This window comes from Schistocerca americana, chromosome 2 (genome assembly GCF_021461395.2).
Source record: "Schistocerca americana isolate TAMUIC-IGC-003095 chromosome 2, iqSchAmer2.1, whole genome shotgun sequence".
NCBI classification, from domain to species: Eukaryota; Metazoa; Arthropoda; class Insecta; order Orthoptera; family Acrididae; genus Schistocerca; species Schistocerca americana.
The window spans coordinates 188,528,888-188,600,976 of NC_060120.1; positions in this window are offsets into that span (position 1 = coordinate 188,528,888).

The following is a 72,089-nucleotide window of genomic DNA, read 5'->3' on the forward strand; positions in this document are numbered from 1 at the left end:
TACTCGTACAATGATGAAACCCTCGTCTTGGGACAGCTTTTTCGACTATAAACAAAAAATAATAATAGGTTTTTGGGTTTGAGGAGTCACCCTATTCAAGCTTTTTCGATCGTATGCCCAGTGATTTAAAATGCCTACCAGACAGCAAAGTTCCGTTTAAAAAGAAACTGAAAAAGAAGAAACTTAAAAAGATTTTTCCATGATTCCCGCAATTCCGTTGTCGAATATTTGTTCAGAAGCGTGCGGTGGGGTATTACAACGTTGACTGGAATACTCCCTTTCAAGTTCTAAACGTGACAGGGGTAAAATACAAGGAGTGAAAGGCTATTTACAATTTTTACAGAATCGAAATGGCGGTTATAAAAGTCGAGGGGCGCGATAGGTAAGCAGTGGTTGAGAAGGGAGTGAGACAGGGTTGTAGCCTATCCCCGATGATATTCAGTCTGTATATTGAACAAGCAGTAAAGGCAACAAAACAAATATTCAGAATAGGATTTAAAATCCAGGGAGAGGAAATAAAAACTTCGAGGTTCGCCGATGGCATCGTAATTCTATCAGAGGCAGCAAAAGACTTGGAAGGGCAGTTGAACGGACTGGACAGAATCTTGAAAGAAGGATATAAGATCAACATCAACAAAAGCAAAATGACGATAATTGAATTTAGTCTAATTAAATCAGGTGATTCTGAGGGAATTAGATTAGGAAATGAGAAACTTGAAGTAGTAAATGAGTATTGTTATTTGGGAAGAAAAATAACTGATGATGTTCGAAGTAGGGAGGACATAAAAAATAGACTGGCAAAGGCGCGGAAACCTTTTCTGACAAAGAGAAACTTATTAAAATTGGGTATAGATTCAAGTGTCAGGAAGTCCTTCCAGCAAGTATTTGTATGGAGTACAGCCACGTATGAAGTGAAACATGGAGGGTAAACAGTTTAGACAAGAAGAGAATAGAAGCTTTTGAAATGTGGTGCTACAAAGTAATTCTGAATACTAAATGGGTATATCGCATAACTAAAGAGGAGGTACTGAACAGAACTGGGGAGAAGCGAAATTTGTGGTAGTGAAACATCCCCTTAGAAAATTTATGAATGACTGTGCTGGTAAACTTCTACGTTATTTGATACAAAGACAGCTGACTAAAACTGAACGTACTCGGACAGTTTTCTCTTTACTTATTCTGATCATCACTAAACTGACACACACAATATTTTTAGCGCTACGCAATCTGACTTTCAAAAATCCCTACAAAAGAGTGGCCCTGACAAACAATAACCTATACCTTTCATGAATGACTTACCTCACAAAAATCTTCGTTACTCCAACTACTGCAATAGAGCGAGCGCCGATACTGCCAGCTAAATAATAGATACTAACTACTGAAGGCACTAACTACTGATAGGCATAGTTGACAAATGTAAGATTTTGATAGAGAAGAAACAATATATTTATCTTAATAGCGTTCAAACGTCATTATATATTTTGTGACATCCAATTAAACAAATTTCCTTTTTCTGACGGACACACGTCCAGAGCGTTCGCTCAAAACTCTGCCATCTCTCTCCACACATCTACCACCGCTTGCGGCTCACCTACAACTGCACAACGCTATGCGCTGTTCACATCCGACTGCCCAACACTACAATAGAGAATATTCCAACAATGCCAACCAGCCACAGACTGTACGCAGCACAGTCAGTGATTTTCATACAGAGCGCTACGTGGCGTTACCAACATAAAAACCTAAACAGCCTACTTACAAATGACACACACACGACCGACTCTGCGGAATCCAAAGCCAGACTCAGTGTGCTTCAAGCTGACGGAACGTACGCAGCACCTTAATAAAGATATGTTTCTGAAATTTACCTAAATCACACCTCGGGCATGTCTGCAAGGAGTAATAGGTTACGTTTATTTTAATTTATTCAAAAATACAAGAAAAATCGTAAAGATATCTCTATTTTGTGGACTGACTGAAGAGAATGAACTCTTAAACTGGTCCTGCATACAAAGCTCACCATGTTGCGCTCTGTTATCTCATAACATTTACCTAGATTAATTTGTGCGATAGACCCCTACATCATACTATGCTGCACTAGAATCCGACCAGTAGTCTTCTGTTCACGCAACTTAAATGCAAGGCATAGATGAAAAGTTTTGGGACCAAGTGCGGAATTGCTTTTTCGCACTTCCGACGCTGTGCTGCATACAAAAATGTAAAACCATTTTCGATTTGGCAGTTTGATGGACAGTCTCGTAGACAATGGTAAAACTACGAGATATCAGCTTCTTGTTCACAGTCGCGCATAATTTTTCTAAACCTTTTCCCACACGTTTTAGGACCATGTGAGCCTAAACTATCCGTCAAGTAATAACACAATTTGTGGAATACTGATCAAAGACTTATTTTAAAAAATACCACTATCGTAACAGATTCACAACAGTATGAATAAATAAATGATTTCAAAAGGTAATTATAGTGTGAACAAACGGGGGGAAGGCAGGGAGGGATATCAACAATTACAGCTTAGTGAGGATTATGGAACCCACTAAAGTAATTCGCGAGATGCACTCCACAGAGTCCAGAGATTCATATCCTCCAGCTGTTAGTACGCATAGGGTAATAATCTGAAGGTGACCGCTGGTCTTGAAACTTGTCAGTTGTGACCATTCTGAGACAAATTAGATTTAAACAGTTACAAAAGAGTACTCTTTATTGTATTTCATTTGATAAAAATTGCTGTCATAGGTATAGAATTGAGCCTTCTGAAATTCCTGGTGTTACAGCAAGTAAAGATACCAGTTAGATTAATTGCTGACATGTCCCCTGGTGACACATTGTACTTATCACTCTTTCCTGTTGCTTCTAGCGTGTTGTTTACGTAACGCAGTGTGGGGCAACACCTCTAGCACCTACGCCGAGAGTTTATAAGCGTCCTCGAAGATGCTGCTGGAAGACCATTCGCTACCGCGATTGCATCCTCTGAGCTTATCTTTCTTGGCGGTAATTGACTGCCCAGGTAGAATGTGGAGTTGTCTTTCTGTACATGATTATTTGCGCTGCGCCTCCGCAGTCTGTAATGTTGTGTGGCAATAAAGAAACCGCATTTCCGACTTCGTCGATGACAAAGAGAAGGTGGGGCAGAGAGAATAACCTTGGGACTATCTCTGACTCGTGTACAAAATTTTACGCCTCTGTGGTTGTTAGTCTGGCTGTGGGCCTTCTTAGAAACGGGTCGTACGTCTGAGTCCCGTCGGACGTGTTAACATCAAATTCCTCACAAAACATGGAAAATCCGCCACAGAAATTTACGATTTGTTGAAACAAGTTTAAAGTGGTCAGTGTGTATCTCGTACGCAAGTTTTCGAGTGGATTATGAGGTTCAAGGACGGTAGGGAACACGTCAAAGACGATCCGAAATCAGGCATTCCTTCCACTTCGAAAATTGAAGAGAATGTGGGAGAAGGTCAGTAGAATTGTTCGAGAAGACCGCCGCCTGAGCATTCGAGTAGTTTCAGAACTTGCCTACATCGATAAGGAAACCATTAGACAGACTGGACATGATAAAGGTTTATGCTAAGGTGGTGCAAACAATTCTCACAAAGGAGCAAAAGCGTCATCGAATGGATTGCTGTGCTGACACTCTTGAAAACACTGAAAATGACCCTGATTTCCTCAGAAAAGTAATTATGTGTGGTGAAACATGGATATTCCCATAAAATCCACAGACTAAGCGACAATCGCAGCATTGGAAAAGCCTTCAATACCCTAGGAAGAAGAAAGCGCGCATGAGCAAATCAAAATTCAAAGCAATGGTGATTGTTTCCTTCGATATTCGAGAGGTTATCCACATTGACTGGGTGCCTGAAGGTCAGGCTGTCAATCAAGCTTATTATGTAACTTCTGAAGACCCTCTGGTAACGTGTGCTACGATACCAGATCTGTGGAAGAATTTTTCATGGATACTTCATCAGTCCAGTCCATAACGCGATGTCTGTAGAGAGATTTTTCGCAAAAAAACAACACTCCAGTCATGGGACATCCACCATATTCGCCTGACCTACCACCATGCGACTGCTTCCTCTTCCGAAAATTGAAATCTGCGCTCAAAGGGACCTGGTTCGAGTCTGTGGATGTAGTGAAGGCAAAAGCGACGAACCTCCTCAGTAGCGTAACAGAAAACCACTTGTAGCCAACAGTGGAGAATTCGCACGGAGTGGTGCAGGGATCGGGGAGAGGACTACATTGAAGTGGACGTGTTTTCAATAAAGAGTTAGAGCATGAGTCCAGTTTCTTTATTGCCACACCTCTGTGCACCATATGTAACTTATATTCTTTGATGGCCGTATATTCATAGGAGATTATCCCATTCCAACAGCATACGGGAGGACAACCCACAAAACTAACTCTAAGACATTTTAGGTGTCTGAAGTTTACCTAGCTAGGAAATAAGATAGCTGCTTAGATCTAATAACTTGCACGACGCATAATATTGGTGTGGAATCGGTCATTTTACTGACGATTAATGTATATCATTTATTTCTACACATACGTGTGCAATAGCTAAAAATACAGTATGTGAGCTTGTCAAGTACGAATCGTAGGTTAAGTTTGTGTGCAACTGAATAAATGCAAATTTACGCTTTATCATAAGCTGTAATTTATTAAAAAACATCTTCATTGGCCTGAAGTATATACGTACCTACTCTTATATGAAGCACTATTCAGTTAAAAAATCCGATATCATACTTGTAGGTCATAAACAATTCACTAGCAAGTGATGATCAACAGTGTAACGATACTAAACAAGCAGGCATGTTTGTTACTCTGCTGCACAGTACGTACCGTAAGTATGACAGGTTTCTGAACAAAAATACGTCCACGCATTTGCGAGAACCGTGATAAATCTTTTTCAGTTCCTCTTTACATATAAGTTTGTTGGCTGGAAGGCATTTTAAATTCTATGACGCAAGAAGTAATGTAACGGTATGTTGTCTACTCCTAGGGTCTTGTTTTGACTTAAATCTTTCAGTGCTTTATCAGACTCTTCACGCAGTATCATATATCCCTTCTCACCTCCCTCTACGTCCTCTTCCATTTCCATAACATTGCCCACAAGTATATCTCCCTTATATAGCCCCGCTATATACTCCTTCTATCTTTCTGCTTTCCCTTCTTTGTATAGGACCATCTGAGCTCTTGATATTCATACAGGTGGTTCTCTTTTCTCCAAATGTCTCTTTAATTTTCCTGTAGACAGTATCTACCTTACCCCTAGTAAGATACGCTTCTACATCCTTACCTTCGTCCTCGAGCCATTCCTTGACAGCCATTTTGCACTTCCTGTCGTTCTCATTTTTTAGACGTTTGTATTCCCTTTCGCCCACTTTATTTATTGCATTTTCATATTTTCTCCTTTCCTCGATTAAATTCCGTATCTCTTTTGTTACCCAAGGATTTCTACTAGCCCTTGTCTTATTACCTACTTGATCCTCTGGTGCCATCACTGTTTCTTCTCCTATTGTATTCCTTTCCCATGTTCTTGTCAATCGTTCCCTAATGCTTCCTCTGAAACCCTCTACAACCTGGTTCTTTCAGTTTATCCAGGTCCCATCTCCTTAAATTCCTGTCTTTTTGCAGTTTCTTCAGTTTTAAAATGCAGTTCATAACCAATAAATTGTGGTCAGGGTTCACATCTGCCCCTGGAAATGTCTTAAAATTTCAAATATGGTTTCTAAATCTCTGTCTAACCATTACACCTTCCGGTGTCTCCAGGACTCTTCCACGTGCACAGCCTTCTCTCATGTTTCTTAAACCAAGTATTAGCCATGTTTAAATTATTCTCTGAGCAAATTCTCCCAGGTGGCTTCCTATTTCATTCCTTTCGTCCAGCCCATATCCACTTACTACTTTTCCTTCTCCTCCTTTTCCTACTATTGAATTCCAGTCCCCCATGACTATTAAATTTTCGTTCCCCTTCACTACATGAATAATTTCTTTTAGCACCATCATACATTTATTCTATCTCTTCATCATCTGCAGAGCTAGTTAGCATATAAACTTGTACTACAGTGCCGCGCGGGGTAGCCGCGTGGTCTGGGGTGCCTCCCTTCGGAGGTTCGAGTCCTCCCTCGGGCATGGGTGTGTGTGTTGTATTTAGCGCAAGTTAGCTTAAGTAGCGTGTTAGCTTAGGGACCGATGACCTCAACAGTTTGGTCCCATAATACTTACCACCAAATCAATTGTACTACTGTGGTGGATGTTGGCTTCGAGTCTATCTTTGCTACAATAATGAATTCACTCCACTGTACTTAGAAGGTTATCCGAGTTTCTATATTTTTGCTCATTATTAAACCTCCTCCTGCATTACCCCTATTTGATTTTTTATTTATAATCCTGTATTCACCAGACCAGAAGTGCTGTTCCTCTTGCTACCGAACTACACTAATTCCCACTTTATTCAAGTTTAAACTATCAATTTTCCTTTTTAAATTTTCTAATCTACCTGCGCGATTAAGGAATCTGACATTCCACGCTCGAATGCGTAGAACGCCAGTTTTGGTTCAAATGGCTCTGAGCACTATGGGACTTAACTGCTGAAGTCATCAGTCCCCTAGAACTTAGAACTACTTAAACCTAACTAACCTAAGAACATCACATACATCCATGCCCGAGGCAGGATTCGAACCTGCGACCGTAGCGGTCGCGCGGTTCCAGGCTGTAGCGCTTAGAACCGCTCGGCCACTCCGGCCGGCACGCCAGTTTTGTTTCTCCTGAGAACGGCGTCTTCCTGAGTAGTCCCCGCCAGGAGATGGGAATGGGGCGCCAGGAGATGGGAATGGAGGACTTCTTTACCTCCGGAATATTTTACCCAAGATGATGCCATCATCATTTATCCATACAGTAGAGCTGCATATCGTCGGGAAGAATTACGACTGTAGTTTCCCCTTACTTTCAGCCTTTGTCAGTACCAGCACAGCAACGCCGTTTTGGTTGATGTTACAAGGCCAGATCATTCAATCATCCAGACTGTTGCCACCGCAAGTACTGAAAGACTGCTGCCCTTCTTAAGGAACCACACGCTTGTCTGGCCTCTCAACAGATACTACTCCGTTGTGGTTGTACCTACAGTACAGCTATCTGTATCACTGAGGCACGCAAGCCTCCCCATATGGAGCGAGGGGCGAAGAGTTACGTCTATCTGCTAAAAATCAGAAACACAGACTCGGATCTGCCTCACTTTAAGTCAGAAGAGTAGTACGGACTGCAAACTCTGGCGCTGGAGAGAGGACGGAGGGCAGGGGAGAGGCTGCAGCGCAACTTCTCATCGATAGAATCAGATTGGAGTACAAGTCCATTTTCAAAGGAAACGACCCGATAGTCCTGTTAACTAATTTAGAGAAGAGTCTGGATGACTATACGGTGATACAACTGACACCCCTCCCTCCCACTGTTAATAATCCAATACCTTTCTAACTGTGCCACCTGGCTTGGTAAACTCACAGAAAACGCATGTCAAAATGTCTTGACAGGGAATCGATCCACACTCCTTTCAAATTAGTCCATCTCTCTCGCTACCAGTGTTGCTACACTGATCAGCCAGAACAATATGACTACCTACCTAATAACCTGTATATCCACCTGTGGCACTGATAACAGCGACGAGGCGTCGTGGCATAGAAGTAGTGAGGCCGTGGCAGGTATCTCGAGGGAGTTGGCACCACATTTGCACGCGTTAAGTGACCTGTTGTTTGTTTGTTGTGGTCTTCAGTCCTGAGACTGCTTTGATGCAGCTCTCCATGCTACTCTATCCTGTGCAAGCTTCTTCATCTCCCAGTACTTACTGCAACCTGCGTCCTTCTGAATCAGCTCAGTGTATTCATCTCTTACTCTCCCTCTACGATTTTTACCCTCCACACTGCCCTCCAATGCTAAATTTGTGATCCCTTGATGCCTCAGAACATGTCCTACCAACCGGTCCCTCCTTCTTGTCAAGATGTGCCACAAACTCCTCTTCTCCCCAATTCTATTCAATACCTCCTCTTTACTTATGTGATCTACCCATCTAATCTTCAGCATTCTTCTGTAGCACCACATTTCAAAAGCTTCTATTCTCTTCTTGTCCAAACTATTTATCGTCCATGTTTCACTTCCATACATGGCTACACTCCATACAAATACTTTCAGAAACGACTTCCTGACACTTAAATCTATACTCGATGTTAACAAATTTCTCTTCTTCAGAAACGCTTTCCTTGCCATTGCCAGTCTACATTTTATAACCTCTCTACTTAGATCATCATCAGTTATTTTGCTCCCCAAATAGCAAGACTCCTTTACTGCTTTAAGTGTCTCATTTCCTAATCTAATTCCCTCGGCATCACCCGAGTTAACTCGACTACATTCCACTATCCTCCTTTTGCTTTTGTTGATGTTCATCTTATATCCTCCCTTCAAGACACCATCCATTCCGTTCAACTGCTCTTCCAAGTCCTTTGCTGTCTCTGACAGAATTACAATGTCATCGGCGAACCTCAAAGTTTTTATTTCTTCTCCATAGATTTTAATACCTACTCCGAATTTTTCTTTTGTTTCCTTTACTGCTTGCTCAATATACAGATTGAATAACATCGGGGAGAGGCTACAACCCTGTCTTACTCCCTTCCCAACAACTACATCCCTTTCATGTCCCTCGACTCTTATAACTGCCATCTGGTTTCTGTACAAATTGTAAATAGCCTTTCGCTCCCTGTATTTTACCCCTGCCACCTTTAGAATTTGAAGGAGAGTATTCCAGTCAACATTGTCAAAAGCTTTCTCTAAGTCTACAAATGCTAGAAACGTAGGTTTGCCTTTCCTTAATCTTTCTTCTAAGATAAGTCGTAAGTTCAGTATTGCCTCACGTGTTCCAGTATTTCTACCGAATCCAAACTGATCTTCCCCGAGATCGGCTTCTACTAGTTTTTCCATTCGTCTGTAAAGAATTCTTGTTAATATTTTGCAGCTGTGGCTTATTAAACTGACACCTAACACCTAATTCTCATAAATTCCGGGCAGGGGGACGATGAGCTCTGACGCCACGTTCAATCACATCCCAGATGTATTTGATCGGATTCAGATCTGATGAGATTGGGTGGCCAGTACATCAGCTGGAATTCGCAACTGTGTTCCTCGAATTTCCCCCTCCTCCCCCCCCCCCCCCCCAAAATAAGAATCACTCCTAGCCCTGTGACATGGCGTATTACTTTGTTGAAAAATACCACTGGTGGCGGGAAACATGATCGTCACGGAGGGGTGTACGTGGTCTGCAACCAATGCACGATACTCCTTGGCCGTCATGGTGCCTTGCACGAGCTCGATTGGAACCATGGACGTCCACGTGAATGTTCCCTGAGCATAATGGAGCCGCCGCGAGCTTGTCTCCGTCCCGCTGTACAGGCGTGTTCCACTGGAAGATCACTTATTGACGCCCTCCCATTGGTACGATGAAAAAGGTATGGGGATTCATCAGACCACGCAACGCTCTGCCACTGCTCCAAAGCCCAGGGCCGATGGTCACGTGCCACTTTTAGTCGTAGTTGCTGATGTCGTGGTGTTAACATTTTCACATGCATGGGTCGTCGGCTGTGGAAGTCCATTGTTGGGAGCGTTCGGTGCACTGTGTGCTCAGACACACTTTTACTCTGCCCAGAATTAAAGAGCGCCTCAGTTGGCCGCCTGTCGTGTTTCACCAGTCTGCCCAGCCTGCGACGTTCGACGCAAGTAATGAGGGGTGGCCACCCAACACCACGACGTTTGGACGTGGTTTCACCTTGGGTTTGCTACTTCTTGAAGACACTCAGCACAGCACTCGATCACCCGGCAAATCGTACATTTCTTGAACGCTCTTACCGAGCATCCGGGCCGTCAAAATCTGCTATCGGTCAAACTCAGAGAGATCGCGCGCCTTCCCGCGCGTGTGTCTGACTGGCAGTCATTCTCGCCAGGTGACGCTGCTACCACCTGGACGGGTTTATATCGATAGTAGGCCGGTGGTCACAATGTTCTGGCTGATTAGCGTATGTTGCAGATTTATTAGTCTTATTGTAAGTAGTCAACAGTTTGTAAGAAAACTGCAGTCTCGTCCCTTTCTCTGAGGGGATGACGGCAGCCGTGGAGCTTGGGACAGGGAGGGACGTTTCCAGTCAGAGAAAGCTGCAGCCTTTGGCCAGTACAGTCATAAATTAGAAATTAGCTCAGTGAACGAGGAAAAGTCATAAATTAGAAATTAGCTCAGTGAACGACCTGAAGCAATAAGATGTTGAAAACAATCTGCTATTAAAGAGAGAACTTCGAATGTTATACGACATGTAACCATTTTGCAACAAGCATAGTAGGCACGACCTGTGGCAGCCGACCTCACGAATTGCTAATGGCTCAGTTCAAAACCGAGCAGTTGAGTGTAACACGGACATTATCCCACTAAAGATACTGGGAACAACCTAATTCTCGGTCATGATCGCCGGCCGTTGTAGCCGAGTGGTTCTAGGCGCTTCAGTCTGGAACCGCGCGACCGCTACGGTCGCAGGTTCGAATACTGCCTCGGGCATGGATGTGTGTGACGTCCTTAGGTTAGTTCGGTTTAAGTAGTTCTAAGTTCTAGGGGACTCATGACCTCAGATGTTAAGTCCCATAGTGCTCAGAACCATTTGAACCATTTCGGTCACGATCTGGTAGACGTATCAAATGTATTTTCAGACAAGAACATAAAGAAAATATCACACAGATTTTAACTTCTACAACATTTCAGATCTTGAGAGGCCGTCGATTCCTCTTCTATTTTTAATATCCTATTACATTACTGGATATTAAACTGCTACACCAAGAAGAATTGCAGATGATAAGCGGCTATTCATTGGACAAATACACTCCTGGAAATTGAAATAAGAACACCGTGAATTCATTGTCGCAGGAAGGGGAAACTTTATTGACACATTCCTGGGGTCAGATACATCACATGATCACACTGACAGAACCACAGGCACATAGACACAGGCAACAGAGCATGCACAGTGTCGGCACTAGTACGGTGTATATCCACCTTCGCAGCAATGCAGGCTGCTATTCTCCCATGGAGACGATCGTAGAGATGCTGGATGTAGTCCTGTGGAACCGCTTGCCATGCCATTTCCACCTGGCGCCTCAGTTGGACCAGCGTTCGTGCTGGACGTGCAGACCGCGTGAGACGACGCTTCATCCAGTCCCAAACATGCTCAATGGGGGACAGATCCGGAGATCTTGCTGGCCAGGGTAGTTGACTTACACCTTCTAGAGCACGTTGGGTGGCACGGGATACATGCGGACGTGCATTGTCCTGTTGGAACAGCAAGTTCCCTTGCCGGTCTAGGAATGGTAGAACGATGGGTTCGATGACGGTTTGGATGTACCGTGCACTATTCAGTGTCCCCTCGACGATCACCAGTGGTGTACGGCCAGTGTAGGAGATCGCTCCCCACACCATGATGCCGGGTGTTGGCCCTGTGTGCCTCGGTCGTATGCAGTCCTGATTGTGGCGCTCACCTGCACGGCGCCAAACGCGCATACGACCATCATTGGCACCAAGGCAGAAGCGACTCTCATCGCTGAAGACGACACGTCTCCATTCGTCCCTCCATTCACGCCTGTCGCGACACCACTGGAGGCGGGCTGCACGATGTTGGGGCGTGAGCGGAAGACGGCCTAACGGTGTGCGGGACCGTAGCCCAGCTTCATGGAGACGGTTGCGAAAGGTCCTCGCCGATACCCCAGGAGCAACAGTGTCCCTAATTTGCTGGCAAGTGGCGGTGCGGTCCCCTACGGCACTGCGTAGGATCCTACGGTCTTGGCGTGCATCCCTGCGTCGCTGCGGTCCGGTCCCAGGTCGACGGGCACGTGCACCTTCCGCCGACCACTGGCGACAACATCGATGTACTGTGGAGACCTCACGCCCCACGTGTTGAGCAATTCGGCGGTACGTCCACCCGGCCTCCCGCATGCCCACTATACGCCCTCGCTCAAAGTCCGTCAACTGCACATACGGTTCACGTCCACGCTGTCGCGGCATGCTACCAGTGTTAAAGACTGCGATGGAGCTCCGTATGCCACGGCAAACTGGCTGACACTGGCGGCGGCGGTGCACAAATGCTGCGCAGCTAGCGCCATTCGACGGCCAACACCGCGGTTCCTGGTGTGTCCGCTGTGCCGTGCGTGTGATCATTGCTTGTACAGCCCTCTCGCAGTGTCCGGAGCAAGTATGGTGGGTCTGACACACCGGTGTCAATATGTTCTTTTTTCCATTTCCAGGAGTGTATATTATATTAGAACTGACATGTGATTACATTTTCACGCAATTTGGGTGCACAGATCCCGAGAAATCAGTGCCTAGAACAATCACCTCTGGCCGTAATAACGGCCTTGATACGCCTGGGCATTTAGTCAAACAGAGCTTGGATGGCGTCTACATGTACAGTTGCCCATGCAGCTTCAACACGATACCACAGTTCATCACGAGTAGTGACTGGCGTATTGTGACGAGCCAGTTGCTCGGCCACCATTGACCAGACGTTTTCAATTGGTGAGAGATCTGAAGAATGTGCTGGCCAGGTCATCAGTCGAACATTTTCTGTATCCAGAAAGGCCCATACAGGACCTGCAACATGCGGTCGTGCATTATCCTGTTGAAATGTAGGGTTTCGCAGGGATCGAATGAAGGGTAGAGCCACGGGTTGTAACACATCTGACATGTAACGTCCACTGTTCAAAGTGCCATTGAAACATCCCCTTAGAAAAATTAATGAATTACTGTGCTGATAAACCTCTTACGTTATTTGATTTTCAAACAGCTGAGCAGAACTGAACGTACTCAGACATTTCTCTCTTTACTTATTCTGATCAACACTAAACGGACACACTAAACTTTTAGCGCAACGGAATCTGACTTTCAATAACCCCTACAAAAGAATGGCCCTGACTAACAATACCTATACCTTTCATGAATCACCTCACAAAAACCTTCGTTACACGAACTACTGCAATACAGCGAGCGCCAATACTGCCTGCTAAATAAAAGATTCAAACTACTGAATGCACTAACTACTGACAGGCATAGTTAGCATATGAAAGATTTTGATAGAGAACAAACAATGTATTTACCTTAATAATATTCAAAAGTCATCATATATGTATCAGTTCATGATATCCAGAATTACAAATTTACACTTTCTGATGGACACACGTCCAGATCGTCCGCTCTCAAAATTCTGCCATCTCTCTCCCCACATCCACCACTGCTGGCGGCTCACCTCCAACTGCGCAACGCTACGCGCTGTTCACATCCAAGTGCCCAACACTACAATAGCGACTATTCCAACAATGCCAACCAGCCACAGACTTCACACAGAACAGTCAGTGATTTTCATATATAGCGCTACGTGGCGTTACCAACATAAAAACCTAAACAGCCTACTTACACCATCAATGCGAACAAGAGGTGACCAAGACGTGTAACCAATGGCACCCCATACCATCACGGCGGGTGATTCGCCAGTATGGCGATCACGACAACACGCTTCCAATGTGCGTTCACCGCGATGTCGCCGAACTCGGATGCGACCATCATGAAGCTGTAAACAGAACCTAGATTCATCCGAAAAAATGACGTTTTGCCATTCGTGCACCCAGTTTCGTCGTTGAGTACACCATCGCAGGAGCTCCTGTCTGTGATGCAGCGTCAAGGGTTACCGCAGCTATGGTCTCAGAGCTGATAGTTCGTGCTGCTGCAAAGGTCGTCGAATTGTTCGTGCAGATGGTTGTTGTCATGCAAACGTCCCCATCTGCTGACTCAGGGATCGAGACGTGGCTGCACGATCCGTTACAGCCACGCGGATAAGATGCCTGTCATCTCGACTGCCAGTGATACGAGGCCGCTGGGATCCAGCACGGCGTTCCGTATTACCCTCCTGAACACACTGATTCCATATTCTGCTAACAGTCATTGGATCTCGACCAACGCGAGCAGCAATGTCGCGATACGATAAACCACAATCGCGACAGGCTACAATCCGACGTTTATCAAACTCGGAAATGTGATGGTACGCATTTCTCCTCCTTACACGAAGCATCACAACAACGTTTCACCAGGCAACGGCGGTCAACTGTTGTTTGTGTAAGAGAAATCGGTTGGAAACTTTCCTCATGTCAGCACGTTGTACGTGTCGCCGCCGGCGCCAACCTTGTGTGAATGCTCTGAAAAGCTAATCATTTGCATATCACAGCATCTTCTTCCAGTCGGTTAAATTTCGAGGCTGTGGCACGTCATCTTCGTGGTGTAGCAATTTTAATGGCCAGTAGTGTACTTTTTCGCAGTAAAAGTAGGCGTTTGTTTCCATACCCCTACCACGATGACACCTCTTGCGTTTTACAGTGTTTTGCGATTAAAAACAAATAAATACCAGGTAGAGGAAGGGCGTGTGCTAAGTGCCCCATGAGATTAGATGATTACAGCAGACGGTGGGTTAGAAACACCATGGGTATGTATCTGGCCTTAGGTGTACAAATTAGCACAATTTATTTACCTTTGTAATACTTCTAGGATATTTTTGACTATATGACTTGTAAATTTAAAACGTAGCGTGTAGTATGATAACCTTAGCAGGAAAACCTTGGCAGGAAAATTTTGACTATTCTTCTGTTGCTTGACTGTATTATTTGGAGAGAGGCATGTTATAGTGTCCTCTTTGTTATACTGTAAATTTCTTTAAAGTAAATATCAACGAGTGCCTCAAGGTACTTTTCATTAAGTGCACTAAACTTTCTCAAGTTGATAATGTATGCTGTTACAAAATCTACTTTGCTACTCTAGCTGAAACATGAACACCAGACCCTACTTCCTACTTCTCTAGGTAATAACGCCATCTGGTGACTATGTTATACACTCTTTCTTTTGTTTACTTCTCTCTCCTGGGTTACCAGTTGACTAGCAGCAGGTGTTATTTAACCCTAATTTAAGGGTCTGTAGCACAGTTAGGAAACGAAACAGAAGAGTTAAGGTAATAAACCAACTGCTTCTCAGCAAGTAAATACGTATGCGAGGCCAACATTCATGTAATCCCACTATGCAGAATTAGCCTTCGCTTTCTTGATAGTCACTCTGATATTTTTACTTGATTATCTGCTGCTTTACGTTAGCTGCTTTATAAGATGGGCCAGTTCTCCTTGAATTGTAATTTTTTCTTTCTTTCCTATAGTTATCGTAGGCTGTATCAGTAACTCGCATGAAGCATTGAAGGCCTCGGGTAGAACGATCGCCAGCAAATGATATATCACAAAGACGATTGTTTTGCTTTCATTGCGGGTTATATAAGCTGCTTGTATGGTTTGGTCTGACCTTGACTTCTTCGCAAACCACTGCCTTGCGTCCCAGCGCATCCTGATATCATCCGCGTACTTAATTACGTGTCCGCAAGTTGCAAGCATCCGGCGCATGCGCTCTCGGTGTGATTCACTCCGTAAACATTGTGCCGTGCGCATCGGAGATGAATCGCATGTTACTGAGAACGTTGCATAGCGCGGTGCTGAGTGGAAGCCATCTTCAAATTGCTCCCAAGTCAGAGCGTACCTAGTATTAGATCTACAGCTACACTCTGCAAACCACTGAAGTGTGTAAGAGAGGGTACTTCATATTGCACCAATTATCAGATCTTCTTCACGTTCTGCTCACGCACTGAGTGCGGCAAGACTCATTGCTCGAATGCCTCTGTGCGCATTGTAATTAGTCTTGTTCGAACAGATTTCGGGATTGCAGCCGGTAGTCGTAAACTCTACGATATTTCGACTGGGCACCTGCCAGTCATCTTCAGGTGAGCCATCGAAGATTGGCGAAGATGTTCTCCGTTCCGCCCTACACAGCGCGCTGAGAATATTGCCGCGCGCATGCATCTGAGTCACGGTGACAGATTGATCACTCCACCCGGCGGCAGCTCTCGCTGTTGGATCCGCGATCTGCTGTCTTCGGCGTTGCCGCTCGCCGCAGCCATCGGAGTAGTCTGGCCTCTCCGTCTGGAGTAAATCTCGGAGATGACGGGATTCCACAAATTATCCATCTGGTAGCCGCTGTCACAGTTCACTAGATTTTCCGCGATGCGTATTTTAACGGATTCTTTTATAATGGAGTCCCAAAAAGATGTAGCTGTGGCTACAAATTAATGTTTTATCATACGCCATCGAATGTCCGTTGGAGATACAATGTTCCGAACTTGAAGCCTTGCTGGGTTGCAAAAGGCGAGTACAACGTTTATGTTTTCTTGCACTGTGTGTGTTGTTTGTCCTTTATAGGCCATATCATACTGGCAAGGTATTTTGTAAATTCACGCCTTCCGCAACAACAAATTATCCTTCACTGATACCAGCGGCTCAGAAATCTTAGATAGTGGGAGGAAAATCACTTTCACCTGAAAATTGCTAAAGATTCTGGCTATTTTGAAGGAAGTATTTACAACAAGAAGGGAAAAGCTAGGGACGTTGATGTCGCGTTTTCCTCTTTATCCACTTCCCGGTTCTTAGTTTTAGCTGAGAATGTGCTGTTAATTTTCCGTATAGAGTATCCTTTCTGAACACTGTGTTAAAATGTGCAAGCTCTTTAGGCAAACTATCTGCTTCCGAAACTGTATGGGCTCTGTGTACAAGGGTTTTAAGCACTTTCATGGTTTGGGTGGGATAGGCGATGGCAACTTGAAGAGCGGAAGTTCATATCAATGTGAGAGGACTTATGATAAACAGAATGTCCCAGAGAGGCGTCACTCTTCTGTCTAAGCTAAACACTCAGGATTGGGAGACAACCGTCTTTATCTAATTCCATAGTGAATCGAATGGAGTTAAGATGATGTAAAAATTTCATTAACTTATCTTCTCCGTGGGGCCACATTATGAAAGTATCATCCCCGTAGCTCCAAAAAACGGTTTAAGAACCCCTGATTCAAGTGCTCTTTCCTCAAAATCCTCCATAATATTGCCTTGGCAATCCCTATGGGAACGATAGTTAGGGGGCTGTAATATGTTCATGACTTAAGGTTGAATGTAGATACCTTCGAAGTAGGTTTCCACGGTAGTCCGCCAGTTCACTTCTTTCAGCACCTTCATAGCACACTCCTCGTGCGTCAAACAAACCTGTGATTGACACAAGAAAATTGGACGGATGCGAAACAGGACTCGCCGTCTGGGGGTTCCGTACAAATTTATCATCTGTACAGACAGTTCATCCATCCTGCGAGTCGAGAATCTTGACAGTTTCTGACAGTTATCGACATTGATACTGGCAAGATTTCGGTTCCGGGAATGTTTTATTTTTAAGCTTAAAGTCAGATAACAAACGAGAAAATAAAGAAAAGTGCGAAATTAGCAAATATCTGATTTTTTTCTTTATTTGTACTCCGAAACCTTGCTTTTTACACTCTCAATGGATCATAGGCCTTAGCATGTGATATAAATTTCAAGTTGATAGTTCTACCCTTTCATAAAGAAAAGGGGTCTTGGAAGACGGACGGAGAGACACGCAGTCGGAAAACAAATGTTTAAAAAAATTCATGTGAAACGTCCCCTTAGAAAAATTATACATCACTGTGCTTAAACTGACACACAATATTTTTTTAGCGCAACGCAATCTGACTTTCAGTAATCTCTACAAGAGAATGGCCCTGACTAAATTAACCTATACGTTTCACAAATCACTTACCTCACAAAAATCTTCGTTACTCGAACTACTGCAATACAGCGAGCGCCACTACTGCCAGCTAAATAAAAGATTCTAACTACTGAAGGCACTAACTACTGATAGGCATAGTTAGCAAATGAAAGATTTTGATAGAGGACAAACAATGTATTTACCTTAATAGTGTTGAAAAATCATAATATACATGGCAGTTCATGACATCCAGTCTTACAAATTTCAAAACTCCGCCATTTCTCTCCCCACATCCACCACTGCTGGCGGCTCACCTCCAGCTGCGCAACGCTACGCGCTGTTAACATCCAGCTGCCCAACACTACAATGGCAGACAACAATGCAAACTAGCCACAGACTGCACACAGCACAGCCAGTGATTTTCATACAGAGCGCTACGTAACGTTGCCAATAAGAAAACATAAACAGCCTACTTACACATGTAATATAATTACAAATTAACGATTTTCGGATTTTTTCCTTCAGTTGCCAAATTTCATGGTTTAATATCAATGGGAAGTAACCTACAGGTTTTGAGGAGTGAGTTTTGGAGTATCGAATAAAACGACACAAATAGTGGTATCTTTTGATTGCATTTTTCTAGAAGCTTCAATTTTCTACACCACCAAGGGACCATAGACCTTCGTTGTGACATAAATTTCAACTTGACACGTCTACCATTTCCAGAGAAAAGGGCAGACAGACAAACAAACAAACAAACAGACTGACAACAAAGTGATACTACAAGGGTTCCATTTTTACCAGTTGAGGTAAAATATGCGAGGAACTGCTGACAAATAATTTATTCATGTCACCTGATCTCATTAGGGCCATCAAGCCACCACATGTATTTATTCTGTTCTGAATACTAGTTGAGGTATTACATGTCATGCATATTATGACGACACAAATTACTAGGGGCGATGAGGGATGAAAAATCAATCAGTTTATCAGACAGAACCTTGTTACGGAAACGACTGCTTCGAAAGATACTAATCCAGACGTGTTCTGAAATAACTCACAACGAATAAGATGCCCGTCATAAAGTTATTTGTACGATGTTGTAAACTGATTTATTATGGATATAATTGCAAACTGTAATTGTTGACTGTAGTTGCTAACTGTATTTGCTGACTACGTAATGTAGGAAAACGTGATCAAACATAGGCCAATACTATAAGACCAAAAAACATCCGGAGACCTATTAGTGGATATTAATATCGTGTGTCAGTCCTCCGCCTTTATGATGGCTTTACCTCTGCCGGAGCCGGCCGCGGTGGTCTAGCGGTTCTACGCGCTCAGTCCGGAACCGCGCGACTGCTACGGTCGCAGGTTCGAATCCTGCCTCGGGCATGGATGTGTGTGATGTCCATAGGTTAGTTAGGTTTAAGTAGTTCTAAGTTCTAGGGGACTGATGACCACAGATGTTAAGTCCCATAGTGCTCAGAGCCATTTGAACCTACCTCTGCCGGGGACAAGTTCAGTGAATGTCTGCGGGGGAATGGCAGACAATTGTTCCTCAAGAGCCGAACCTGGAGAAGGTGGAAAAGTTGCACACTGGGACATGAAGCGAAGTCGACATTCTGACGTATTCCAATCGTGTTTCACTGGTTTCAGGTGGCGGCGAAATAAATAATGCGGTTGCTACTGTCATTTTGAATAATTGTTTTGCAGTCCAAATTACTCTTCTGAAGCGCGGCAGATCCGAGTCTGTGCTTGGGATACGGACAAAAAATTTTCTGATTTTTAGCAGATAAACGTAATTCTCCGCCCCCGCCCTCCCCCCGCTCACCGTGAACCACGCCGTTGGTGGGGAGGCTTGCATGACTCAACGATACAAATAACCGTACTGTAGGTACAACCACAACGGAGTAGTATCTGTTGAGAGGCCAGACAAGCGTGTGCTTCATTTAGACGGGCAGCGGCCTTTTCAGTAGTTGGAATGGCAACACTCTGGATGATTGACTGATCTGGCCATGTAATATCAACCAAAACGGCCTTGCTGTACTGGAATTCGATAGTAGGAAAGTGAAGAGAAGGGAAAGCAGTAGGGGAATTTGGACTGGGGGAAAGGAATGAAATAGGAAGCCACCTGGTAGAATTTGCACAATGTAAACACAGCTAACATTTGGTGTAAGAAACACGAGAGAAGATCGTGCACGTGGAAGAGACCTGGAGACACAGGAAGGTTTCAGAGTGATTATATAATGGTAATGGTCAGACAGAGATTTAGAAACCAGAATTTAAATTTTAAGACATTTCCAGGGACAGATGTGAACTCTGACCACAATTTATTAGGCAGGAATTTAGGGGGATGGGACCTGGATGAACTGAAAGAACCAGGTTGTAGAGGGTTTCAGAGGAAGCATTAGGGAACGATTGACAAGAACAAGTGGAAATGAACGCAATAGGAGAAAATTGGTAGCTTTGAGAGATGAAACTGTAAAGGCGGCACAGGATCAAGTAGGTAAGAAGACGAGGGCTAGTAGAAATCCTTGAGTAACTGAAGAGACACTGAATTTAATCGAGGAAAGGAGAAAATATAAAAATGAAATAAATAAAGCAGGCGAAAGGGAATACAAACGTCTAAAAAATGAGATCGACAGGGAGTGCAAAATGGCTATGCAGGAATGGCTCGAGGACAAAGGTAAGGATGTAGAAGCATATGTATGTCACAAGGGTTAAGATAGATACTGTCTACAGGAAAACTAACGAGACCTGTATGAATATCAAGAGTCCAGATGGTAAAACAGTGCTCAGCAAAGAAGGAAAAGCAGAAAGACAGGAGTATATAGCGGGCCTATACAAGGGAGATGTAGTTGTGGGCAAGGTTATGGAAATGAAAGAGGACGTAGAGGAAGGTGAGAAGTGTGATATGATACTGCGTGAAGAATTTGATAAAACACTCAAATACTTAAGTCAAAACAAAACCCCGGGAGTAGACAACATACTGTTATAGCTACTGGTAGGCTTGGGAGAGCCAGCCATGACAAAACTCTTCCATCTGGTGAGCAAGGTGTATGAGACAGGGGAAACACCCTCAGACTTCAAGAAGAATATAATAACTCCAATTCCAAAAAAAGCAAGTGTTGACAGATGTGAAAAGTCCCGAACTCTCAGTAGAATGATTGTCAGTTGCAAAATGCTAACATGAATCTTTTACAGAAGACTGGAAAAACTGGTAGAAGCTGACCTTGGGGAAGTTCAGTTTGGTTTCCGGAGAAATGTAGGAACACGCGAGGCGATACTGACCTTACGACTTATCTTAGAAGACAGCTTAAGGAAAGGCAAACCTACATTTCTAGCATTTGTAGACTTAGAGAAAGCTTTCGACAACGTTGGTTGGAATACTCCCTTTCAAATTCTGAAGGTGGCAGGGGTAAAATACAACGAGTGAAAGGCTATTTGCAATTTTTACAAAATCGAAATGGCAGTTATAAAACTTGAGGGGTGCGAAAGGGAAGCAGTGGTTGGGAAGGGAGTGAGACAGGGTTGTGGCCTATCCCCGATGTTATTCAATCTGTAAAGGCAACAAAACAAAAATTCGGAATAGGATTTAAAATCCATGGAGAAGAAATAAAAACTTTGAGGTTCGCTGATGACATTGGAATTCTGTCAGAGACAGCAAAGGACCTGGAAGAGCTGCTGAATGATGGACAGTATCTTGAAAGAAGGATAAAAGATGAACATCAAAAAAAGCAGAACGAGGATAATGGAATGTAGTCTAATTAAATCACGTGATGCTGAGAGAATTGGATTAGTAAATTAGACACTTAAAGTAGTAAACGAATATTGCTATTTGGGAAGCAAAATAACTGATGATGTTCGAAGTAGGGAGGACATAAAATGTAGACTGGCAAAGGCGAGGAAACCTTTTCTGACGAAGAGAAACTTGTTGACGTTGAGTATGGATTCAAGTGTCATGAAGTCCTTCCAGAAAGTATTTGTATGGAGTACAGCCATGTATGAAGTGAAACATGGAGGGTAAATAGACAAGAAGAGAATAGAAGCCTTTGAAATGTGGTGCTACAGAAAAATTCTGAAGACTAAATGGGTAGATCACGTAAGTAATTAGTAGATGCTGAACAGAACTGGGGAGAACTGAGTAAAAGAAGGGATTGGTTGGTACGACACATTCTGAGGCATCAAGGGACCACCATTTTGTACTGGAGGGAAGCATGGGTGGTAAAAATCGTAGAGGGAGACCAAAAGATGAATACAGTAAGTAGATTCAGACAGTTGTAGGTTGCAGTAGTTACTCGAAGATAAAGAGACTTGCACAGGATAGAGTAGCATGGAGACCTGCATCAAACCAGTCTTTTGACTGAAGACCACAACAACAACAAACGTTATTTGACTTTGGACTACTTTGCGGTAGTGTGCCCCTCCTAAGAACCTTCAGGCGCTTTTCTCTGCTATTTCGGTTGATATCTGTAAGTACACTTCTGTAGTGGGTATATAGTGTCAGGCCAAATAAATAACGTCCGATACGTGTTTCACACGATACCTAATGACAACGGAGAACGCCAGTTTATTCGTCGTTAGAAATAAAGGTTTGTTCAAATGGGATTTTATGTGGCCATACGATAGAGAGGTCTCAAATTAGTGGGATACTCGTTTTAGCGACATGAATTAACAGTGATAGAAAAACTCGAAAAAGGAGTGGTATACTCCTGCAACGACTGGGTAGTGTTGCTGCGTGGCTGTAGCAGAAAACGCGACGCAGTCTGGGCTTCGAGACGTGGGAGATCACCACCACCTAGAGACAAGCTGGTGGTGGGGAGATCGGGCAAGGGGTGCGTCCAAATAAGTTTTTACCGAGATGAACATTGTTGCTCTAGAGACAGCTGTTTTATTTGTTTATTTAGTAATTTTTAATCACAAAATATTGTAAAATGCAAGAGATATTACCGTGTTAGTGGTGCTGAAACAAACACCCGCAAAAATTATTGAAAGTTATACTGAAACGGGATGTATTAGAGCTGTGGTTCCGTGGCTTTCTCTCTATGTGTCTCTAATGTCACTGCTTCTAAAGATCGATAAATGTTTGTCCGATACGTTTTCATAAACGTGTACACGGTTAACTAAGGTGACAAGAGTCATGGGATGGCGATATGCACATGGCGGTAATATCACTTACAAAAGGTATAAAATGGAACTACATTATCGGTGCTGTCAGTTGTATTCAGGTTATTCGTGTGAAAAGATTTCTGACGAGACTGCGGCCGGACGACGGGAACTAACAGGCTCTGAACGCGGAATGGGCTTGGCGATAGAGGCATGGGCATTTCGTTGCGGAAGTCGTTAAGGAATTCAGTATTCCGAGATCCACAGTGTGCCGAGAATACTAAATTTAAAGCATTATCTCTCAACACTAACAGGCGATTAACGACCGAGAGCAGTGGCGTTTGTGTAGAGTTGTCAGTGGCAACAGACATGCAACGCTGGGTGAAATAACCGCAGAAATCGCTGTGGGACGTACGACGAACGTCTCTGTTTGAATACTATGACGGAATAGGGCGTTAATGGGGTATGGCAGCAGTCGAAACAGCACGTAATCATCTGCAGCGCCTCTCCTGGACTCTTGACCATATTGGTTGGACCCTAGACAAGTGGGAAACTGTGGCCTGGTCAGATGAGTCCAGATTACAGTTGGTAAGAGCCGATGGTAGGCACTGAATGTGGTCCATACCCCATCAAGCCATGAAACTGCGAACAAGACACTGTGCAAGCTGGTGATGGCTCCATAATGGTGTGGGCTGTGTTTACATAGAGCAGACTGTGCCTCTGGTCCAGCTGAACCGATCGCTGATTGGAAATAGCTATGTTTGGCTACTTGGAATCCATTTGCAGCTATTTATGGACTTCATGTCACCAAACAAAGAAGGAATTTTTATGGATGACAATACGCCAAGTCACCAGAGCACAATTGCTCACGATTGGTTTGCAAAACATTCTGGACAATTCTAGAAAATTATCTGGCCACCCATTAAACAATTGATGGGACGTAATCGAAAGATCAGTTCCTGCACAAAATCCTGCATCACTTCCCCAATTATGGACCGCTATGGAGGCATCATGGCTCAATATTTCTTCAGGGGAATTTCAGTGACTTGTTGAATCCATGACACATCGAGATTGTGTAACACACTGTGTAAGAGGTATGCGATGTATGCGCTGCCTGCAACAGGCAAGACTTAGGAGAGTCTCTGACCAGAGAGCAGTATGTAGTTAGTTGTTGCTTGTCGTGAGTCGACAGCAGTCTGTGTGAGTCGGCAGTAGTCTGCGTGAGTCGGCAGTTGTCGACATTAGTCTGCGTGAGTCTGCAGTAGTGTGCAGTAGTCTGCGTGTCGGGAGTCTGCTCTGGTCGGGACTCTGGAGGATGAGTATCATTGTAGAAGGTAAAGAAGCAGCCTTGCGCATATCTAGTAATGTATTTTAACTGTCATCCAACTTCTTTCAAAAATGCCCCAATAATAATTTTTATAATATAAAGTAATTTTTTTCAAAAAAAAAAGCATTCATTTCAATTTAAAGATTTTATTCAATGGATTATCTTTCCTTTCATGAATCACAAAGCATAGGCCAGCATTGCACAGAGCTGTGCCGAAATTTTTTTATGTAAGAACAGATATATTCGCAGTTTTTATTGAGGTAAGAATTTTTGCTTTTTTTATTCAGAGTACAGGGCCGAGGCGCAGCGCTGCTGTCGTCATAAAATGTACCAGGTTACTGAATTTTTTTATTATTTTGGTGTTTAGGAATTTTTCTGTTTCGAACTTAACATTAAATGAGAAAAGAATTTTGTGGGTACATTAAATGTGAATGCATTTCTGCACGGAGATTATAAATGGGAACCAATTTTGTTCAGAGGTTACATTAAATAAGAATCACCTTCTTTACTCATCTTTTATTTTTTTGTGGTGAGGTTACACTTGGTTCATGGTTCATATTCATTTTTATATTTTTGTGGGGAGGTTACACTTGGCGACATCCGGCCAGGATCGTATTTCTTTGTGAATCTTCTGATAAGTAGTCATATATCTGCTCTTACATAAAAAATTTTCGGCACAGCTCCGTGCAATGCTGGCCTATGCTTTGTGATTCATGAAAGGAAAGATAATCCATTGAATAAAATCTTTAAATTGAAATGAATGCTTTTTTTTCTTTTGAAAAAATTACTTTATATTATAAAAATTATTATTGGGGCATTTTTGAAAGAAATTGGATGACAGTTAAAATACATTACTAGATATGCGCAAGGCTGCTTCTTTACCTTCTACAATGATACTCATCCTCCAGAGTCCCGACCAGAGCAGACTGCCGACACGCAGACTACTGCACGCTACTGCAGACTCACGCAGACTACTGTCGACAACTGCCGACTCACGCAGACTACTGTCTACTCACGACAAGCAACAACTAACTACATACTGCTCTCTGGTCAGAGACTCTCCTAAGTCTTGGCTGTTGCAGGCAGCGCATACATCGCATACCTCTTAACCGGACAAAAGGAGGTCCAACATGATATTAGGATATTAGGAGGTATCCCATGACTTTTGTCACCTCATTGTATAGACTAATGGTAGCTATTATCTAAGGTCTTACGCTTACCATAATCTCTGCGTCACCTTGTATGAGCTCCTGCCATGGGCGCCAGACCTTATAAGGTGGCAGATTAAATGAAGTTCAATTTCGCACCTTACATGAGAGTTCTTGTACATCGTAACAGGAAGGTGAATATAACCTAACTTACTTTGGTGCAAATGGGTAATTTTCCTCTAAGTATGTAATGCAAAGCGATGACACTCAATTGACGGTATTAACACACCGTTCCTATATACTGCATGTTAATGAGCAAGAGGGGAAACAAACAGGTAGAGGAAACGTTTTGTTTGAAAGCAGGTGCGAGCAGGCGTGAAGGGCGTACCACGGGCAGTACAACGGAAAGCACTTAGGAGGTGTCCCATGGTGAGTGTAAACGAACGGGCACTCGGTGATTCATGCAGAAGAACAAGTAGCGGGCCACCGGAGTAAGATGGAAACAAGCTTTAGAAATCTGTGTTTCTGAATTTCCAAATGGATACCAACAAACCAGTGATGCAGCTCATGCTGTACGCATGTAACTTTTAGGCGTCTGGAGCAGGCACAAAATGTCCAGTTGGCGGAAACGAACTAGGAAGGAGTAAAGTACCGAGATTTCGACGCAGTTTAATGGTAGGGCCTTAGCGATTGGCAGAGAGAGTTTCCACAAAATAAGAGGAACGCTCCTATTGGTTGGAAAAAGCTGTGATGTGGAGCACGAAAGGACCCAGGTGGGGACAGTTTTGCTGCGAGAAAGACAAGACCGAAATTTTCGTGGACACTCTCCTCTGAACCTGTCGTCAAGTGCAGAACGGGGCACATAACACTTTTTACTATACACAGGAGAAATTTCTGTGAACACTGGGTTCACTGCGAGCTGACATTCAGCTAGGTATTAGCGTCGTTGAGCTCCAATTTCAGAGAAACTAAGCAGCCACTTAGTTAATTGTTCTTGTTAAAAGTGAGAGGGCATTGTAATATGCACGCTGCTCCAGCCATGCGCATGCATATCGCCGTATTCCAAGACAAGGGAGGCGTGCGCGTTTTCTCGCCTCACGAGAAACATAGGAGAGTTTCTCCTGACAAAATCAGCAAAGATTTTGGTTAGCTTTCATAGGAATTTCAGAGGACGAGAGCAGCCGTGAGGATGACACCTCATCATAGCTGAGGTAAATACTGCGAGCGGAGGTGTAACTTGCTGGTTCGCCAGCTTGCGACCACTATGAACTCGAGCGACCCTTTGCTCAGCTTGTCGCTAAACTAACCATCCTCTGTAGACTTGATTATCATCCTAAATAGTACCGAACTTAGAACCGGAACCGGATGATTTGCCATAATATTGGCCAACTTCATGACGTATTAGTAAGAATAATGTTGTAAAGAAACCTCTAGTTAAAATTTGATATTGTTGTGTTATTTCACTTACTCAGGACGAGATGCGTTATCTTGACAACTATCCTAACATTGTCAATTTGCAAACTGTGTAAATTCGTTTATTTCTGTGAAAAAATTTCAGCATTAAAAACCAATTTGTTTACAGCTTAAACACCGTTGTGATCTGTCATAGAATAAGGGTCCACTCCTTACTCCAGTCATTTATTCTACAGACGAATGCGCACTCAAAGAGTCTTTATGCTGACTTCTGATGGAGAAAATGGTTCAAATGACTCTAAGCACTTTGGGACTTAACATCTGAGGTCATCGGTCCCCTAGACGTAGAACTACTTAAACCTAACTAACCTAAGGACATCACACACATCCATGCCCGTGGCAGGATTAGAACCTGCGACCGTAGCAGCAGCGCGGTTCCGGACTGAAGCGCCTAGAACCGCTCGGCCACAAAGGCCGGCGACTTCTGATGAACGAGGAAAGGAGTGAAGTGTCAGAACCTTTATACGTTTGATCAACGTTTTCACTTGGTGTCGGGAGGGAACTGCGCAGAACATTTCAACTGAAACAGAAAAAGACATAAAATTTATTTTGTATAACTTAATTTACAATTCTTCAGTTAAAACTTCCGGGCTGAGAGGCCGTGGTCGATGTATAAAATTTCCACCTGACGTTTCGTCTCCATCTGCGGGTGACATCTTCTGAGGTCGTCCGGCTACTGCCACTGAGGCTCCAGGTACTCTCGCATTTACAGAGCGCATAGAGGGCACCACCATTCGTCACGTAATGCCGACGGTATGCCTATCTTTGGAAGGCGTCATCATTCTCGATTAAGAGTAATCGATTGTCATTCTGCTGGCGCAACGTCGACATCCATATTTTGTCCGACTTTAAAACTTCCTCTTTTCTACTGAAATTGTTGTGGTGTTTGTGAAATTCTATTGCTTCTCTATACATGCGCGCATGATAATGGGATGTTCGTGCTAGAACGCTTGTCTCATTAAATTTAATTTCATGATTCCCATCTGTAAAAACATGCTACATTGTATGATTAATTTACAATTAATTGTGAGTTAAAATGCACAGTGAACTGAGGATCGCTTGAACAACATCAGAAGTGTAGAAGTGCCTTACGTGGTTTACCATTTGTGAGGAATTCTGCTGCTGCTGCGGCTACCTGAGAGGGTCCTTTTTCCGGCCCAGTGTGTCAGTGGTCCGAGAAGTGAACAAACAGTGGACCTGCACTCGGTCGCTGGACTCTGGTGTGTGTCTGGTGACTGCGTGCTCGCCAGTCACTGCCTTCAGGTCTCAAGTCCGAGCCATTTCATCACGTGCAACAGGTTTCGTGGGTACATTACGCGTTTCCATATCTCGCTATACAAGGCTACGTCCAGCATCTTGTGAACAACGTTTTGGTGCTCCAGGTGTTAAGGTGAGAGGAGGCAAAATTTCGAATGGGTGTACCGATCAGCAAATTTCTGAACACGGTATACTCATCGGCCGACGTTGTTGTGACGCTCTACTCTCTCTCATCGTGTGGCTTCTCTGGAGTTCATACGGCTGTGACTTCATTTTTATGGATAACACATCGAACTGTGGAGGTGAAGAAGCTCTTGAAATGAGAGGGTATTCGGCGAACTGACTAGCCGGCTCCTTCCCTCGACGATGAATCCCATCGAGCACATTTGGGATGCGTTGGGGAGACATACTGCAGCGCCGGCCGGTGTGGCCGACCGGTTCTAGGCGCTACAGTTGTAACCTCCCCCTCACTTATCGACCTTAATGACAGTGAAAAATTAAACCGCGTGTACCTGACGGAAATTTGGGAAAAGCACTCGTCACCGAAGTTAATTCGTCGGTAAAGAGGGAGGAAAGGGTTACATCTAAATGAAAGGCAAAATGCAAAAGAAACTGGTGGAAATAAATTTTGAAAAGGGGTAAAGTTAATAAAGAAAGTAAATGTGCGGCCGTTACGTTAACAATCAACTAGCGATAATTAGATATTTGAGACTTGGGGAAAATTACGGTCGCCAGTCCTATGGAAAATTACTATAGTAACTGAAAAAGAAGGGTTATTGCACATATAATTAGCACTAGAAGCGTGGCAACTGAAGGTTGACACGTGTAGTGTGAAAACTGAATGTTTGTCAGAAGTAATAAATTTCGCGACACTCTGACTTAATTTAGCAAAAGAATTAATAAAACCGGAAAATTGAAAGTTAATTTAGTGACTGAAATTAATTGTGAGCTTTGTTTCTGAAGGACATCGAAATTCAGTAAAATACGGTTAGTCTTGGGCTACCTCAACAACCATTTCAAAAGCTACTTGAATCTACGCAATTTAGAAATAAGGGATTTAACTTCGAACTTGAATTAAATGATTCTGAACAATTAACAATAATAAAATTTAGTACGTACCAAGCTGAGATGCAGTCACAGGTAAGCTAAAATACGGTAACAAAACTCGCACTCTTAATTTGTGCTTGTGTAATCTAAATATTGTAGCCAGCTATGAATACCTTAACTGAACTTTGAAATTAAAGCAGTGAAATCGAATGATATTACTTTAATGGTGGCGTTTGAATTTCAACAACACTCCCGTTCATTCCTGAAAAGGAAGGGACCCTGCTTGGTAATGTAATTGGGACAATGAGCAACAAAGGTTCATGCTACGTTGCTGTAATTTAGTGAGAAAAATTTAACAGTTTGAAAAGCTGAAGTCTGCCATACAGTTCTAAAACTTTACGTGCTACCAGTCTTCCTTATTGATTGATTGAAGGTTTGAAGTCGTCGATCGAGGAGGTGGCGACAGTCACTCATTGTCGGCCGTCGCTGTTGCAGAAGCTGGATGTTGGCGCGCCTTCTTCTCGACACGGTCTCGAGCCGAAACGGGCTCTTGATGTGTGCCAGCTAACGCTTCCCGTCCGCGACACCATGTCAGAAACTAACATAGCAAGTCGAGCATCAGACAACACACCTCCTCAATCGCACTACTCCAGCCAGACTCTGTCTGCTCTGCCCGCGCTCCACGCGGCAGAGTTAACACTACCAAAGAACCTAAACACTTTGGTTCTCCACACGACCTATCGATGTATTCGTTCGATAGCATCGTTTTCCCTAGGCAAGACCCAGCGTAAAAACACAAATAGTATTTACAAAACAAACCAATTATACATCGACATATATATATATATATATATATATATATATATACAAACAGTAAAACAATTACAATATATAAAGAGACAGAAATGTCTTATCTTCAGGTGACAAAATAAGGAAAAATATTTATAGTACAATAGATGCATTTCCGGCGTTACACAGTCTGGAACCGCGCGACCGCTACGGTCGCAGGTTCGAATCCTGCCTCGGGCATGGGTGTGTGTGATGTCCTTAGGTTAGTTAGGTTTAAGTAGCTCTACGTTCTAGGGGACTGATGACTTCAGATGTTAAGTCCCATAGTGCTCAGAGCCATTTGTACCATTTGAACGTACTGCAGCCCGCCCACGAGCACTAACGACCATCCAGCTGGAGGAATGAAATGCCTCACCACATGAACTCCTTACCAACGTTGTGGCTAGCATCGTAGCACGTTGCAGAGCATGCATTGGACAATTTCCAGCCTCTGGCCGGTTCTGTATGGAACATAGGCCTCTCCATCGTCTTGGTCCAGTCTTCTCCTTTCTTCTGGACGCATTCCTCTATTCCTTTCAGCCATCAGTCTCTCGGTCTCCCTCTTGGTCTCTTTCCTTCCAGTTTCATCTCGTTTACCCTCCTGGGTATCCCCATCTCCCTTTCTGAGCCCCGTTCTATTTTTGAAAGCAGAAATCATAATCCACTACTGGCTTGCTGGGACTATCGTGGTAATAACACACCCAGTTAAGAACTACGTCCCACCTTTTGTAACGCCCCGGGAATCAGCAAGGATCGTTGTGACATCCGTTTAATTACTGTCTTTTAATAAAAGTAACGTTTCCAGTGATGAAATTTACTCACTGGTCAGCTGAGTGGTGGCGTCATCTTGTCGTGATGTTTCAATGAGAGTCGTACCTGAATACGCAGAGGAAGCTCACAATGACGGTGTCATTTTCCTTCGTCTCCTTACGCATTTATTTCACTTGCTTTCTGAACTATACTGTAGCAGCCCTGGTTTTAGTTTCATAGAGCTAGTTTTCTATGCATAAGTTTTTCATAGAGCTAGTTTTCTATGCATAAGTTCCTTTCGTCCTTAAGTATATACATAAAATCTTATTGACATTTACAAAGCAGCACAATCTGTGATTGTTGGTCCGCGATGCATGGGCGTGGAGAGGAATGTAAGTATTTCAACGCCACTGTTTCTAACAATTCATCGGACTTCGAAAATCATATTCTGGAATGAGCGTGGGCTATTTTAGGAATCATGCAATATCTGCTTAAGGCTGCCACAATAGCATCTGTGCATTAGTGACACAATTCTGTAGAATACATTCAAAAACAATCTAAGGACAGGAAATATTAGTAAGATTAAACTAAATTAATTAAGCTTTAGATCATATGTAATGAATCTGAACTGTACAACAGCATTACCCTCTAATGTCCGTTCAGACAGATAAGGCGGCAAGAGATAAGTGGTACAAGGAGAAGTGGTTAGACATATCAAATGATTTTTCAGACAAAATAGCAACGAGAATATCAGAGAGATTCTAATTTCTACAACAGATGTAGTAGAATATATTACATATATTGTATATGTATTATATATGTTACAGAAATTAGAATCTCTGTGATATTTTACTTGTGATTTTGTCTTTAAAAAACATTTGAAACATTTGATACGTCTAGCCCACTTCTCCTTTATATATGCCGGGTATCCAAAAAGTCAGTATAAATTTGAAAACTGAATAAAACACGGAACAATGTAGATAGAGAGGTACGAATTGACACACATGCTTGGAATGACATGGGGTTTTATTAGAACCAAAAAAATACAAAAGTTCAAAAAATGTCCTACCGATGGCGCTTTATCTGATCAGAATAGCAATAATTAGCATAACAAAAGGAAGACAAAGCAAATATGATGTTCTTTACAGGAAATTCTCAATATGTCCACCATCATTCCTCAACAATAGCTGTAGTCGAGGAATAATGTTGTGAACAGCACTGTAAAGCATGTCCGGAGTTATGGTGAGGCATTGGCGTCGGATGTTGTCTTTCAGCATCCCTAGAGATGTCGGTCGATCACGATACACTTGCGACTTCAGGTAACCCCAAAGCCAATAATCGTACGGACTGAGGTCTGGGGACCTGGGAGGCCAAGCATGACAAAAGTGGTGGCTGAGCACACGATCATCACCAAACGACGCGCGCAACAGATCTGTCGGGCATTTTGTGAATTTTGCTTTTTTTTTTGGTTCTAATAAAACCCCATGTCATTCCAAGCATGTGTGTCAATTTTTACCTCTCTATCTACATTATTCCCTGGTTTATTAAGTTTTCAAATTTATACTGATTTTTTTAATGTGTGTATGTTTTTTACAACTTACCTCCACGCATTCAAATGATTTCCTGCGTTTCGAAGGTATATTCACAGTGAAACTCAAGTTACGTGCATGTGGTAGCGAGAGAGGGCTGTCGCGACATTCTAACACGGCCAAGGTGCCTTTGTCCGCAGCTGGCAGTACCTGAAAACACGCAATAACAGAGCACAACCGGACGTGTGGTAGCAAAGTGAAGAAACACTGCACCTGTCTGCGGCTGCGTCAGCTTCCTGGATTACGAAGCGGGTGCATAACTGCCTGGTACCGCAGAGATGTGAATCACCGCTTTTACAATCCGCTTCTTGCTGATTATCCTCTTACTTGTTAGCCGCGTTACTCTGTTCTTATCTGCTTTTAACGCAAACGATCACTCGTTGCACCCGTCGGAATTCTGTCCTAGCTCATCTTCGCTCACAGTTTCCTGGAACACTATAAATAATAGCATTCTCTGAGGACGCCTCTTGTAGAAAGAAATACCTAAATACCTCCAGAAATCGTGAAGATATGTTTTATCAACACACACACATACACACACACACACACACACACACACAAGATCTCTCCGGCAGGATTTCACGCCATTCGCGTGTTTAATCGAAACATCATATACAAGATAACTAGACCAGTTCTGATTCTCAAGATATCCTTTAACACAAGTCGAAGTTCTACTGAAGCGTGATTCTGTCGTCGGTAGACAGCAAAGAAGCGAGTCGAAGAAGTTACCGAAATGATAAGATGATGTCTATACGTAGAAATGAGAGTCATCTCATTTTTGTAGGAATATCACCAACAGAATAATAACTGACTCATGAAATTTCTGCTTTTGACTCCCTCTAAAGACGTTGCTGTCAATTTGTTACTTTTCTTCCATAGGGAAGAAGTCGTTTCAGGCGTGTGGTGAAAGAATTTTACAAGCCTATCGCCGACTGGCGCCAACTACGCAAATTGGAGGCGAGACCCAAAAGTAGCAAAAATTCGCCTATGGACTGAGGGCCGATAGTGAGTAGTAGTTACCTTTGCTACACACCGTTTTTAATCAGTTGACCGACTGTCGTCATCTGTGCAGAAGCATCGGCTATCTGAACTCTTTATTTTCCTAATCACTGTTGAGAGGGTCGCCTTTACAAACTGTCATTAAATGACGCTTTCAAAACTATACAAGAGAGTTCGCGCAAAGCGAGGAACACAATTTATGCCCTGAAATACTCTGACAGACAGAAAATGTGATCCAATGATACGGTGATTTGACCTTTTATTACCAACAGAAGATGGCAAGAGCACGCAAAGTGCAACGAATAAGTAAAGCTGTTGCATGTTAAACACATACATGACCTGCTAACTGCGTGCTACACAACTTCATTGTACATTAAATCCTACCTTATAGGTCCGATTTTTGAAAACACAAATATTTTTGTCGTTGACTGCATACATTACCTAATAACCTTTCAACATACGGCATGTGCGGTGAATACAATGAAATGCAATTACGTAGTCTCAGTCGCAAGAAATCCCGGAGAAACTGCATGAGCACCAATTTACCCAGTTTCCTGAAACTTACAAAAACAAGAAATTCCAATACGGAACCCATGTGCACCGTAGCCCTAAATCAAATGCAATACAGGTCTGGGAAACACACCACCCCATGAAAATAAGTAAGAATTCCAACATGTCGACAAATACACGTTGCGGAAATCGTAATCGTAAGAAAAGGTGTAAGTTAATGAATATGCGAATTCGAAATGCAACAGAAATTCGGTATAATTTACAAGTAGATATTGCATACTATCTCACCGTGGTGATTGAACATCGAGTCAGAGTACATCATATCTCTTCCGAACAACCTCTGAGAATAACAAAAGACATAACATTACAAATGACTTGAAAACATCATCGTGAGTTAAAAATCTGCTTGTAAGTCACTTCAATATACAGGTGTATGGTACACAGATGGATTCAGGTTACTAAGTGTTCTCAATCAACTGCAAATGTGATCAGAGATCATATATTTTGAACGCTAAACCCTCATGTGAAAGACAACGCGGAAAAGGCACAACATTACTTTACTTCAATTTTATCATAGTTACCATCACATTAAAGTTACTGCAAAGCTCACAGTTCGCTTCTGTCTCATCATTGCACTGAAGATTGCTGGATATTAAGGCTAGACAACTGCCTGAAATACTGTTGACTACCATGTGCTAGGCCGGGTGTAAGAAAAGCGTACTGGAATCCAAAAGAAATCTGCCGCATAGCGTTTTTAATCGCTGGACCAGTTCAAAGCGATTGAGTGAGGGAAGATTTTGTTTAACGTCTCATCGACATTCAGGTCACTAGAGACGGAATACAAGCTCGGATGTGTCAAGGTTGGGGAAGGAAATCGGCCGTGCCCTTTGAAAGGAATCATCCCGACATTTGGCTGGAGCGATTTAGGGAAATCATGGAAAACCTAAATCTGAACGGCTGGACGCGGATTTGAACCGCCGTCCTCTGCTAGCTACTGTGCCACCTCGCTCGGTCAAAGTGTTTGGCCTTCCAGCAAGATACAGTAGCGCTTCCTTGTTTCTACCGAAGGTGAGTTCCACTCGTGGCCAGAGGAAGCTCATGAGTGGCTGCCAGTGATCAACAAGGGACTCAGGCCGAGCGTGGTGCACTTCTGTGCTGTATGAAATGCGCTCGTCCCGAAGTGTGACATTGCTATTGTTTCAAATTTGTGCTTTATTACTGGAAAGAGCAAGTTATGCCCCAAGGAATTTCTAAGAAAAACGATTACAAGGGAAGGCTTTCCTCTTCGGATGCTAATCTGTGAAAAATATGCAAAACTTCATTTTCTGCAAAAAATATGTTCAGAAATTTAGATCAATAATCATACACACATCACCATCACATTTTAGAATTTTCTGAAAATAGTAAGCAAGGGAGGTATAGAAGGTCATTTTAATTAAATGCGAAAATTTTGGTGGAACAAAATCATAAAAATTCAGGTTTCTGGTAAATTGCAAAAGAAGATTTACAAACTTATTAGCTAAACTCTGTGTAATTTTAGAAAATACAAGCTGCAAATTCCTGTTGGCCATGTGTCTTTTTATCCTCCATACTCTTCATCTCCTTGTTTATCCCAGTCTCCTTGGTAACAGCTTCTGCTGCTTTCTTCACTACAGTCACTGACAGCCGATCAACAACAGTTAGAACATAAGACATATTCCTTTCTGTGTGACAGCTAATGTTTCCAGAACATTTATCTTAGAAATTACACCAGCGTCGAAAGTTATTACTATCTATTACACCTATCTTCAACAAAGTCAATTTAACATATACAGTTTTCGGTATTCGTTCCCTACGCAGCTGAAGAAGCTTTCGTTGGGATACTTAGAGATATTTCCTAGGAAGATTTGTACTTGTCATATCCCTTTATTTAGGCATAAGAGCTTCCATAATAGCAAGGAGTGCTTTTGAGTGTATTATACGCCTGTACACCCAATTTCTGTAGGTGTCTGTTGAACTAAATGATGTGTCTTATTCGATGTTGCTTTGAACCAGTTGCCTCGAAGCCTCCATTTGGTGTTAAATTTCTTTATTATCAGCATTTATAACACAGAAAGAACATACACGGACGTAGAACAACACAGCAACAACTGTGAAACATGGTGTCTAAAATTCCGAAAGTAAGAAGTAAACGATTATACATAAGGTCTTTGGTTGCAGCTAAACCACAGCCTTCTAGATACGTCAGTGCTTATAGGCTCTGGTAGTCAGAGCCTTCTACAATACACCTGTATTTACGTTCCATCTCTAAAAGCCGAAAAAAGTAGGGAAAAGAGGAATACTTCATATTTTATGACTGAGTTTAAAATTACAGAACGGCATGGCAATTGGCACCTATGAGGCTTTACGTTTAAACTAATTTTACGAACAAATGAAAAATGAAAATGTCTGTAAACTATACATTTTGCCATTTTTCACGGGCAGGTCCCCTTAACGCCTGAGCATTCAGAAAAATACACTTATACAGTTTTACAAGAATTAGTATTCACACTCAAGCGTAGTTACACCAAGTATGAGCGTATGGCAATGGTGGCCGGGAGACACCTCGCGGGGCGGTTCGGCCGCCGCTACACAAGTTCTCTAACGCCACTACGGTGACTTGCGAGTGAATGAGGATGAAATGATGATGAAATACACAAACACCCAGTCATCTCGAGGCAGAGAAAATCCCTGACCCCGCCGGAATCGAACCCGAGACACCGTGCACGGGAAGCGAGAACGCTACCACGAGCCGCGGACGTTACACCAAGTAATAATGAGATTTGAACTACGCAAAATATACGCCTTTTTACCACAGTCATACAAACTTGAGCGTGTTCCACTTAATAGGGATGCTGATCACCATTTAAATCACAAGCCAAACTGATGACCACTATTGAGCCGGCCGGAGTGGCCGAGCGGTTCTAGGCGCTTCAGCCTCGAACCGCGCGACCGCTACGGTCGCAGGTTCGAATCCTGCCTCGGGCATGGATGTGTGAGATGTCCTTAGGTTAGTTAGGTTTAAGTAGTTCTAAGTTCTAGGGGACTGATGACCTTAGAAGTTAAGTCCCATAGTGTTCAGAGTCATTTGAACCATTTTTGAACCACTATCGAAAGATACACAAAGCTATAGGCGAGAACCCAAAACAAATTTCAATGACAAGGGGTTAGTAAAGAAACAAGGGTTTTCGCAAAGCACACCCGACACTTAATCCACGCAAGATAAGGTGCTCGCCTTTTATTTCAGTGCCAGCTGTTGGTGAAATGAGGACTGCAGACAGGGCCATATCAACCAACCAAGGTAACAGAAATAGGGACTTTGACGTCTCATAAGACGAAATCTGCGATCACCAAGGCAGAGGGAAGCAGTGATTCTTCAAATGGCGTAAGCAAACTCTTCACGGTAAACAATCACCACCTACAACAAGGCGATCGGACCTCCTCGCAGGCGAGCGTCCCTGTTAGCGTCCGGAATAGCCAGCAACACAAATTCGCGCAGAGAGCCACATGTGCGACTAAATGTTTTCAAGGAGTCGCTAGGTTACCCCCTCGCGAGACGCCAAGGAAGACGTCGCTAGGAAATGAATACCAGAGAATCAGAATCGATATGAGTACGTGCATGGCTAAAAATTTATTCGAAGAATTTCGTCGTCGTAGTTTAGCAATACGTTTCGTGATGGTCGATCAAAAACGGTCGCTGTTTCAAAAATATCGATGCTGTGTGTAATATGATTGAAAAGAATATGCAAGTGACAACGTGACATATTGGCAATTCGAAGACTGCAGTTATACATTCGATTTTGGACTGATATTCAGCTGTCAAAAGGTCTACTCTCGATCGATTCCGCATTAATTGACCTGAGTCAGAAACAGGCTCGTGTGAATTAGTTTAAAGATGTGCTGAAAATATGTCCATCAAAGAAATGCAAAATACATACACAACGTCGCAACAGGAGACTAAATTTTAATTCAGCAGCATTCAACAATTTGTTCTCCTAGGATGTACAGAAACCAACAAAAGTGATTGCCTCATATACAAATCACTTCCACGAAAATGGACACATGCTCCTTTGTTTATATTGTCATGCCCACTGCTTTAGAAGGCAACGGCCTTTCCGCAGTGGATACAGCAGTAAATGTTTCTAATCACAAATCTCAAAAAGTTTTCCATCGAATGCTTTGAAATCTTGACACAATGTTGCTCTGGAATACGCCGGTGTTATCATTTACCTCTTTTTTAATACATGGAATATATAATTTTTTGTAAATTTAGTATTAGGGAAACGTTACATAAAACATCTCAAAAAGTTACATGTATATTAATATTTATTTAAGAAAGAGTTAGCTAAAAATACGCATGTATTAATATAAAGCGTTTTGCTAGAATTTCAAAGCAATCGGTCAAGAGTTTCTGGCGATACACGATTTTGAACATACGAACATTTATATTTTTATTTGTGTAGATGTACAGATGGTGCGTGCAAAATCACGTGAACTTAAGGGAGAGTGTTTTCGGAAACAGTAAAACAATTTTAACAAAAATGAGTTTTCCCATTGTTAACCCAAAAGATTTAAAGTTTGCCTTCGTTTATTTCATCTACGAACAGAGAACTTAAGTTCTAAATAAAAGAAGATAGCCGCAAGCTGCAAGATTTGGCGATTAAGGCCAGGCAAAACTACTGTCATTTTGTTTTCAGGCAAAAACTGTATGACAATCAGCGCTGTGTGATCGAGCGCGTTGTTGGTTAAGAGCCAACACCTTGTTCGCCACAATGCAGGTCGTATGTTGGGTAGCTGTGTTACCTCGGGAAACAAATTCATCGATTCAGTCGAAAAAGAAAACCAAATTTCTTTTGTAAATGACATCTTAGTCGCCTTTGAGTGTAGAATTGAATAATAATTTGTATGAACCCATCATCATCATCATCATCAGTGTTCTGCCTAAAGGCAGGTTTTCACATGGTAGTTCTCCACGCTGTCCGGTCTTCTGCCATCCTCTTCGGGTCTGCATAATTTCCTCTTCCCTTTATGTCGTCTGTCACCTTGTATCTCCTTCTTCCTCTCAGTCTTCTTCCACAAACCAATCCTTCCAAAGCATCTACTAGCAAGCACTCCCTTCTCAATGAATGTCCCAACCAGTTCTTTTTCCTTTCTCTTGCAACCTTCAGCAGACATCTTCTCTCACCAACCCTTTCCAATACTCTTTCATTACTCACTCTTTCCATCCAGCTTATTCTCTCCATTCTCCTCCACATCCACATCTCAAATGCTTCTAACCTTTTTTCATCCTCTCGTCTCAGTGTCCGTGTTTCTGTCCCATATAGTGCCACACTCCAGACAAAACATTTGCCAAGCCTTTTCCTTAGTCATTTATCTAATTTGCCACATAAGAGTCTCCTCTTTCTGTTGAATGCCTCCTTCGCTATGGCAATTCGAGTCTTCATCTCCTGGTGACATCTCAAGTCTTCAGTTATTGTGCTTCCGAGATATTTAAATTCACTTACTTGGCTAATGGTAGATTGTCCTATTTTAATATTGGACAGTTTGCGTCTTGTACTGATGAACATACTCTTTGTTTTTGCTGTGTTTATTTGCATCCCATATTCCACACAAGCTTCATTCAGATCTTTGAGCATGTTATTCACTGCCCGCTCACTTTCTGCCACTAATACCATGTCATCAGCAAATGTTATAGATTCTATTCTCTTTCCACCAATACATATTCCTCTTTTCCCATCTAACCTTTTCGCAATAATCTACCCTTTTCCATATAACTTTCCCTTATAGTTCTTAGCAGGCCAATAGCATCTCTCGTCCCTTTTCCTCTTCTAAATCCGAACTGCTCCTCTGCAATCCCTCTATCCAAGCTGGATAGAGGGTACAAACCCACTATTGCACCAATTCAGTTCCCTCCCTGTGTCCTTTATCAATGGTACAAAATATCGAAATGTAAATCTTAAAAAAAAAAAAATTGATGTATATAGTTTTTGATACCTGCCGAAGCAGAATATAGGTTAGTTCGGTAGGTTTATTGTTGCATATAATAATGGAGCGGAAGCCAAGCTGTGACCAGTACAGTGAAGTACGATCATAAGGATACGTTTTATGCTGTGTTGCACGCACGTGGACTGAACGATAATGCGGGACAACACCTTTACCGGCGCATTAAACTCGGACAGCACTGGTCAGCCTGAGGTGCAACTTACCTGCAATTATAAGAGCAGTTGCAGTTCAGACGTAAAAAGAGACGAGCAAAGAAACTATATAGAGAATGAAATAATATTCCGAGAAACTCCAGCACTATCACGGAAAGACTGAAATGCACCCGTTCTCGTCTGACATATTCCAGTACGTCTGGCAGCTTAACAGTCTTGCTACTTCTCTGGTCAAATCCCGCAATTAGACTCCAAATCAGTTCTGTTGGGTTCATATTGTATAGTACCAAAAGTAAAAATGCAGCATTAGTATGTTGTGCTTGATGCTGTGAAAATGATTGTTTTTCACGTTTCTACGACACTTATCTACCTCTGTGGTATAAAACGATGAACATAGTGCAAATAAAGAGGGTTTGATTATTTTTGCCTTAAAAAATTAAATTATTATGTTTTCTTAATTTAAGCAACATTTATGAACAGTCTTTCATAAAACATCGATAATTAAGATTTTGTATTTGAAATGAAAACAGGAATGTGCAATTAGAAACAAGAAAACGTGCATTATTCATAAAAATAATGATGAGTTTAATAATTACGCGATGTGGGATTTCAAACTGAATGAGGAAAAAAAATGATAGTGGGGAGATTTGAACCAACGAGTATCTGAGTAAATTTATGAAAAACATTTAACGTAACTTATGAATAATATAGCTAATACATAAGTAGGGCCTACTTCCAAGAGCGTAACAACAAGGGTGTACGTGTGCTACGGCTTCTGACCAATCATCGCGTTTGTGTTTGTTTACATCAGGTTTATTCTTATGATGAACGGAGTATAGTAATACCATTCACCAGTCTGAACTACAACGTTTTATCATAAGTGCTATCTTAAAACTAGAGATATCGAAAGTGCGTGCTGAGATGAGTAAACTGTATTACAAGTAAAATTAATACACGATCAGAAAGAATAACCTAGATGAGACATAATTACTTGTATGATCAGTCGCCATTACAGCTCTTCTTTTTTTATCACTTTCGGTTCTGCTGATTGCTACAATACGTCACAATAAAATAATACGTCACAGTAAATCTTTGGATGGATAGTTCACCCAGAATCTTACTTAAAATGAAAGCAATTTTGGTGTAATGAGAACTATATTTAGCCTTAATTAACTGTGCATTGAACATTTACGGCATCAGTCTTTCAGGAAGCTAACTGCATTTTCTGCTGGTGTCGCCCAGATTTCTGTAGCTGTGATAGAATCATGCTGGCGAATGCCAAACGTCAAGCCAGTGCATAGGGTAGCCACATGCCGAAGCCAAAACAAGCCACCTCCGATTTATTTTTAATCTCTCGTGTCGCAGTTTGGAGAACAGGTCTGTATAAGTACGGAACAAGGACAATGGGGAGTACAAAACGAAACGATTAGAAGCCTTTGAAGTGAGGAATTTGTTAAAGACCAGGTGGATTGATCGAGTAAGAAATGAAGATACACTGCAAAGAGCCAGCGAGGAAAAAAAGTCTGATAAAGAACGCGAAGAAACGAAGACTAGTTTGGCATGCATTATGACGTGAGCTGAAAACAGTAGTAGTAGGGATGCTAGCAGGTACGCAGGCCTAAACATATCTATGGAAGTTCGCCAGTGACGTGACATCCTGCAGTTGAGCTGAAATGAAGGAGTTCAGCTGCCTGGTGTAAAGCCTTCTATTTGACGCCACTTTGGCGTCTTGCGCGTGGACGATGATGAGACAAGCGACAGAAAACCAAGCAAACCCTAGAGCTGCTGAATGAAACGACTACACGTGTAATCCATCCACAACTAAAACGTACCGCGTGGTTAGAATTAAACTGCAGCTGCCCTCGGAGGTCCAGCGTGGGCTGTAATTGTCGCATGGCAACGAGACTTAGTATATATGTTAACACGATAATGCGGAACCGATTTATGCTGGAAAAAATTAGTTCCAGTTTTGACCACCAGGCGTCAATCTGGCGCTGTACACTGTATGATGATATCACATCCATGCTGTCATTTGACAAGCCATAACGTGAGTGAACAGTACGGCTATCGGGAAGAGAGACCGTGCGCTGTTAGTGAAACTGTTTTAGGTGAACAGCATCAAGTACAGTGCTGCGCTGAGAGAATCGCCAACTGAAAGAGTTGAGGAGATGCCATTAAATGATTTAAAGAGGCTGATAATGGAATTCGAAAACACGAGTGAACTTGGTGTGGCACCTGGAAGAGGAAGGCGACCAACCTATCCCGGGAGAAGTTACTGACAAGGTTGCAGTTGCAACAAACTCAACACGCACGCCAGGTTGTGCTAAAGCTCGTGCAGTATCACGAGAATTGTCCGTCCCAAGGTCAACAGTAAGGAAATTGGTGAACTGTACATGAAAATTAGTCTACTTTGTTTATTTTCATTCGCTAATGTCGTATGGTATTATATTTTGGGGTGACTCTTCTCATTCTAAAAGGATATTTTTGGATCAGAAACGGGCGGTTCGGGCATTAAGTGGTGTAAGTCCGCGAACCTCTTATCGACCCCTATTCACTACTCTGGGTATTTTGACATTGGCTTCTCAATATATATGTACTTTACTGTGATTTCTTGTTAACAATAGTAGCTTATTCCCAGGAATAAGCAGCTTTCACTCAGTTAATACCCGGCAGAAATCCAACCTGCATTTGAATCGGACTTCGTTAACTCTTGTGCAGAAAGGTGTGCAGTATACTGCTGCATCCATTTTCAATAAGCTACCCCAAGAATTCAAAAAATTTATCAGTAATCCACGCTCTTTCAAATCGAAATTGAAGAGTTTCCTCATGGGTCACTCCTTCTATTCTGTTGAGGAGTTCCTTGAAAAATTAATCTGATGCCCTTGTTATATTGTTGATTGCCTTTACTAAAACTTATGGCTTGACTTTTTTGGTTCTTAAATACTTTATTCTTATCTGTTATTACTTTTATGTTGTAATTTCATGTACTGACACGTTTAATGACCTTGGAGATTTGCTCCTCAATTTGGTCCTACGGAACTTGTGTAAATAAGTAAATAAATCCAGCTCTCGGCTTCGAGTATAATTTGAGTGCGACGGATTTCTTGGAGGGCGGTAAATTCAGGTATTTTGTTACGAATGCTTCGACAATTTATTGTTAAAATATACATTCTAAATGCTTTTGCTCTGAACGCGATCTGATTTCGCACTCTGCGTATCGCTTGGCGGGTTTTCGTCTGATGACCTCAAACTATCGCCTACCCTGAACAAGCTCCATGCACTCCACAAGTATTCTTCCATCCGAGTAGCTGCTTCTGTTGTGTAGTTTATCCGCAACCTGTCCAGGGGACTCCTATAATTCTCCGCTTCATAACACAAGTCCAGAACTCTGCAAACAAGATCGTTACAGAATCGCCGGAGCTTCTGGTTGAGATATTTCACTCGACTGCAAACCGAAGGATCCCCATCAAACTTCTGACTTCCATCTCTTATAAATAGAATGGGACTGCGGCTCGTCGATGACTTCAAGAAAACAGATACCAACAGCCGTAATTTTATGAATTAATTTATTGGACTATTAGTTTCGGTGCCTCATTGGGGCAATCTTCAGGCCACTGTATAAATCGACGAAAATCAAGCTCAAAACAGACAACAAATCTGTTTGCACACGTTTGTGCAGCGGTTCTACCAGTTGACAAATATTGCTTCACATCCTCTCTTATTTATATTATTCAGTCTCTCTTGTTCCACTGTTCGTACACTCATATTTTGTTGAGGATCTGTTGTCATTATTTTAAGATATCAGTCTTCTTCATAAACTATTTTATTCCAAGCCATTACAGCTTGTGACGACTGACAAGGTTTTCACTATAATAATTCTCATATTACATTGTATAGTGATAGCTACTGTAAGGACTGACTGCGTTTTAAAGTTTACTTCCTCTATGCTTCTAAAGCAGCATTCACAGCTTGAGAGTTTACTTCGTTGATGACTTCTGGTTTTATTTTCTTGCGTTTTATGCCAGTCGTCATATTTTAAAATTTAGTTTGTTCTCGATAAGATGCAAATGTGATAGGGCATGTGAATTACAGCTTCATACTGGAAAAAAATAGCTTTTCGATCGTAGGCTCTTACTTTTACCTAAATCCATCGTTCATTTATGGTTTTCTAGTCTTTTTAACTGTTATGACATTCCTTCACAATTCTGTTAGAGTTACTTTGCTTGTAACCTCCCCACCGAAATTTTAAAAGATATTACCTTAAATGCTAATGCACATTGAGCTAAGTGTAAGCTCCCTAGAGAAATTTTGAAACACAATAGTTGAATGTTAACAAGAATACAACCTAACGTAACCTCCCAGCAAATAAATTCAATGACAATGACAATTAAACAAAAATTAGCAATCTGACCAAAGTATAAATTCCTCACAAAAAAATGAAAGTCAATTCAGTGATAATAAAATCTCAGTGACAGTGAAACCACAAACAGATCGAAATGTCGATCTTAGGCCCTGTTCATTAATTAAACTGAAATTCTTACCTTAGTAAAGCTGCATGTCAAAGTTCTGCTCTTATTGTTGGCCACCGCTTGGAGGAAATTGATTGCAAAAATTTTGAATTTAAGGGAAGCTTTTCTTTAAGGAATATCAAGGGAATATTTCTTTCATTAAAGAATTCTTTGTTAAAAAATTGCTTTGAAAACCAAAAATTATTATTGGGGAGATTATTGCACAAATTAGTTACAGTTAATTTACATTATTAGCTGAGCGCATTTAAAAATAATATACCTCATCCTGAATCTTGACCAGAGTGCCATGTCGACGCCCGCCGACTCCTCACACACAACTGTACTCGACTGCTACTACCGACAGACTGCTCGCAACTGAACTGCACGACTACTACTGACAGAGTACCGCTCGCAACTCTCGCGCGGTCAAGCGCAGACTAGCCACGATAAAAAGCTCTCTGGTCAGAGACTCTGCAATGCCTCGCCATCGCCGCCACACAACATACGTGTTTCATAACCCTCCACTGGGGGGGCAAAAATTTGGCAGCGATGGTGAGTCATTTGGACTTGCCAAGCGCGGCAAAATTTTTCTTTAATTAATTAACTTCTACAATTTACAGAATATTTTGATGTAGTACATGAATCAAATGTTGTGCACATGCACCGAGTACAAAACATTTCAGACAAAGACAAAATATGAGTACAAAACATATTCGCAGATCAGAAAAATGTATATACAAATTATTTGATGGATAACAACGTGCACACGCACTAAAAAATTCTTGAGCATTTTCAGAACAAATAAATAGAATGGCAAAAAATCATGTTGACAAGTGACATGAGTGCACAGGCACTGCAGTTCAGAACATATCAGCAAATGACGAAATGTATATACAATGAGTAACAAATGACATAAGTGCATATGCACTGAAGTATGAGTACAAATCATATTGAAAAATGAGAAAAGTGCACAGGCACTGAAGTTCAGTACAAAACATATTAACACGTAAGTGTACATGCACTGTAGTTCAGAACATATCATCAAAATAAAAATGTATATACAATATAAAAGACAAGAGTGCACATATACTGTACTTCAGAACAAATCGAAAAAATGTCTTTAGCATTTTCACAACAAATAAACATAATGGCAAAAAAATCATGTCGACAAGTGACGTAAGTGTACTCACATTGGAGTTCAGCAAATCGAAAAAATGTATATCCCATGAACATAAATGATGTTAGCCAAAAAAAAATGATCTTCACTATTAGGATAGGAAAGGGAAGGGTTGCATCATGGTTGTAGCACTTTAGATTGCACATAGCTGCTCTGAAAGTCCATATCTTTCCACAGAAGTACAACACCAAGTGACACAATTTGAAGTTCATTTCCCATCATAATTTATCAGCGTAGCCAAGACACTGAACTGTCGTAGTAATGTTCCATGTTTTCATTTTGGCAGTACATTAGGTACACCAAACAGTGGGACCATAATAACATCTTCATCGCTCACGGTGGTGGACAGCATGTCGTGTCAACACCACGCTCTTACAAGGCACACCAACGTAGAATTAGTGCAAAAACCAAATATAGTGCTCCATGATCATGAGGATGGACAGGACAAATGGATATTGCAGTAATTCAGGGTAGTTAGCTCATAAGGTGAAGGACATTAAGTCACATAATAGGCTTCATTGAGAATTACAGTTGTAGTTTGCGGCATTCATAGCCCAGTTATTGAACATTTCCGTACCAAGTATGTAGTATTACGGAATAATGTTCATAAAATTAAATTATTGGCATCATGGGTAATCGTATTACAATAAACAGTGGCAGTCCTTGGCCAGTTACAAAGCATATTTAGTATGACAGAATAATGTTCATCAGAAGTCTTCATTGAAAAGGAGAGTCAATTATTGGCCTAGCATTAACATAATACATTGAGTGGACATTTATCAAAACATGAAAAGTCAACATTGAAAACAAGAGCTAATTAATGGCATAATTAATAACATAAGTCATTTAGTGACATTAATTATTGGCACTCAGTGGCCAGTTACCAAAACATGAAAGGTCATAATTCATTTAATTAGATTAATTATTGACACTCAGTGGCCAGTAGGTATTGAATATTATAAAACATTGTTCATCATTCAGTATTATTCAGAACTCTCTTAAATGAGTAGCATTATTTGAAACTGGTGATACACACCATTAAGAAGTCATGATTAAAAATCAGTTAATTACAGTCACAGCATTAATAATCATGGGCATTATAAGTAGTCTCATTACAATAAACAGTGGCAGTTATTTGCCAGTTACAAAGCATTATTTTATATTTTTTTTGTATCATTAAGAAGTCATTACTGAAGTGACATACTATTCAGAGCTGATCAGTATTATTCAGAATTCTCTTAAACTAGTAACATTATTTGGGACTGGTAATACATTTTGTTTTTGTGCTAGCAATGCAATGCTTTGGGTAATTATAAGGGAAAGCAAGAAGAAAAATATTTGTTTCTGGTTTGTTGGTATAAATGAAAATGTGTAACGTCATCTGTCATAAGTCAGCTGTGGCAAGATTATGAAACAAGTAGAGTATATGTAATCACCTTCATAGATTTAATGAACAACTGCTTATAGCACATTAATCTCATAAATAATTTCTACCGCAAAAAAATATATAAAATGGATTATTAAGCTGAAAAGAGAAATGCATTTTATGCTGAAAAGTAGTGAACTTCGAATTAACAGGTAGTGAAATGTGTATAAAAATGTGTTCCATAGCTGTCCTTTCCAAAACCTTCAGTCATTATACTGTGCAATATAACACTTGCTGTCAAAACGAACTGCAACAAATACTTAAATAACTACATAGCCTAAATATAACTTCAACATTATCCTCATCTGCAAAGAAAAAAACTTCATTATCCATATCATCAAAAACTCCATTATCATCATCACCTGTAAAGAAAAACTTCATTATTCATAGCAGCATATTCTTCATCATTATTCATCAGCATTCATTATCATCTGCAAATAATCACTTCATTATTCATTACACAACTATTCCTTATCTCTAGCATATTTCATCACTAAAACTAAGATGTGTAGTTCTGTCTGACAGCCTGCATCAATCACCTTGTATTCTGAAAGAAAAAATTAGTTAAGACTGCTATTCTACGATGAGTATAGTATATTCTTGTTAATGCTTGTTAATCCTGATCCATTTACTCTTCCTCATAAAGTTATTGCATCTTCTTTCGTTTATTCCGTAGGTGAAATTCCCATTTCTGTTGAATTTATTTCTTACACGCATCATTTCTTTCTGAAATTGATGAACAAAGATTTATGTCTTGCATTTAAATCATATACCCACTAAATAATGACTGGTTTATGGTGACTTAATTAAGTATACAGCATAACATGACAGAAAACGTAATATGTCAAAAGCATAGACAGTGTTCAAAGGCAAAAATGTACAGAGAATAGTACAATGCAGCAAAAAAAATGTAGAACAGTCACGATCTTGAGATGTCATAGGGCAACAAAAATGTCAAAGTCAACTGGTGAGTGTTATATCTTAACTATTTCACAGTGCATACAAACAAAACTGGAATACAATCATACACACAAAAAAATGGAAAATGTGCACGGTCTGATGTGTAACGACAAGAAGAGCGACCTGCTAACCTTACCTTGCCGGGCACTTGCCAAGAAAAAATACGATAATCATCAGTAATTAGTCATGTGAATATAATTGCATAAGTGGTCATAAAAAAATTAGTAAATGGCATCATAGTGTGTTGAATCATAAAGTGTCTTCATTCAATAAAGGGTTTAATATTTGACCAATGGTGGTTGCCTTTCGATTTTCTGGTTCTCAAAGTTTCGACGTGTACAACATTGGGGTGAGGGATGCTGCGAATCCGATATGGTCCTGCGTATAGAAGTTCAAATTTACTGCACCTACCTTTTATTTTGTTGGATAAATAGTGTGTACGCACTAATATCTTCTGTCCAATGTGAAAGTCTCGGCGTCTACAAACCTGTTTTTGTTGTCTTCTTCGGCGCTCTGCGGCACGTTTGATGTTGTTCAGCGCAATGTTAATTATTTCATGGTGTCTTAGTCGACGACAAGTAGGGAAGTTTACTAACTCTTTAATTTTGTTTGGTGGTTCAACGTTTTTCAGTATAACAGACGGAGATAGCATAGTGGATTCATTTGGAATGGAATTAATTACATCTTGAAATGAGAATATGTGTGTGTCCCAATCAATATGTCTTTTGTGGCAGTATATTCCACACAGCTTGCCAATTTCTTTCATTAATCTTTCACAGGGGTTCGAAGAAGCATGGTACTTGGATATATAAATCGGAGAAATGTTTCTAGCTCGTAAAATACGTGTCCATGTAGCAGAACGAAATTGTGATCCATTGTCAGAAATTACTTTCAACACATGCCCTACATGAAATAGAAAATGTTTTACAAATGCTTTCGAAACGGCTTTAGCAGTAGCTTTGTGTAACGGAGTGAAAGTAACAAATTTTGAAGTGAGCTCAACAGCGACAAATATGTAGCAAAAACCTCTGTTAGTTCTCGGAATTGCACCAAAAATGTCTACTGCGGCCATATGTCTTAATTTAACAGGTATAATGGGATATAATGGAGGAATATGTGAAGTGGTGTCTGACTTAGCTTTCTGGCAAATTTTACAAGACGCTAAAACTCGTCGTATACGTTTCTCCATGTTGGTAAAATAACAGTTCTGTCTCAGTATAAGAAAACATTTTCGTGCTCCGTAATGTGCGTAACTTAAATGAGTGTACCAGATTAATTTGTTAACCAGTTCGTCAGGAATGCATAATAACCAGTTATTGCTGTCAGGATGATAGCGGCGAAACAGAATGTCATTGCGTACAGTGTAATGGTTTCTAATCGTAACATTATTCCTATCTTGCCAAAGGTGTTTAATTTCTTTCCACACGTTGTCTTTATTTTGTTCTTGTGCTATGTCCTGTAATGACGACGAAATAAAATTTTCAAATGCAACTTGTTGAATGTACATGACACTGAAATTTGCTTTGCACTAGTTGGTTGCTACGTCTTGCTGATTGTTGCTCAGAGAACGCGATAGTGCGTCTGCTATAACATTTTGTGTGCCGGGAATGTGAACTATGGTAAAATTAAATTCCTGTAAATAAAGTTTCCATCTTCTTAATCTGTCGTGAGTGAATTTAGCCGAAAGTAAAAATTGTATCGCTCTGTTCTCTGTGTAAACGGTGGTATGTCTGCCATAAAGAAAGTGCCGAAATCTCGTAAAAGCCCAGACAACACATAATGTTTCCAGTTCTGTAACGGAATAATTTCGCTCAGCGGGTGACAAAATGCGGCTTGCAAATGCGATGTTTTTAATTACTGTAGAACCATCTTCTTCAATTTCCTGGAAAATATGTACGCCTAAAGCGGTGTTGGAACTGTCGGTGGCAATGGAAAAATTTCTAGTAAGATCTGGGTGCGATAAAAGTGGAGCATTCAACAAAGCATGTTTCAGGTTCACAAATTCAGAATGTGCTTGCTTATCCCAAGACCAAATAGTGTTTTTACTTGTTAATTGGCATAATCTAGGCGTGTCTAAAGCGGAGTGATGAATAAATTTACGAAAAAAGTTAATTAAGCCCAAAAAACTGCGTAATTGCTTCTTCGTTGTAGGAATAGTAATGTCACGTAGAGCTTGAAGTTTTTCCGGATCAGGCGCAATGCCTTCTGCTGAAATTACGTGTCCAAGAAATTTTATGGAAGTTTTGCCAAAGTGCGATTTACTAAGATTAACTGTAAGTCCTTGTGCACGAAAAGTTTGTAACAGTTGCTCAAGAATCAGATTGTGTTCAGACCAGTTAGCTTCTGCGATAAGAATGTCGTCTACATACGCCGTAATTCTGTCCTTAAGTTCTGTCGAAAGTATTGTGTTCAAACCGCGAATAAAAGCTGCAGAAGAAATAGTTAACCCGAATGGTAATTTACAAAATTGATAACAGTCGCCAAAACAGAGAAAAGCTGTATATTTTCTGCAATTCGGATGAAGCTGAATTTGCCAAAATCCCGATTTCAAATCTATTGTAGAATAAATAGCTGTACCGTGAAATTTCTGTAGAAGTTCCTCTAGCGTCTGTGGTCGATCTGTTTCATTAATAATAATGTCATTAATGTGACGTGAATCAAGTACAAGGCGAAGTGAGCCATCTTTATTCTTAACAATATGTAGCGGGTTTATGTACGGACTAACTGCCGGTTCTATAATTCCTTGATCAAGCATATCCTGCAATTCTTTTTTAACCTGTTCTCTGTGAATATATGGAATGGGATAATGCTTTGCTTTAAATGTGTCGTGCTGTTTCACTTGAAATTCATACATAAAGCCGGACATAGTACCAGGAACATTGTCAAAAACTGGAGCTTGCTGTAAAAGAATTTTGTGTACTTGCGTTCGTTCGTCGTCTGTATTTGCACTGCTTTTTCTAACTTTATCGGAAATCATTTGCATTACGTCGTAGTCAGCTTCGTCTGGAGTATTATAGTTGTGTACGTACGTATCCGTGAACAATGCAGAATTACAGTCTATGTTACGTGTTGCGGAAATGACCTCTGTGCGGTTAATTGTTTGTTCTTCCGCAGACAATGAATGCTGAAACTCTAAAGCCAATTGTACATTTTCGTCCTTTAGCATTAAATAAGAATTTTGAAAATCAACCACTGCATCGTGTTGTATGAGAAAATTAATACCTAAAATTACGTCTGTTGTCAATAAAGGAACAATCCAAAAATTTGAGTGGAAAGTATGACCTCCAATACAGAATGACAAATGCGTCTGTAATTTACCGTCTACTCCTTTACTTGATACTGCTCCTTTCACTTTTGTTTTGCCTAAAGGTAATGTCGGATAGGTATTCTCTTTGTTACACTCGTTAAAAGTTTCTTCATTTATTACTGATATAGGTGAGCCGAAATCAATTACTGCTGAGAATTTCGATGAACCAATTTTAATTTCGATAACAGGATGTGAAATGGTTTTCTGAACGACAGGTCTTTCCTGTAAAAGAGTGTCTCGTATGTCGTCAAAAGTAATTACATTTTCGTGAACAACATTCTGCGTGTCTAAAGTAGTGCTCGTGTTACTGGAAGATGCGACCTGTACAGTATCTAGTCAGATTCTATCTGACGTGTTATTGTTATCAGGAGGATGCTGTGGCATTTCTACTATTTGAACAGTTCTATTACTTCTTCCAGACGTATTACGCTCTGGATGATACCTACTGTCGGGTTCATTCATGAGAATAGGTTCTTGCGGATAATTCTGCTCTTGGTATGACCGACTGTTGTTAGATGTACGCTGATAATTGTGCTCATAGTTTTTACGTCTGTCGTGAAAGTCATTCCTATACGGTGCATTGCGATAGGAATTGAAATACTGTCTTCTTTGTATGTAGTTGTTTCCTTGCTACCGTACGTTACTATTTGTTGGACCAGGGACTATACGTCCACGCGGCGAAACATTAAAGCCTGGTTGACCTTGTAGACTGCATTGTTGGTTAGGTATGCTAAGCGGCTGACTTTCATGCTGTTGTAGTGAAAAACGTCTATTGTTACCAAAAAATGCGTTTGCTGTTAATTTTACACATACTGATGATTACGATTTTTACCTGTTATTAAAATTACGACGGTAGTTGTCATTACGGGAGTGCCTACTGAAAATTGTCACATTCGGTAAAAGATTTGTCATATAGGGTTTTCATTACATATTCTTAGTTCTACATAGAGCAATGGTTAAAGAGCAGTTTTGATAGATATAAAGGATAGTAGAAGAGAAGGCAGCAGTGCAGAAAACTAAAGATGAAACAGCACTACTACAGCTCGGGGCCTATGCACGCTACGGCACATATTCATTAAAGCGTAATGAATCCCCTGAGGTCTATTACGCACTGCAAATCAATTTTAGCTTTTGAGTTGCAGGCAATGGCGGTAAAATTCCAAAACCAAATTGTTGTAACCATGTTAATTCAAGTTTCCTCATTACAGGCAATGCTGATGAAAATGCAATAGCAAATTGTCGCATCAGGTTCAAAGCTAGCTTCCGCATTACAGGCAATAGCGGTGAAAGTACAAAAATAAATTGTCTTATACAGTGCAAATCGTGTATCTGTGTTCTGCCATTATTAAATTCCTTACATTTTCTTACAAATGCAAATTGCTTATAGTCAATGTTCTCGTCACTGAATTTGATAACACGTTCAGGTTTGTGTGTGAATCTGTTCGTCTGTGTCATTTCGGATTTCAAGTTGCGTAGCTTTTCAGATTTTAAGTCGCGTGGCTTTTCGGGTTTTAATTCGCGTAGTCTCTGTAAATCGTTCACATTATACACGCTGCGTGACTCTGACAAATGCTCGCAACGTGGCGGGTTCTGTGACGTATTGGTGACTGAAATAATTGTTAATTCTGTTACTTTAATACCTTCGTCAATTTGATTGTTCTGACGTTCACTTTTATTATTGACTTCCGTATTCAGAGTGTGTGATACTTCCAGTGACTCGAAATTAAACTCGTCGTGTATCTGTACTGCGTTTTTAGGGCGTTGTTCAGTGACTGCATTAATTTCGTGTATCAGTGTTGCGTTTGCTGAACATTGTTCAGTGACTGCATTAATGTCATCTTTATGTGATTCTGTTGTGCCTACACGTGTGCTACTTAATTCTTGTGCAACAGCGCCAACTTCTTCATTACTGTTATTAGCACAAGTCTTAGTATCCTCACGTCATTGTTCTTTACTGTCCTGACATTGCACGGTAACAGCTGTAATCTGCTCACTAACTTGTTTGTTCTGTTCTTTAAGGTCGTCTTGTTTTTCGTTTGTGAGTTCGAAACTTTTATCAATTGTTTCGCTAAGTTGTTTGAAATGGTTGTCGAAACTTTCATCAAGTTGTTTGTGAAAGTCGTCTTGTTTTTTACTAATTTCATTAAGTTGTTTGAAACAATCATCCATCATTTCCTTCCGCTGTTTGTACTGTTCATCAATTTGTAGCAATATTGCTATAATTTGATCAAATCTAAAATGAATATCTCTATTCTCTTTACTGTGTGATGGAGTGTCTGCAATTGTCACATTTTGTGTATCCATTTGGACATTCTGTAATCTACCAGAGGGTTTGCCAGTCGGATGTACACTGTCAGTCACTATTTCGGGATTAAATAAATCCGTCGTACTTTTCGTACACTGTCCATTCTCATTAGAAACATTTGTCTGTACGTTATTTGAATTTTCCAAACCGGGTGAGTTAAGCTGGGCAGTGCTCATTACAATAGGGCGCCCCGCGTCATCGATTGTCGTCAAATCAACAGAAGACACAATCGAGTTCGTTTGTTCATCATTAAGGTAAATATCATCATTAGCGGTTGGAATGCACTGATTCTCAGTGAACGCAGGATTGTCATCATCACACTGCGTGTCACAATTACTATCGGTCACGCTGTTTAAGTCGGTAATTTCATTCAAAATACCTCCCGATACACTATTCACAGTCTTTCGCGGCATTTTTACAATAGTCACAATTGTTCACAAAAGAAATAAGCACAGATGCAAAAAGCAACAAACACAAATACAACAGAGCAACGAATTGCCGTTGACCTGTAGAAAGAAAGTCACAAGATTAGTAAAAGCGTTGCGCCAAATCCTAATTATATCTAAGCAAATAAGAGCAGATATCTGACTGTTTTTCAAAAGATTCTCAACGAAATACGATCCTGGACTGGGTGTCGCCAAGTGTAACCTCCCCAGCGAAATTTTAAAAGATATTACCTTAAATGCTAATGCACATTGAGCTAAGTGTAAGCTCCCTAGAGAAATTTTGAAACACAATAGTTGAATGTTAACAAGAATACAACCTAACGTAACCTCCCAGCAAATAAATTCAATGACAATGACAATTAAACAAAAATTAGCAATCTGACCCAAGTATAAATTCCTCACAAAAAAATGAAAGTCAATTCAGTGATAATAAAATCTCAGTGACAATGAAAACAGCTTTTCTTTAAGGAATATCAAGGGAATATATCTTTCATTAAAGAATTCTTTGTTAAAAAAAATTGCTTTGAAAACCAAAAATTATTATTGGGGCGATTATTGCACAAATTAGTTACAGTTAATTTACATTATTAGCTGAGCGCATTTAAAAATAATATACCTCATCCTGAATCTTGACCAGAGTGCCATGTCGACGCCCGCCGACTCCTCACACACAACTGTACTCGACTGCTACTACCGACAGACTGCTCGCAACTGAACTGCACGACTACTACTGACAGTACCGCTCGCAACTCTCGCGCGGTCAAGCGCAGACTAGCCACGATAAAAAGCTCTCTGCAATGCCTCGCCATCGCCGCCACACAACATACGTGTTTCATCCTCTATTCGTTTATCATGTTTACGCAATAATTATTTCGGTTCCCTTTCTTCAGTATTTATATACCGAGACAGATTCTCTGTCTTCAAAACATTTCGTTACAGTACGACCACTGTATGTGATACCACTGTTTGTACAACATGGCTTAGAATATTTTTTCAATGAAGGTTTTTCTAATTACAACAGTTTGAGAACTTTTACCGTATTCCGTATTATTACTTTACCATTGTATGTCATACGGTTTTTGTTAATGCGGTTAATGGGTATATGACAATCCCGTGACCAATGTTTATATGTCATGCATTTCAGTTTACCGTCTTGATATCTTTGACCTCTTTTCTTTTGATTTATGCTAATGTATATCTATGGTTAATTTCATTTAAATAATGACAACTGAAGCTGCAGATCAGATTTGTTGTCTGTTTGATTTTGTCGATTTACACAGAAGACGGTGCCAATGGGGCACCGAAGCTGATAGTTCATCAAAATAATTAATAAAATTACGGCTGATGGTACTTATTTCCTTCAGCCTGATCAAGCTGTAAACTCTGCTTGTACGCCGCGATTAAGGTTGGCCTAAACTAATAGAACGGCGTGATTCTAGGCGACGTCTTGTGACGACCTCCCAAGTTGACGTCGCGGCCCTGGCAAACTGCCCAATACAGTTTGTTCCGCAGAATTAGCGCGGGGCGTATAAACCGCCACAGAACAACAGTAGTCCATTAGTTCCGCCGTAAATGAGCCGCAGCATTTGGTTCCCTTGGTGGACCGCCAAGACTATAAAGGCTGCACGACCAACGCACCTAGCTCCAAAACGTATTCCGTCAACAAACATCTTCTTCCATATGTCGCAACCATACAAGTAAACGAGTACATAGAATCAGCTGTCAACGTCTATACATTTTTAGATACATGCAGTTTACCAGTTTTATTCAATGCATACAGTATATTGTGGGCTAAGACTGATCCACTGCTGAAAATATTACATCTGCGTCAGTGAAAAGTTAACTGTATTAGATATTCCCCACAAAGTATTTCGACAGCTACAACATCAGAAGATGGAGGGCCTCTTTTTACAAGTCTTTTCTCAGTGGGAAGCATGTTACGATATTTTATAACAGTACGTGAGGTGCTGACACGTAGAGATCTGCTTAGACGTGGATATCCACAGTAATAACAACATGTACTTTGCGGATCAAACCCTTGGGCTCATGCGAGTATCGTGGGTATGAGTGTGGTTAGCGTGGTTAATATACAGAGTGTCCGGAAATTACCTTTACAATCTTCTGTTGACTGGAATGCTCTCTTTCAAATTCTGAAGGTGGCAGGGGTAAAATACAGAGAGCGAAAGGCTATTTAAAATTTGTACAGAAACCAGATGGCAGTTATAAAAGTCGAGGGATATGAAAGGGAAGCAGTGGTTGGGAAGGGAGTGAGACAGGTTTGTAGCCTCTCCCCGATGTTATTCAATCTGTATATTGAGCAAGCAGTGAAGGAAACAAAAGAAACATTCGGAGTAGGTATTAAAATGCATGGAGAAGAAATAAATACATTGAGGTTCGCCGATGACATTGTAATTCTGTCAGAGACAGCAAAGGACTTGGAAGAGCAGTTGAACGGAATGGACAGTGTCTTGAAAGGAGGATATAAGATGAACATCAACAAAAGCAAAACGAGGATAATGGTACGTAGTCGAATTAAGTCGGGTGATGCTGAGGGAATTAGATTAGGAAATGAGACACTTAAAGTAGTAAAGGAGTTTTGCTATTTAGGGAGCAAAATTATTATTGGGGCGAAGTAGAGAGGATATAAAATGTAGAATGCCAATGGCAAGCAAAGCGTTTGTGAAGAAGAAAAATTTGTTAACATCGAGTATAGATTTAAGTGTCAGGAAGTCGTTTCTGAAAGTATTTGTATGGAGTGTAGCCATGTATGGAAGTGAAACATGGCCGATAAATAGTTTGGGCAAGAAGAGAATAGAAGCTTTCGAAATTTGGTGCTACAGCAGAATGCTGACGATTAGATGGGTAGATCACAAAACTAATGGGGAAGTATTGAATAGAATTGGGGAGAAGAGGACAAAAAGAAGCGACCGGTTAGTAGGACATGTTCTGAGGCATCAAGGGATCACCAATTTAGAATTGGAGGGAAGCGTAGAGGGTAAAAATCGTAGAGGGAGACCAAGAGATGAATACACTAAGCAGATTCAGAAGGATGTAGGTTGCAGTAGGTACTGGGAGATGAAGAAGCTTGCACAGGATAGAGTAGCATGGAGAGCTGCATCAAACCAGTCTCCGGACTGAAGACCACAACAACAAGAACAATCGTCTAGGACTTGTAGAGGGAGTGAGTAGATGACATTTTGAAATGGAACCCATGTCCGGAAACCTACCGTTTCCGTGTTACAGGCGTTTGAAAACATATCTAATTGGTCTATTGTTTTGTTTATTAAACTTATAGAAAAAAGCTACAATTTTTATTTACCAACCCAATATTTTTGCGTTTCGACGGCAATTAGTCCATAACGGCACGCATTCGTTCCTGATTTGTCGAACACCTAGACAACCGATTCGGTCTCGACTTGTCCGCTAAATCATTCGATCTGAAACCCATAATAAAAATTTGGTTCAAATGGCTCTGAGCACTATGGGACTTAACATCTGATGTCATCAGTCCCCTAGAACTTAGAACTACTTAAACCTAACTAACCTAAGGACATCTCACACACATTCATGCCCGAGGCAGGATTCGAACCTGCGACCGTAGCGGTCGCGCGATTCTAGACTGAAGCGCGTAGAACCGCTCGGCCACACCGGGTGGCAAAATATGTCTGCTAGGTAGGTTGTGCAGCACCGTAGTCATGGTGGAAGGTGCTAACCTAGGGTTGGCTGATCTCATTTTACGTCTGTCCTACTTCTCTGACCTGGTTCGAGCCTCATTCACGGGTTTGTGTTAGAGCAACATGATTGAGCACACGTTTGCAAAATGCACCGACATGATCCTTCTGTGTAGCGAAGATTACAGTAATGGAAGAGCTGCTCGTCCCCTTTATCAACATCACAAAATTTTGTAAATGGCTGCACGTTCAGAGACCGTGAGTAGCTATAATTGAAAGAAATACAGCCCTCGGTCACTATTTTTAACGAATTAACCGGGTTTCGACACTGCTAGGAGTGTCTTCCTCAGAATTTAAATCAAAGAATGGTCTATAACACGGTCACGGAGTTATGACTAAAAACGAATGATACAGAGATTCTGTACTTATACTTTGTATCATGCGTTTTTAGTCTTAACTCTGTGACCATGTTATAGACCATTCTTTGATTTAAATTCTGAGGAAGATACTCCTAGCAGTGTCGAAACCCGGTTAATTCGTTAAAAATAGTGATCGTAGACTGTTTTTCTTTCAATTATATTTATCAACATCGTTTTCTACAACTCCCGACTCCACCGCATACCCTTTTCGCCACAATTACGCAACGGCTTCGTGAAAGGCTTAACTTCACCGTCATCAGGTGTGTCTGTGCTGCTCCAAGGACACGCCCCCGCACCCCCAGAATTGGAAGAGGCGGACTGCGTCACGTTGAACTGAACCCGTCAACGTGTAGACAAACAGTTGCGCGAGCAATGGATGTTGCTCCCAGCACCCTCTGGTTTGTTTCGGATGACCATCAACTACCGGGTGATCATAAAGTCAGTATAAATTTGAAAACTGAATAAATCACGGAATAATACCGATAGAGAGGTACAAATTGGCACACATGCTTGGAGTCACATCTTGTCTAAATCATTATTTACTTCGTTCCGGTTTTCTGATAGCTGTCAACAATCTAGGAGGCGTACTCACATTGTCATCTAAATCGTTCACACAGATTAGGAACGGTAAAGTGCCTGTAAACGCCATTAGGGAACGCCGGATATCACTTTTGTTTAAATCGATGGTTTTCCGTGGATTACTACAAACTGTGCCCTCGCTGACGGGAAATTACTAAGCCAGCCGCATAACTTTGACGGCACTGCGCAGTCACGCAATTTAATTAGTTTCCGCCTGTGAGGAACGGTATCAGAAGCCTTCTGGAATTTAGAAATATGGAATCAAAGCGAGAAAAAAAATTTGAAGGTCAGTGAAAAAATTACGATGTTATTCGATTTACATTACATGTATTATTGTGTAATGCCACTATTATTACGCATTGGGGAGAGTGACAGTGTACCGGTTTGAGGGAGCTAGTATCCTGCAGAGCGTAGATACGTTGCCGAAATTTACAAGAACTAAAGAATCTACCTACGCATTGCTTCGATCTGCCGTTAAGCTGACTACGTCGCATAAAAAGTCATACAGAGGTGAAGAATGACCTTATTGATCATAAAGTGATGCGTTTCGGAATTAATTCCATCTTCAGAGTCCTAAAACAAAAATATACGAAACAAATTCGTGTCCAAAAGTAAATAACTTTTTAAATAATAATAACTAACCAGCATTAAATAAAAGTGCAAACAGTCATTGCTACCTATCCTAGTGCAAAGGTAGCACAAGAATAAGAGCGTTCCAGTTGTGTTCGTAATACGATGTGAAAGACTACTAAGCGAGTTCCCACAATACAAAATTGCTACTAGGTGGGAGCGGGGTAAACATGTTGAAACAGTGTCGTATATACTACGATAATAAATTACATAAAATGAAAAAAAATGAAAAGTGGTACGTCAGCGCACATGGGAATACAGGGTAATTATCTATTTTAGTAACGTAATGCAGGAGATATTAAAAAAAAGTTACATACAGATCACATTACCTAAGTACGTGGAGCTATGTTGAAAGACATAGGTATGTCATTGATCTCCAATACTAAGAATGGTATATTTCACTGCCAAACGATATGACGCCAACATTGACAATTTGCTGTGGCAATACCAGAAATAAGGCAGAAGAAAACCATTACAATAATAATTAATTTTACAAATACACCATGTACATGGATCTGCGAATAGCAGTACATTACAATAATAAAATGTTAACAGTGTAGGTATGAAATATTATACTACGGATTTAAAATACAAAAACAAGGTTTGAGTCTCTAAATTAAGAAATGTGTGGTCGATGGAGGTGGGTGAGCCGGCCGGCGTGGCCGAGTGGTTCTAGGCGCTACAGTCTGGAACCGCACGACCGCTACGGTCGCAGGTTCGAATCCTGCCTCGGGCATGGGTGTGTGTGATGTGTTTAGGTTAGTTAGGTTTAAGTAGTTCTAAGTTCTAGGGGATTGATGACCTCAGAAGTTAAGTCTCATAGTGCTCAGAGCCATTTGAACCATTTTTGAGGTGGGTCAGTGGGGGGGGGGGGGGGGGGGGAGCGGTTCAGACGGGGGTAAGGGAAGGGGTTAGAGGGAACTGAGATGAAATAGGGTGTTGAAACAAGGGGACGGTGGAAAGAGAGGGGGGGGGGGGAAGAGAGAAGGAGGAAATATGGGGGAGAGAGAACGCAGGAAGGAAAGAGAGAGAGAGAGAGAGGATATGGTAAGGGCGGGAGGGGTGGTTACCGGAAGTGAGCAGTCGAAAAAGTAACAAGAGCTTAAAGCCTGCGAAGATCCCGTCAAATAGTCCCTTCACAAAGTACTTAAGCCCCTCCCCTGATGGGCAAGATGCTCCGTCCAGTCGGAACAACTACGAAACATATCAACGTCGCAGATATGTTCCTCTTAGGCCTAGAACCAGAAAAAGAACAGTTCTTAATGTATTATGCAAAGACTTTAAATTTCAGGTATTAATGTGTTTTCACATACGGCTCTGATAATAACTGTATATTGTTAATGAAGCAGAAGTATGTGTCACTTAAAGTGGATTACTTAACAATATTTACATGGGTAATATGTAAGTACCTATAGCGATTATGTGAGAAGAAAAAAATCACTACAATGTCGTCTAATTATCAAAAACTATCCGTCATTGGCTAATTTCCTTCAAGGAAATCGGTAGTGATTTAAAAGCAAAATCGCCAGGTAGACCAAGAACTTCTGAATATGTCGTTGAAAAGATCCTTGTTTCGTGTGTTCGGAGCCAGGAGAAATCATTGGCCAGACGTGGTCTACAATTACGAGTGCCTAAAGGTACTGTGTATGATGTTGTGCGTAAAAGACTTCAGTTGCGCGCCTACAAAGTGACCACTACGAAGCCCAGACTTAACCTCATTGGACTTTTTCTTTTGCGGTCACACAAAAAACGTGTACAGTGAAAAGATCAGAGACATCAATCATTTACGGGAAAGAATCGTCGCGGCGGTTGGGACAGTTACACCTGAAATGTAGGTGCATACGTGGCGATAAGTGAAATATCGTCTCGACGTGTGCAGGGCAACAAATGGATCCCAACGCCGTTTCCACTTCCGGAAGAAGTCTTGGTACGCCTCTTTCTGGATCGTGCAAGCGCCGTCTGCGAATTTTCTTTTATCTCGTCTATAGTTGCAAATCTTCGTCCTTTCAGCAAGGTTTTCGACTTTGGAGAGCACGGTAGGTGAGGCAGGACAGTGATTTCGTTTCTTGTGCAATAGTCTCGCACCAACAGGGATGAACGCGCGGGCACGTTATCGTGATACTAGAGCCATGAATTTATTGTCTCGCCCCATTTCCTTCACAAATTTTCTCGCAGGGGTCGCGACGCGTCCCGATAGTACCAACGATCAACAGTTTTTCCCTATGGCACTACCTTCAAAATCAAGGAAAACTGTCGTCATGGATTTGACATTTTACTTGAACTGAAGAGCTTACTTTGGTCTTGGAGAACCTTTCGCGACCCATTGTGAAGATTGGACATTGGTCTCAGCATCGTACACCCATGTCTCATCACCGGTTACGGTTCTCTTAAGGAACATTTCGTTTTCATTTACACGATCCATCTCTTCACAGGTTGAGAGACGAAGATCTTTCTGGTCTCGACTCTTGAGCCATGGGACGAACTTGGTGGCACCACGATGCACTGCATTCTATGATGCTGTGTCAGGATTTCATGACATGGTGCAACTGAAATATTATATCCTTCTGCAGTCTCTAGGACAGTAAGTCTTCGATTGGCACACGCAATTTCGTTGAGATTCCTGACACGAGCGTCATCGGTAGACGTCGAAGGACGTCCTGAACGAGGGTCATCTTGAACTTTTGTCTGACCATTTTTAAATCGTGTGAACCATTCATAACACTGAGAGAAGCTTAAGCACTCATCATCGTAGGCTTCCTTCATTATTTGCTGTGTCGCTGTAAATGTTTTTTGAGTTTCACGCAAAATTTAATACAGCCGCGTTGCTCCTCTAACTGTGCCATCTAGAAATTCGCAAACTGTGCGACACAACGATCGACTCAATATAGCACTGAGCAGTAGCTAACAGACATACAGCAGTTGAACTTCCAGCAGTTTCACAATAAACACAGGCGTGTGCAGGGATTCCAACAACATTTCGCTTCAGCACAGCTTTGACGCGAAATTGCTAACGCTCTGGAATTGTTTGAACAGACCTCCTACAATGTCCGAATAGCTTACTGCAATGCAGCCGGGTGACATCTTCGGTAGCTACCGATATTTCAACAGAAGCACACCCTGCCATTTTCAAGGCGTAAGTCTCGACTGCGTTCCCCTAACTTATTTGAACATTTTCGTCACTTTTACAAAATCAGTGGTCACCAGTGTGGATAGTTGCACAGTGTGAAACCTGGCACCTAATCCTCTACAACTACATCGGTGGTTTCAAAAAGTCAGCCCCACTCCTGGTGTCTCAGTGACAAATAAATCTTGTATGTTTTCGGAAGTAAGTGAATTATGGGGATAACATTTTGCAATCAGATGAAACGCCGATAGCTCTTGGCTACACTGTTATATAGGATACACATACAACTTACTTTTTTTAAAACTTGGTAGCTTATATAAACAAAGCAAATACGTTTGTCTTATTTTTCAGTGCTTCTCAATTCCCTTCCTCTCGATAAATCACTAGATCAGCAGTTCCCAACCTGTTTGGCCGGCCAGTGTGGCCGAGCGGTTCTAGGCGCTTCAGTCTGGAACCGCGCGACCACTATGGTCGCAGGTTCGAATCCTGCCTCAGGCATGGATGTGTGTGATGTCCTTAGGTTACTTAGGTTTAAGTAGTTTTGAGTTCTAGGGGACTGATGACCTCAGTTGTTAAGTCCCATAGTGCTCAGAGCCATTTGAACCCAACCTGATCGAGACCTTTACCCGTGAGCCCCTGAGCGCGATCAGATCTTCCCCCTCCCCCCGCTCTCCAATCACTAACAGTTCCCTTAGAACACTTTTATCTTTAAAAGGACGAAGCAGAAATGATATTTACTTTTTTTTAGGTTTTTACACTGACAGAAGAAAATTGCGACACCAATAAATAATTAACGTAGAGAAATGAAATTTCGGGAATACATTTCTCTAGGTAACATATGTACGTGATTAACGCCGCAAGATCACAGGTTAATGTAAGCGAGAGATAAGCCACTGCAAATGTGAAATGCTGGTACATTAATAACCAGTTGTAAATGGGCTGCTTCTGTGTTGACAGCGCTGTGTAGCGCTTTGCATTGGATCTCTGACTGCGCTTTCTTTGTAAGAGACTCTGTGGCTGGTCGGACTCGTTGTTGGAAGTTAATCGCTAGTATGGTTGGGCAGTTGGAAGTTAGTCGCCAGCAGTGATGGAAGTACTGTTGGGCGGTTGGAGGTGAACAGCCAACAATGATGGATGTTAGGTGTGAGAAGTTAGCATTGATGGAGGGTAGAGGTCTGAAGTGTTAGCGTAGGCTAACGATCTGTACATGTTGGAGATTGAATATTACTCATGATTGTATACCTTTGTCCTAGATTTCAATGACGATTTATATTCGTGTCTGAACTCGATGTCACATTATTAAGGGAAAAAAATACATTATTTGGCTTTGCAACAATATCTTTCCTTTGCTAACAAAACGCCTATTGGTAGTTAGTGGCTTCGTAGTTAGAATCTTTTATTTAGATGGTAGTACTGAAGCTCGCTGTATTGCAGTAGTTCGCGTAATGAAGATTTTTGTGAGGAAAGTGCTTAATGAAATGTATAAGTTATTGTTAAGATTTCTTTTTAGTCAGGGCCATTCATTTGATTTAATTATTTTAAGTCAAGTTGTAACTTTTTTGAGCAGTCAGGTTGCGTTGCGCTAGGATTTTGTGGGTCTCAGTCATTCAGCAATTTAAGTACAGATTCACACATTTAAATAAAGAAGTTTCACAGTGTAACCGCCAGAATGTTGAATGCAAGCGCGCAAACGTGCATGCATTGTGTTGTAAAGGTGACGGATGTCAGTTTGTTGGACGGAGTTGCATGCCTGTAGCACTTGGCCCGTCAATACAGGGACGGTTAATGCTGTCGTTATCCTGTTTAAGACACCCACTGGAGTACTGCTCATGAATGGCAGCACAACAGATCGAATCACCAGACTGACATACAAGTTTGCAGTATGGGTGCGTGGGATAAGCACGAGAATGGTCCTGCTGTCATATGAATTCGCACCCCAGTGTTCTTAGCTGGCAGACAGTTTTGTCGCAGACCCTCAACTCGTCTCCTCCCAACCAACACTCGGCCGTCACTGGCACCGAGGCAGACCCAGCTTTCATCAGAAAACACAAAAAATCTCCACTCTGCTCTTCACTGAGCTCTCACTTAATACCAGTGAAGTCGCAAATGGCAGTGGTTTGGGATCGGTGGAATGCACGCTACAGGACGTCTGGCTCAGAACTGTCCGTGAAGTAACCGTTCTGTAACAGTTCGTTGTGTCACTGTGGTGTCAACTGCTTTTAAAATTACTGCTGCAGATGCAGTACGATACGTCAGAGCCATACGCCGAACACTATGGTCTTCCCTCTCGGTACTGTCACGTGGTCTCCGGAGCCCAGTCTTCTTGCGACCTCGATTCTCGTGATCACCAGTGGCAGCAATCATGTGCAGTGGCAACATTCCAGCCAAGATCTTCTGCAGTACCGCAGAAGGAACATCTAGCTTCTCGTAGCCCTAGCCTAGTACACGACCTCGTACAAATACAGTAAGAGATGTTGATAATGGCGTCTTTGTCGCCTTAAAGGCATTCATGGACTAACATCATCTCACTACGTCCAGTGTCAAACGTAACTAACGCTCACGATAATTACTGCGTGTATTTAGAAGTAAACCTGATTTGATCCTCGTAGTGGTACTACTAGCACCAGTCTTATGCGACTGGCTCGAAATTTGAGTGTAAATAATCTTTGACATGTAGAAAGACGCCTATCAACTTTTGTTTATGATTCACATCTACTTCTTGGTGTTCCGATTTTATTCCGTCTGTATACTAAATCACGAATTAATGAGTGAGAGACAGTTGTTCATCATCTTGGTGTGTTAATAGCCGCTTCAACTGTATTTAGTAATTTGTTATTGGATAACTACCGGTTTCGTGGCACTAAAAGTCACATCTTGAGGTGAACGTGTGACTAAAACCTTATGACATCTTCAGGTGAACATATGACATCTTCAGGTGAACATATGACTAAAACCTGAAGACATCTTCAGGTGAACATATGACATCTTCAGGTGAATATATGACTAAAACCTGAAGACATCTTCAGGTGAACATATGACATCTGCAGGTTAACATATGACTAAAACCTGAAGACATCTTCAGGTGAACATACGACTAAAACCTGAAGATGTGGCTTTTAGTGCCACGAAACCGGTAGTGATCCAGTAATAAAGGACTAAATACAGCAAAAGCGGTTATTAATACGCAAGATGAATACTCACAGCTGTGGTGCCCCAGCCACAAGGTTGTCTGCAGTTGTTATTGCTGAACTTTACCAATCACTTTTATTTATTTATAGAGAATGATGAAGTAATTCCCAGTGCATCTGAATGCTAACTAAAACTTCACAAAAAATAAAGCTAGCTACCCACGTTGAAGGTAGACACTTGTTACGAAAAATACTTCCTCTTCATCACTCTTCCCCCTAGCGACATTTCCTTCATCCAAACCCTGTACCCCCACTTAAAATCAACCAAGTTTAAATCTCTGCGCTATACTTGGTTTTTGTAAATCATTTCATTACGGGACACCGTGAAAGTTATATAAATTAATAAAAATATAACCTGAAGTACTCTGTTTCTGATTGTAAGCATGAGCTGTGATAATAAATAAACTGTTTTAATGGAACTTGTACTATCGTAATGTGAAACCCAAGCTACACTGTAAAATTGATTATTTGTCATAATGAAAAGGGAAGTATTTCAAACTGTAGTTAGCAATCTGACTCCAAGAATTTTTAACAGTATGAACTGCCTGAAAAACTTGGATATGAAACCTAGACTAATTGTCTTTGCAAAATTTGATCACAGAAACTGTCTCTGAACAACGTAAGTTGGCCCTGATTGAATAAATAAAAAAATCATAATCTTTTCTCCTTACCTCTATTCTGGATAACGGGTTGCAGTATGCTCTGTCTTGTGCGCCGCTGTGCTTAAGAGGAAATCGAGAGGTGCAGTGAGTTCCCTGTTAATTGCACATCGAACAGTTTACCGAACATACTTGGTTGGATGATCCATTAAAAATAATTATAAGACAAAGGTTGGTAAGAAAATGAAATATGCGCAAAAATGATAACACTGTTTTTTTTATATATTGAGAAAAGTGCTCAAGGCAATTTTTAAATTTGATGAACTTCTCAACATACAACCAGACACTTCCGTATCTCTCAAACCTAACAAGTTTCAGTACAATAACCAAGTCAGTTCGATGGCCCAGCAATAGTGAAAGAAAATAACATTATAATTCTATTTACTTGATATTCCATTAGATTTCTACCTTCACAAATCAGTTTCATAACCATGTTGATTGAACAAAATGATAAATATTGCCATAGCTTCCTCGCTAATCCCGGTTAACATTATCAGCTTAACTCTAACACAGCTGAACTTCGACATTACCTCCACCAAAATTAAACATGTCATTTCCCACTGCGCCTTCGCGCAGCTCAAAGATGTTAGCTTAACTTCTGCGATACAGCTTACAACATCGCTGCTCGCTCGCAGTCGATTCAGATACCAAAAATTAATATACCAAAATTATACTTGACATTTATCGACCGTACTTCTGATCTGGTTAAAATTGTAAGACTTCAGGCAACCCATGCTTTGTATCTGACCACTGCCTAATAATAATAACAATAACAATGAATAGATTCTACAGTTATGTAATTACACAGCTACTGTTGTGCTGCCAATTAGTTTGTTTTGTCTGCAACGAAGTGTATAATTAAGCAATTTCTGACCCACTGCCTATGTATCAGAAAAGACTTTTCATGAGATACCAAAGCGTATGCGACATATAAATCTCAACTCAACTGTAATGCATGTTTGCTACAAAGTACACGATATGTGTTTAGTGGGTGGAGTATGTGAGGAAGTTGTTGCTCATACATTCATTTCGCAAGGTATAATCTCCACCATACTGTGCCACGCATTTAAGATAGTATTTGAAAAATGTAATTGTTCATGGTTAAAGTAATCAGTATTACGAAATAGGAACAATCTCTTACAAATAATTTAATTTCGTGACCGCAACAATCAAACCCTTTTGGTTTTATCCCCAGAAAATTTCGTTTTACCCCTAAAGGGATAGCTACACCCAAGTTGAGAACCACTACACTTGATATAATTTTATTTCACCCTCTTAATATATTCTACTGTAATTAAACAGTAGTATTGTAGCCTATTAGTCCACAGTGACAGGCAAAACGACAACCCAACGGAAACGCTGGAACCTGAAACTACTACATGTTACGCAACACAGTCCACGAGCAAGAAAGCAGCCTAGACTATAGACGGCTCGTATCGAAAGTAATGTAAGAAAAGTCAATACACTGTGTAAGCTTTCTATGTAATTTGTGTATATGTGGAATAATGAATATTCTTTTTCAAAAGTTTTCTCCATCATGTAACGTATCCTAAAGATGTCGTATACAACTGTTGAGCAGTACTGACTATTGGTTGGTTCTGCATTGCGCTTGTGAACAGTGTCGTGAAACAAAACTTTAATCTTAGTGAAATGCTGAATTTTAAATAATTTAAATGAGTCGATGTAAATTACAAGAGATACTAACTGCATATCACTCAACTGAACTCAACACTGAAGTACTTTATGAAAGTTGATTAACATGAAGTGCAATATCTGACTTGAAACATCCACAAAATAAAATACTTCTCAACTTGGAAGAAAATAACTATTTGAGATTGCCTTCATTGTTCGCTGTAAATTAATCTGCTTGCTTAGCACAGTACCTGATCATTTTGACAACGAACTTTTTCCACAAAAGAATGCAAAGTGAGATTTGTCCTGAAATAAAAGTGACTCACCTCATGCTCAGCATGTTGTTTGGTGTCTAGTGTACTGATTTCCTTGAAAGCATATTTGAATCAGCAGATGCAGCAGCTAAAGAAAAGTAATCTACTCACTTCTAAGACTATCTTTGCTGGTCAGAAACAATTTGTGGCTGCTTCTAGAGTAAGATGCAATGCAGAAACTACAGAATATTTTAAACTTTGGTAAGTTTGGTGAAGAAGGCTTTTATTTTCAAGAAAAGCGTTCTTGAAAACTGAAACTCTAATTATTGTCAAAAAGACCGTACAACATAAGAAGATTAACAATCACGAAAATCACTCAATACAAATATTATAGATCTTTAAACCAATTGTGACGTAATGAAAACAAATAGATCAGATAAACACTTGATCATGAATGTTATTAGTTATCTTAGGGACAAAGATTTGCTTCAGTCGATAGTGCTGACAAACATTTCATTCTTGTCCATTCGTTGGTTACCTTGAAGTATTCCTCCAAAAATCTTATCCATTCATGCAGTCAAGAAAATAACTTTGCAAGCAAGTCTCCAACTCCATAAAAAGGTTTCCCAGATAATTTATCCCACATTCACAAACATCAGATCTCCTTCTCTAAAATTCAACTGCTCGCTACCAAACTTCTAATAAAAATGCCCCAGCGCTGCAAAACTTACTAAGCGCACCACAAATTACACTAAACACAGAGTCAAGGATCTTATCCACTAAATGTGCAGCGCGCTCATACATCTTTTTCCCACTATAGTTGAGGTGAAATATTTATAATGGCAGAAAACATATGCAAACCTTACAGCTGTAGAAGGTATGAACGACTATAAACATAGACTTACAAAAATAAATACTACAGCCAATCCATTAATTACCTTCTTATTGGTAATCAAAAGGAACATATGGTTATTTCGAATGGCTCGGTCAACGTCGAGGAATTCTCAGTTAAGTTCTGTAGTGCTGTCAACTTATTACACATAATGTATGATTGGCCACTGCTCACGTTTAGAACAGAGCTAAAATTGTTGCTACTCACTGTAAAGTTGGACACCGCCAAATAGATATGGACACCGCCTTGTTTCCATTGGGCAGTAGATACAGGGCTATTACAAATGATTGAAGCGATTTCATAAATTCACTGTAGCTCCATTCATTGACATATGGTCACGACACACTACAGATACGTAGAAAAACTCATAAAGTTTTGTTCGGCTGAAGCCGCACTTCAGGTTTCTGCCGCCAGAGCGCTCGAGAGCGCAGTGAGACAAAATGGCGACAGGAGCCGAGAAAGCGTATGTCGTGCTTGAAATGCACTCACATCAGTCAGTCATAACAGTGCAACGACACTTCAGGACGAAGTTCAACAAAGATCCACCAACTGCTAACTCCATTCGGCGATAGTATGCGACTGCTTCTGGATGCCTCTGTAAGGGGAAATCAACGGGTCGGCCTGCAGTGAGCGAAGAAATGGTTGAACGCGTGCGGGCAAGTTTCACGCGTAGCCCGCGGAAGTCGACGAATAAAGCAAGCAGGGAGCTAAACGTACCACAGCCGACGGTTTGGAAAATCTTACGGAAAAGGCTAAAGCAGAAGCCTTACCGTTTACAACTGGTACAAGCCCTGACACCCGATGACAAAGTCAAACGCTTTGAATTTTCGGCGCGGTTGCAACAGCTCATGGAAGAGGATGCGTTCAGTGCGAAACTTGTTTTCAGTGATGAAGCAACATTTTTTCTTAATGGTGAAGTGAACAGACTCAATGTGCGAATCTGGGCGGTAGAGAATCCCCACGCATTCGTGCAGCAAATTCGCAATTCACCAAAAGTTAACGTGTTTTGTGCAATCTCACGGTTTAAAGTTTACGGCCTCTTTTTCTTCTGCGAAAAAAACGTTACAGGACACGTGTATCTGGACATGCTGGAAAACTGGCTCATGCCACAACTGGAGACCGACAGCGCCGACTTCATCTTTCAGCAGGATGGTGCTCCACCGCACTTCCATCATGATGTTCGGCATTTCTTAAACAGGAGATTGGAAAACCGATGGATCGGTCGTGGTGGAGATCATGATCAGCAATTCATGTCATGGCCTCCACGCTCTCCCGACTTAACCCCATGTGACTTCTTTCTGTGGGGTTATGTGAAAGATTCAGTGTTTAAACCTCCTCTACCAAGAAACGTGCCAGAACTGCGAGCTCGCATCAACGATGCTTTGGAACTCATTGATGGGGACATGCTGCGCCGAGTGTGGGAGGAACTTGATTATCGGCTTGATGTCTGCCGAATCACTAAAGGGGCACATATCGAACATTTGTGAATGCCTAATAAAACTTTTTGAGCTTTTGTATGTGTGTCCAAAGCATTGTGAAAATATCTCAAATAATAAAGTTATTGTAGAGCTGTGAAATCGCTTCAATCATTTGTAATAACCCTGTAGAATACATTCATATCTAAGACACAAAGGAATTAAGGACATTAGCTGCCTGTGGACACTGATTTATATCAATGGGACAAGTTGAAAATTTGTGTTGGACTGGGACTCGATCTCAATTCTCCTGCATATTAGGCAGACGTCTCTGCCATCCAGGCATCGTGATCACCACAACTGCGCGGACTACTCTACCACGCCTCCCGCCAGGCCAAAATTCTCACCTTATACCACACACTACTGATGTAGTGCCCCGCTCATTAGCCTCATTACACGCGGCGTCTCATCGTTTCCTGTAAGAGTTCGACCCAGGTGTGCACCCCGTCATCACCTTAGTTATATATGTGGTGTCTGTTCTTTCGGGCATATCAGAATCATATATATATATATATATATATATATATATATATATATATATATATATATATATATATGGCGATGATGTCAATAATACCTTCAGTTAAGATGCACACAAACCTATGTCCTCAAGAATAAGCACCACAGCCGCGCGGGATTAGCCGAGCGGTCATGGCGCTGCAGTCAAGGACTGTGCGGCTGATCCCAGCGGAGGTTCGAGTCCTCCCTCGGGCATGGGTGTGTGTGTTTGTCCTTAGGATAATTTAGGTTAAGTAGTGTGTAAGCTTAGGGACTGATAACCTCAGCAGTTAAGTCCCATAAGATTTCACACAGATTTTTTTAAATAAGCACCACACATATATAATTAAGGCGATGACTGCTAATGATCCCTTCGTGCAGATGCACACCAAGCTCGAACTCTTACGGGAATCTACATCTACATCTACATATATACTCCGCTAGCCACCAAGCGGTGCGTGGCGGAGGGCACAATTCGCGCCAGTCATAATTCCCCCCCCCCTTTCTATTCCACTCGCGGATCGCGCGAGGGAAAAGCGACTGTCTGAACGCCTCAGTACGAGCTCTTATTTCCCTTATCTTTGAATGATGATCATTACGCGATTTGAAAGTTGGTGGTAATAATATATGCTCTACATCCTCGGTGAAGATTGGATTTCGGAATTTAGAGAGCAGCCCCTTCTGTTTAGCGCGTCGTCTATCTGCAAGTGTGTCCCACTTCCAACTTCGTATGAGATTTGCAACGCTCTCGCGATGGCTAAATTTACCAGTCACGAATCTTGCCGCTCTTCTTTGGACCTTCTCAATCTCTTGAATCAGACCCAACTGGTAAGGGTCCCATACAGACGAACAATACTGTAAGACTGGACGAACTACCGTACTGTAAGCTATTTCATTTGTTGAAGGACTGCATCACTTCAGGATTCTACCAATAAACCGCAATCTAGAGTTCGCCTTACCCGTTACTTGTGTAATCAGATCATTCCATTTGAGATCATTTCGAATAGTCACACCCAGATACTTGACTGATGTTA